Source organism: Nyctibius grandis, chromosome 10 (genome assembly GCF_013368605.1).
Source record: "Nyctibius grandis isolate bNycGra1 chromosome 10, bNycGra1.pri, whole genome shotgun sequence".
Lineage (NCBI taxonomy): Eukaryota > Metazoa > Chordata > Aves > Nyctibiiformes > Nyctibiidae > Nyctibius > Nyctibius grandis.
In genome coordinates this window covers 23761690-23822637 of record NC_090667.1, presented here as the reverse complement: position 1 = coordinate 23822637, position 60948 = coordinate 23761690, and the positions used below count along the sequence as shown (strand labels likewise).

General features: G+C 48.9%; 1 protein-coding gene across 1 annotated transcript; it reads right to left on the bottom strand.

Moving 5' to 3' along the window:
• Positions 1-2018: 2018 nt before the first annotated feature.
• Positions 2019-33258, bottom strand: CHST13 (carbohydrate sulfotransferase 13). Its single transcript, XM_068409240.1, has 3 exons — positions 33152-33258; positions 5789-5871; positions 2019-3274 (listed from the first exon to the last, which is right to left on the bottom strand). Exons 1-3 carry the CDS (start codon positions 33243-33245, stop codon positions 2429-2431), a joined length of 1023 nt encoding a protein of 340 aa, XP_068265341.1. The 5' UTR covers positions 33246-33258; the 3' UTR covers positions 2019-2428.
• Between the last annotated feature and the right edge of the window lie 27690 nt (positions 33259-60948).

Below are 60948 nucleotides of genomic sequence, written 5' to 3'. Positions count from 1 at the left end.
TGGCTTATGGGTTTTTTTTCAGGAAAAGCCCAAAGGTGGGTGTTTCTAAAAGTCCTACATGACTCAAAAGACACCCTGTTACAGGTGGTCTCAGCAGGGCAGATCTCAGCAGGGCATTGCCCTTAGCAGACCATGGCTGAGGCTGGAGGGCTGCCTTCACTCCGTACTCGGGTGGCTTTGCTGTTGTTTGGGGCACTGGGTCAGGTCTGATGGGGATGCTGGGGGACAGGGTGCCGATCAAATAGCCGTGACAACCAGGACCGTCTCCAAATCGCCACCATTGCAGGCAAGTTTAGAAACCAGCTGCCTAAAAGACAAAGCCCAGAGCGTGCCGCCTTCACTTCAGAGCGAGCCCAGAGGGGCTTCCAACCAGCCAGATACTGCCTAAACACCCCCAGACAGCACAGCGGGGAGAGACTGTGTGTCTGTCCTTGCCACTCGCTGTGCCATCAGGGATCAGTATTTAGGAAAAGGAAAAAAAACCACAAATAAATCCATCCCAAAATCCATCCTCTTGTGACTCTGAATCCGACCCCAAATTATGATTCATGACCAAAAGCGATGAAAAGAGCTTGTGGTGACTCGAACAATGATTTTTCCAAGCAGAGGCAGTGCTAGGCAGGGAACACGAGACTCCTGAGAAAGCAGGAGGAATGTGCTCCAAGCCTGAACACTGTGGATGAAATCTGTTGCATCACGTAAGCCGTTTTTGTGCTTTGAGTTTCAAATAGATGGGGAGATACTAAGATAGAATGAGAAAGGCCATTTCCATGAGATCTCCAGTCCAGACTGGGAGAATCAGTCAGACTGCCAGGATCACCGGCGATTTTATTTACTGTTCTTTTCATTGCTTTGCTAAACCCCATCACCAAACGGAGCAACACAGGAGTCTCAGCATATAGGTGCCCATCAGAGGCAGAGAGGAAAAAGGTTAAGATATAACAGCTGAAAGTTGTTAGATGAAAATGTTATTTTTTAAAAGAGCCTGAGAGCACTAGGGTTTTATAAAACCGCCCATTGTATTGCACTAATAAGTCAAGTGTTCACAGCCGAGCCAGCAGACACACTCTACAGCAAATTCTATTACCAGTGTGTTTATTTACAAAGGCAGCCACCGACCCAAAGCCAAACAGAAAAGAGGAAAGACTGAAATATGGTTTTAAAGAAATACAGCTCCTTCAACTGGTTTTAATTTAAAATCCTAGGACTGAGTTTGTCATTTTCTTTTGTGTCTTGCCCTCTTCTCTCCATTTCTTCAAGGAATGAATTGTCCAAAGCCAGCCAGCCAAAGGGGAATTTTCCTCTAGGTGTCTCTGTCCCCATTTTATTCTCATTTTTTCTCATACACACACACATGCACACATGCATACACACACTCTTCTTCTCTGCCCTTCCCAGTCCAGCATCACCTTTTTCTTACCATAGTCATCTCCCATGTCCCAGTGCAGTGCTCCCCAAAGCACTTTACAAACCTAACATGCCCCAGCACCCTTCTCAGTCCCCTGACACTGTGGAGGACATGATTTCCTCTGAGCAGACACCCACACCCGTCCTGTACATATGGCTTTGCAAAACAGTTAGTTATTGCCTGCTCTTAAAAAGCAGGAGATGCAGGGCCTGGATTTGCCAGATTTGACCAGAAATCCAGAGCCATGCACACACACAGGCACTGACTGCTCTGCTAGTGCAGTTCAGGAGAAAGCACTGTGTCTCCAACAGCCCATACCTGCTGTAAACCTGCTCCTCTCTCTCTCTCGTATTTTGCATCCCAACCAAGATCACGTGGAAGGAAAGGAACAAAAAAGCCCTCCCGGCTTCGTCAGGGAGAAACGCATGGTCACAGTAACACACCACTGCCTTCCCTGGCAATGGGGGACGGCGTGGGAAGCTGGAGGAGGAGAACAAGGGGAAAAGAAAAGGTGGGAGTAATTTTAAATGAAAGGAAAAACTTATGTTAAATTATTGCTTTATTTCTGGTTCTATGCAAGTCTCTGACATGCTCCACCCTGCCCCCCCGAGATGCCACGTCCGCCCCCAAACAGCTCAGTAAGTAAGAGAAAGACCTGAAGGGATCCTGCCCAAAAAAGGAGCCTTCCCAAGACTTGGATCTACAGCAGAGTCTCTTAGTTAAAAGGAAGTCCCCAGCCAAGGTAAGTCCTCCAACCCAGCAGTGTCCAGTCCCACCACCATCCCCTGTAGATGTTGAAGGGTGGGAGGGAAAGGGAAGGAAAAGCTCCAGCCCCAGTGTTTTGAGAGATGTCCTCTGTCCAGACCATGCATGAACGAGGCATCAGGATGTGGAGCAGACAGTAACAGAGAAGGCACAGGGGAGAAGGTAACCAAGAGATGAGCACAGGGTGGGAGGAGAGGAACTGTGGCAAGATGAGAGTTACCCAGCTCTCCTTCGCCTCTCCCCCCAGCCCCTGCCTCATCGGATGCGGAGGTATGAGGGGATGGAGTAATTGAAGAGCAAATAGTCCATTTTGTATAAATTAAAGAGTCTCCTTTGGTAGAAGGGGCTAATGTCCTGGAAGAACTGGGCCGTCATGTCATCCGTCGTCCTGGTGGTCTTGGACGAAGATGGGAACTTGACGCTCGTGTCGGCCCCAACCAGCTGGAGGATGTAGTTGGCATCTTCAGCCAAGGTCTCATACTTGCCCACCACATCATAATGGACAATGCAGGGGTGGCAGAGTGAGTGCACCCGCTCCCAGTGCTCGTTGAAGGGCTCCTCCCGCTGCGTCCGTGGATCCAGCAGGTAATAGACGAACTCCTCGAAGCGCACATCGTCCCCACGCTCCAGGGCCTTGTCGCTGGGCTCCTGCCGGTGCCGCCGGATGATCTTGGTCCCATAGCGCTTGTGGAAGGCTGTGTTGTAGCTGCGGGTGAACTTGTTGCGGTACGCCGAGACCAGGCGCTCAAAGGGCTCCCGCACAAAGATGAACTTGAGGTAGCTGCGCAGGCGGTGGTTGATCTCGGGGATGCTGTACTCGGAGAGCGTGCGCAGGTTGGATGAGACATGGGCCTCGTTGGCAGGGATGTCCAGTGGGTCCCGGTACTTGCCTTGCCCCGTCAGAACCATCATCACCCGCTTCCAGTTAGTGCAGGCCACTTTGGGCACGTAGCAGTAGAGCAGCCCATGCGTGTCATCCACCACCAAGTGCCGCAAGTCATCCGGCCGCAGGAGACGCCGTTTGCGGGTGTAACGGTTGCAGATGTTGCTCAACAGCTCCCGTCTCTGCTGGTGAACCGCCTGCAATGATGACTGCTCAAACTGGGGAGAGAAAAGAAAAAAAAAAAAGAGATGGTCACCAGCTTGCCCAAGCTGATCGTGGCCTACACACAACACTTGGCCCACAACTGTCCCCATCCCCTCCCCTTTCCTGTGTTTGGCAGTCACTCGTGGGATTTTTGGGGACAGCATTGACTTTGAACACAGCTTGATTTGGGGCATTTAACCCTTGGACCTGCTGGGGGCAAAAGAGAGAATAAAATGTGATGAGGAGCTGCAGCCAAGAGGCAGAATCATGCCACACGAGTGTGGGCATGCACGATGAAAACGGCACGGGTGTGCTGCCAAGGAAAGGCAAAGGGAGATGGTTGGAGGAAAATGGTCTTTAACGCTGACTGTTGAACCCTGGGAGTAGATGGGGAGCTGGAGGTGAGGTGGGGCGGCAAGGCATGATGGAGAGGAGTGAGGTGCTGCTGGAGGTGGTGCTGGGGCCCTTCCCGAGAGCTTTGTGTTTCTTCTCCTGAGGGACGTTTTCCACACAGGACAGTCCGATGCCTCAGCTCTGGTCACAGTTTCCTTTGTCCACAGGGACAAGGAGTCCCCATATGGTTCTTTTTCTTTATCTCTTTTGACTCTCACATCAAGGCTCGGCAGCTGGTGCATTGGCTTCCCAGGAGCCCAGAGCCCTGTGACCCCTGCCCCAGCTGAAACACCCCTCCAGATTTGGGGACATGACCTTTCCTGTCATGGTTTTTATCAGAAATCCCAAAATGTCATTAAAACATCTGGGGAAGGAAACCGTTTCCAGGAACTCAAAAGGGGAAGGTGCTCTCCTCCTCCTGCCCACTCCCTCCTCGTTTTGCTCACGAGGGTTGGGAGGTTAACGGCTTCACTGCCCATTTGCTTACCCGGGGTGGCTCTGACCCCATGGAGCTGTTGCTCTAATGCAATGACCCCCATGTCGCAAGACGATGGTGACTTCCACTTTGGGGTTGTGAAGACAGTCCCGCTGGCATCACAGGGTGCTATGGCAAATGTCTCTGCAGCCTGCAGAGATGTGGCAACCTCAAGATGAAAGGCAGGGGCAGGCCACCTCCTTAGTCCCTACATCCTTGCTGCTGACAGCTGTCATCGCTTAGGCATGCCAAAGGACCCCCTTTGCCAAGCTTCAGGTGCACCCTCATCTGTCCCTGGGGAACCATAAGGGGTTTTGGGGGGCACTAGAGCCTGGGAGAGGCAGCATTGTGGAGATGGGGCTTTGTAAAGCTCCCACCAGGAGTTACGATCCTGAGACAAACTGCCCATCCCATGGATGATCCATCAGTCCCATTATCTTCAGAGGGGCACTAACATCTGGGCAAAAAGCTCCTCCTTCAAGGGATGAACCACACTCAGACCCTTTTGGATCTCTTTTCCACGGAAGAAATAACCTTGTCCAGGTCATCTTAGTGTCCAGTTTCTCCAGGAACCTGCATGGACAGTAACCTGAGACAGGGGCAGGAGAAAGCATCCCATCCCTGCTTCTTCCAAGAGGGAGATGATAAGGGAAAATGCTCAGATGGAGGAAATGGAAGTCAATAGACTCTAACTGCCACCAAGAGATGACTTTGACATTGTTGGCTACTTGGATATGAAGAAGATAGGGAGGTGCTAATCATAGCTGAAGAGCTGTTCTTACAGGACACCTCCTTGCAACACAGCCAAACCTTTCAGTAGAAATTTCTTTTGTTTGGAGGGTCCCCATTACCTTTTAAAATTGGAAACTCTTTTTGCAAGTCCTCAAAAAAAAAAGAGGCATTTTAATATTGTGCTTTTTTTCAGGTGTTTTTCCCTTCACTTGCATAATTCAAAACTATTGGACCAGAGAGACAGACAGACAGACACTGTCTGCAGGCATGGCAACAAATAAATCTGACTACTTTTCAACAGCCGCCCACTGGAATAAGTGCATGTCTTGCAGTTATTTCAGAGCAAAATTGCTCCCTTCATTTCCTTTTCTTTAAAAGCCAGAGAAATTAAGGATCACTTTTAAGGAAATAACACCACGACATTCCAGCAGCATTAGGGTGTGCCAGCATCGTGGCCAACAAAGTTCACATCTGCCATTTTTCCTAGAGCAAACGTAATTCAGCTGCTTATAGACATCAAAGCGTCAACCTAGACAGTAATATAAAGCATCATGTACGGAAAGGAGTTCTGTCTCCAACTGCAGGGACCACCAGTGTTGCCCTCTGCTTCTTGAGGGCTGCAGAAGATGACTGCCCGGTGGATGTGGAGAGATGCAAGGCACATTTGGTGGCTGGGGCATGTGGCCATGGCCTGGCCTCTTGCACCAGTTGGAGGGTGGTTTTCTGCAGGACTTCCTGCAGAGAAGTTGTGGGTGAGGATCCCTCTGCAGTGTGGTCTTTTGGACACAGCCAGAGGTTCAGGTGTGGGGACCTTGGGGTTGCTGGAGATGGCACAGTGACCCGCACACCAGAGGAGTGGAAGAAGGGGTCAACCCCCAGCACCCAACTCCCTCTTCACCCTCCCATTTGCCTCTCCCTGTCCCTTTACCTGGTCACTCTCGTACAAGGCCTGGAGTGGGCTGCGACCGGCCTTCCCTTGCCAGGTGGATCTCATAACCCTGTCTTCTGTGGCTGGAAAAGGAGTGAGAAAAATCAGAGGTTAGAGGGGCTGCTTCTCTCACGCTCTCTGGAGATGCCCAAGTTGGGATAACGCAATGTCCCCCGAGAAGAGACAAATCCATTTGGCTCTGGGAGAAGATGCTCAAGCAATTCTTGTCCCTCCCTTATTTTTTAACAAAACCTGCATTTAGGTTCAAAAGGTCCCAACCTAACCTTTAAACAAATAAAAGACCATAAATAATGACAATGGCTTGTTACAGTTTCAAAAGCAGCTGGGAACAGTTTGAGCCACATGCATTTGGGAAACACCACTGCGTGCAGGCTGCATTGGCAAAGGACTGATCCAGGAGGCGACAGGACCCCGACCAGCATCGCCGTGGCCCCGTGAGGGGTGAGACAGCATCTCTGCTTGGCAGAGATAAGGGGCAGATCCAACACAAGAAGCTCTGTGCTGAGCCCCCATGGGCTTGGAGTTTGCATTTCCAGGTTCAGAGACACGGTCATTGACAGACAAATTGGTCAGATGCTTCGTCTGACTGATAAGTCGTTTTAAGTTCTTATTTGCTATTTATTTTTTGTTCTTCCCTTCTAAACCAGCAACATCTCCTCGAGTGTTTGAAGCTGAAGACAGTCACCCAAGCAGTCCTCGCCCCTTCCCTGCCATGCAGATCAGCTGGTTTGGTTTCAGAGGTCTATTTGCAGGAGCCCCAAACCCGAGGCTGGATCTGGCCAGCCATGAATGCGGTGTCGGACACCCAGTCAGTGACAGATGCTCAAGTTCTCATGCTCATAAATTATGTAGGGATGCAAACACCTTCCAGGCTATGAAGCATCTGCTTCAGCTGCCATTCCTCAGCCCCAGGGACCTGTTTCCAGCACAGCATGGGCAGAACCACGTGGCCTGGGTATCCCAAACCAAATGCATGGAACCAGCCACGACGGGGGCGCAGGAGTAACACCTCCAAGCAGCTGTCCTACCTCTCACCCACCCTCTGCTTCTTGTATCTGACCCTCTCCGTTGGCAGAAGATGCCATGACAGTTTTCATATGAGAAGAAGGTTTTTAACCATGGGGGTTGTGCAGCCCCGGTGTTGGCTTCCACAGAAGAAATCACGCTGAGTTTTAAAATGGAAGATGAGTTTTTTTTCTGAAGGGGATGATAGGACACATTGTTCAGGAGATTGTGGCCTGGGAGGTTCTTCCAGTCCTCCAAGCTCCTGCTCCTACAGAGACCTTCTGAAATCTCAGTGTGACGTACGTGGTGGAGGGAAAAGCATCTCTCACAAACCATTTCTGGCAACATGAAGGTTTCTAACACAGAGGCTTTTTCTGTGACAATTTGGGGCTCTGGATTTTTTTGTTCACTGACCATCACCAAACAAAACCAAATTTGTTATATAAGCCCCAGGTGACATCTTTTTAACCAAAATAACCAGAAGGAAAAAATCCACATCCCATCTTCATTTTCACATGCTTATATTTTGCCTAAATGAAAACTGCTCCAAAGCACAAAGTCACCAGGGTCTAAGCTAAACATTATTCATTCCTGGAGCTGTAATTAGGGGTAAATGACTGCCTGACCTCACAAGATTTCATCAGCAGTGCATGTACGTTTGCGCGTTCGTGGGAAATGACACTTCCTGCAGCAGCAGATTGATCGAGATGTGACCCAACGAGAAGGCACAGTTTCTTCCTCAATCCCCTGTATCAGTTACCCCACAGGAGGGTGAAACGGCATCTGTGCTAACGAGAGATAAGCGGAAGATCCAACGTACACAGCGCTGGGCTGCGATGCTCGTCCCAGAGGAGCCCCGTCTCACGCTTCCAGGCTCAGCCCTCTGTAAATGACAGGGAATGAGATCGACCTTGAAAACTCGACTCACTGCAGCTCAAATCTGCAACCAGAGAGCATTAAACGCGAGTCCCCCTCCTGGCCGGGCCTGATAAACACCTGTTCGATTTAAAAGCGTGACCCCGCTGTGGGCTGTCTGCAAGTGCCCTGCACCGCAGCAGGCGCTTGTCCTATATTTAGTAAAAGCAATGTGGAGGCGTTTGTTTTCGAGGTTAACACGTGCATCAACCGTAACCTTACAAGGGACACAAGCAAATCCCGGGTGGTTCAGGCTGACCTGAAGCTGCTAGAAATGCAAATTGCTCGTGCCGGAGCTGCGCAGGGGTGCGTGGAAACGGTGGCCCAGGGAAAGGCTCCAGCGCCCAGCGCAGGGTCAGGTCATGGCCCGGGAGGAGACGGCTGGCTTGGCAGGAGGCTCTTTAGGGTGAACAAAACCCAAAGCTGCAGGAAAGTGGGGTGTGAGCAGAGGTCGGGCAGGTCAGATCTGTGCTCCGACCACTCTGGGCTGCGCCTTTTGGTGCTGCTGAGGCAGAGGAACCAGGGCCAGGGTCTGCTGCACCCCGCATGACTCTTGCCCACAGCCACCGCTGAAATGTTGCAAAATGGATTTCCTCCAGCCCTTCCCCAGCACAAGATCTGGCGGAGAACAAGGCGTCTTCTCCGGACAGCAGCAAACCCCCTGGGATCCCCGCTATGCTCGTGCTGTACAGGGTTCCAGAGAAAAAAAAAAAAAGAAAAGAAAAAAAAGCTGCCAGGCTGCTCCCGTGCGGCTGGAGGAGGCCGGGAGTGCTGAGCTGGCAGGGGGACGCCGCCAGTGCTCCACACTCACTGCGTCTTGACAGCTTTTGCTCTCCAAAGCGATGACACCATCCCCTGCCCAGGGCGCTCGCCAAACCCTTCACAGCGAACGTCTGGCCCAACGGCAAGTTTTTACAAGGCTCCGACTGCAGGAAGTCCCCCCCCTCAGAAACCGTCTGCTCACGCTACACGCGGCATCCCACGGAGAAAAGCAAACAGGCTCCTGGCTGGGCCATGAGGATGACTTTTGGAGGCCGTGTTAAACCCTGCAGCGGAGGGGAGATGCACCAGCTGCATCCGTGTGCGGCTCAGCACAGCACCATGCCGGCAGCAGTGCGTGCAGAGGGCAGCAGCTGATCAAACGGAGACAAATCTGGGCTGCCTGTGCCCAAAGCATCTCCAAAGCATCCCCAAAGCATCCCCAAAACATCTGGGATCACCTGGCAGAGCAACACTGGCCATCACAGCAGCATGCAGGTGGGGCTGCTGCGACCTGCCTGAGCCAGCACAAGGCTGTAGACAGAGATTTAACAGAGTCCAGCCCACCTAAGACCAGGCTTTGTCACCTAACACAGCTCTGCCCCATGACCCCAAACTGTGGCCATCCCCTGTTCACCATCCCTCAGCCCCAGCACCTGCAACGTCTCTGCTGATGCACTCCTCTCCCGGTCCTCCCCCCATCGCCAGACCCCGGGTCCTCATCGTGCAGCTCTACAAACACAGCTCAGCCCTAATTTGAACACAAAACCCCTCTTCCCCAGCTGCTCCATCCCAACTGCCTCACCATGCAATCCCACAGCATGCTGCCATCCTGGTGTCTCTCCTCATCCTGTCCCTTAATTGCTGTCCCCATCCTGTCCTCACCTTTACCGCCTACCCCAAGCAGGCAATGGCCCACCTTAGGAAGGCTGACCTCAAGGGCCTCCACAGCTGGCCGAACTGCACAGCTGGAGAGGAAACCAAACATGGAGGGGCAGCTGGGGAAAGGCTCGATTCTTGATCTGTGCCTGTTTCTTCCATCAGATCTAGGACACAGCCTGGGCTGCAAGGAGGAGGAGGGAGGAAGAGGGCAGATGGGCAATGGCATTTACACATCCCTCTTCTTCCACTCGTTCATGCTGAGAGGGAGTCAATCACCTCAACCCCTGTACTGTTGGCGTACCCATCCCTGGGATGCTGCTGGGACTCCAAGAAGTTTGGGAAGGCCAAGGAATACTGAAATATATGACAGTGTTGAGGAAGGAGTATCATCAGAGTAAATTAATGGTTCATGCTGCATTTTGGCACCATGGCCCCAAGTACAGCAGGATCTTCCATCATGGGGGAGCTGCCAAGATCTTTGCACCCAGCTTTCCTCCTGACTTCATAGCTTGTTACTGAGGTTCCCAGATTCCACCACATGCAGTGGTAATCCTTGGAAATTTAGCATCACCACAATTGCATCCGAAAGCAGGGATGTCACTTAGCCAAGGTGTATCAAGTTTCTAATGGGGAGAAAACATCAACCCTTGGCAACTGCTGGATCACCAGTTGGATAACAAGTATCAAGACAGTCCATCATCCAAATCCACAATATTTTTCACTGAGATGGGCAGAAGGAAATACCACATTTGCCTTTTGCATCTTCAAAGGATGAGGCAAGGGAACAGGAGTGATGCAGGTCAAGAGACCGAAAACTCCATGCTAAGGCAGTAACATTGACCAGAAATCACTGAATGAGATGAGCCTGAAAGGGAGCTCAGGCACATTTTGGAGTCTCCTGTGCTACAAGTGCTTTCAGTCTTTCTTTCAGAGCTTAAAAAGGCAACGTGCTCCCTCCCTCCTTTCCCCCTACAGCCCAGATTTTAGTGCTGTTCCATCAAAACCGAAGCTATTCTCTTGCAGCAGTGTGACATCGATACCGCAGCAGGATCTGAGGTTTCAATGACTTGCCAGCTCTCTTTGGAAAAGGGAATAGATTTTAAAGCTGTGAATATTTAGGTGTACTAGCTGATTGCAAAGACAGCCAGACATGTGCAAGGCGAGGGAAAGACTGGACCATGCCCATCCCAGACTTCTGGAAGCACCAGGGAAAGAATTTGCTGTTTTGGCTGCAGAGACTCTTAATTACGGAGGGAGGTTCTCTGCAACCGCAACAGCAAATCCAACGCCTGAAATGGAGAGTTTGGCTAGGAGACAGGCTTCAGGCAGCGACAAGCCTGCTAGGCTGACATCAGCATGACCAAGGCTTTAGAAAACAGCCTGGAGGAAAGAAAACAATTAAAAGACGTGGGTGCAACTGGATAGGGGAATAAAATCAACGTGGCATTTACCAAGCGCAGCTTATACCCATGCAACCTGATCTGTCAATAAAATAAGCCGTTTCTGTAGATCAAACGTATGTGGTAGATCTTCACCCAGATATACGTAATGCATGAGATATGCCATACCACAGGAAATACGTACTTCAAACAGAGAAGATGAAGTTTAAAAGGTGACCTGTATGGGGACACAAGCAACTGGAAAGCAGGCGGCATTTAAATGGGAAATACTGGGCAGAAGGCAGATTTCTAGTAAAATATCTCTAAGATTGGCTTTGGGATCAATACCTCAGGAATGAATTGACATAAAAATAGACAGATACTGATGATGGACAAAGCGTTGAGAAAGGCTGCCATGGCAGGGAGAGAATGAAACACCAAACAGGGAAACTAAAGCCTCATCCTGGACTGGGGGACGGGAAATGTAACAGAATTTAATTTCACAATGTTGGAATTCAGCAGTTTTTGCTACTTCGCTGCTGGAAGCGGCAGGAGGTCCCAGATGCATTAGTTCTGGGCTATCAGCTGCCAATGTGACAGTCATAAAAAAGGCAAATGAAGTCCTGAAACATATCAGGTGAGGTATTTGCCATAGCAGGAAAAAAAACATGAATACTATTACCCATAGCATTGGCGACCCTCACCTGCAGCACTGACAGCTCTGCTCTCCTGGGACCAAGGCCGATCCAGAGCTGCTGAGAAGGGCTGCAAGGAGACCGGGTGATCCCAGGACTTGCTGCCCCATGGAAGGCTGCAAGGGCTGAATGTGTGTATGAGCTGAGCTGGGGTGGGATTGTCCCCTGGAACAGGCCATCAGAGAGGGTCAGGTGGTGTTTCACATGCAGGACATCTGCATGCCCGCTTGCTCATGTGCCAAATAGGAAGAGGTTTGGAAACACCAGATCAGTGGGAGCCTGGCTGAGATGCAGCAGGAGGAATCCCAGCTCCTTTAGGGCTGGAGGATGGAGCTCTCAGGCATTTTCCAGGCTGGACCCTGGGGCCACAAGCAGCCAAAAGCTCCACTCATGGTCTCCAATACAAAACACTGGAGAGGGTTAAAACCTGGAGATTCAGTGATCTCCAGCCAAGGGAACTGAAGAGAGAGCATGCGTGCTTGCATGTGAGTACGCACCCCAGAGGCCCCAAGGAGCTAATCCTGACCCCACCACTGTCTGTCTCCCCACTGCTGTCTCACAGCCCCAGCTTCGCTTCCTGTTGTGTCTGTGCAAAACCTAAAAAAAGAGAAAAAAAACAACTGTGGTGCCTGGCCATCTGAAATGATCTGTCTGTTAATTACAGCCTGTGACTCCTGGCGGGTGAGTGGGATAGGTGCTTGTTTGTACTATAGGAAGACCCAGCTCTCAGGGCAGCCCCTCTTGGGAGCATCTGAGAGATGCTCTCTCTCAGACCCCAAAAAAACTTGAAGGGGGTGGGGTGGGGGCAGTGTGAATCCATGACATTTGTGATGGATTTGTGATGGATTCTGGATTTGAACATAGGAAATGGTATCAGTGACACAAATTCACTGCCTGGCACTCATGGCACGTGCACAGCTGTGCAGCTGAACTGTATTGATAGGATAGAGAAGAGTTTATGGTGGGAAACAAATAAGAACAATATTACCACTTTGTATCAAAAGGGGAAAGAACACCCCGAGGTCTGTAACGTAAAGGGATCAGCACTGGCTTAAAGTCAGTCACTGGAAAAGCCAGAAATTAGGACGTGGATCTCTTTGTGGGCACAGCAATGAGCTTTTCCAGACTTTGCTGGTTTTGAGTCTTCTCTGGCTCCTGTCACGGGGCAATGAACAAGTGCTTCGGTGATGGCTCACTTGTCCCTGACCGGCGAAACGCCGCCCCACTTCATGAAGACAGGCTGCTCGCTATTAAAATAATAGCACCCGAGAGACACGGAGAAGGATCCTGCCATCTAATTTAAGAAAGGATATTGAGACTGCGTTATTCAAAGCCAAATCCTAGCTGCAGCCACTGGCTGCTGAATCTGTCCAATTTTCGATTTTAACATCCAAGAGGAAAAAAAAAAAAAGAGAGGGGAAAAAAAGAAAATAGGGCTTGACAGCAGCAATGATAGATCTGGGCAGTTCCTGCAGCCTGAGCTCAGTTTTCCCTCCTGGTTTGATAACAAAGCCTGGTTGGCAGCTGGACACTTCGACTGTGTGAGGATGGTCCAGGACACAGAGGCAAAGAAATCACACGTGGAAGCAGCAGTCGAACCCCTGGGCAGGGGTCTGCATGAAGAACTGCCCTGCCTGGAAGGATCAGAGCTATTGGGTCAAACAGTGCTGGTCTCAAGGAAGCAAAGTCTAAGTCTAGGAAGTTCTGGCTTTTATGCTTGAGCTTGTACTGGTGGAGAACACGTTCGTTTTACTTCCACCTAAGCACGAGGGTTGATTGTTGTTTTGTTCGTGTTTTGTTTTTTTTTTTTTTAAAGATATTTTTCAAAATGAGGGTGATGTGGGATCCAAACACCAAAATCCCCCACCAAACTCCAAACCCAACAACTTAACACTGCTGAAGGTAGTGACCTCTGTTCGATGGAGAAGAGGACCAAATTAGCCATCATTTGCTTTCTTGCATGCTGCATTCAGCTGTGAAAAAGTGTGGCAATTCTGGCACTGACATCCTTACTCATCTTCAGAGCTAAGGGAGCACCTCTGAGGATTAAAACCAAAACCCATTCCTACTTTTATTCTTACAGGAACGTTTTGATTTGGGAATGCAAATTTTTGGTTTCAACGAAGAGGCAAATCCAATCTATTTAGATTTCTGCGACTGCTCATTTTTATGGCATCTAAAAAGCTGGAAATATAGACAACAGAGGCTGAATTAAAATGCTAAAGAAAGGCAAAGAAATCTAACAGAGCCACACGCTTGATTTGCTTAAATGCATCCTTCAGCTTTGTGAATTCAGACACAACCGCCTCTGCTGGAGAGCTGCAAGTGAAACAAGAAGCAGGACGTGTAACCAGCCGGGCTTCATCCAGGTATTTGCTCCCAGAACCAGCTCAGTGGCTCGATGAATTGCCCCGAAAAACTCAAGTCTGCTTGAACATCTTCTCTGCCAAGGCTGAAGATCCCCCACATGCAATGGTGATGTGGGGAGGGGAGCAGGGGGGGACATGGCTGCTATGTGAGGCTGCATGATGATGGGGCGACCACAACACAAGAGCGCAGCAAGACGTGTCCTCTAGCACAGCTGTCTGCTCAGCCGGCAGCCCTGCTCGATCTGCTGTTCTTAAAGACAGCAAGCAGACAGCAGCCCTTGTCCCCCAACACACTGCTGTGTCACACTGGCAGCTACCTCCAATGGGTTAGGTGGGACCCTGCCTCTCCCCGTCTTGCGGCACCACTGGGAAAAATGTGTATTCCCGTGGCTCACAAGGGACAAGGGAACATCCCAAGTGCTTTGGATGCGGGGCACAGGACTTGAGGCCATAGTGTGGGAACTTTGGGGTGGATGGCAAACGCCACAGACCTGGCTGAGGCTGCCCAGGAGAGTGGTGGTGCAGATGCAGGAGCTGTACCTCCTGCTGGAGGAGAGCCAAGAGCATAAGTGACAGCTGAGAACATTGATCCCTGAATTTGCAGGATATGACAGGTACCGTTCTGCCCCCAAAAGTGAAATAATAACAATGACTGTGCACAAAGACCTCAAGCAAGTGCTTGTGCTGCAGTGCAGCCCTAACCACTGCCTTTCTGGGCATGCAGGGGGTCAGTGAGAGACTCAGGGGATGCCCGAGGCGTTTCAGACTTGCCTGGCAGCCTCCGGAGCTCTGCCAAGGGCCGGCGGGAGCCACCGGGGCTGAGTGGGTTAGGAAAGAGCTCTCTTACCAGGTAGCAGGCCAAGTTTCTTCCTACATCTCCAGAGCTGAGGTTTGTCTCCTAGACAGCTGATGGGTATCATCTCTGCACCTTGTTTACACTCCAGCGGTAGGAGATACACTCAGAGGTCACAGGCAGCATCCATGCCCCATTCTGGCAGTCACACTTGGCAGCAGAGCGCATACAGGACTAAGGATTTTGGGGAGATGGAGCATTTCAAGGTGAACAGCAATATTCAGACAGGCACAAGCAACGGCAAAAAGTAACCAGCCCTATGGAGAACAACCAGAAGAGATGTCTTCTCATCTTTTCTCCAGGCTTCTCCCATGCACAGCACTGCTCCCCAATCAATTGCATTACAGAGAAGGGGAGAGCTCAGACACCGCCCTGCGACAGCCCCCACCTCGCACAGCTTCCACATGGCAGCTAACAGATCACTTTGGAGCGAAATTTGACCTCTTTTGTTCATCCTGGGGCTGTGCCAGTGTGTGGTGAGCAGGAGGAGTGATGGAGGGGAGCTGGCATCAGCTCGCAAAACTCTGTAACTCTAATATTTACAATACAAACATACACTTCTTGTTGCAGACCAACATCGTCCATAGCTTGGGAAATGCCCCTGTGGCCCTTCCATCTTTGCTTCTCTTTGCGTGGTGTTCTTCTCCCCAGTTATGGCTTGTTCAGCCTGTCCTGCCCCATGACAACAGCCTCTTGCAGAGACTCCGAACACACACGGGTGATCATTCATTCCCATCAGCAGGTGAGCAGCGAGTGACCCCCCCCCCCCGCCCGTGCAGGAGGTTAGGTGGACATGGGCAACAGGTTGCTGCCTAACACAGCCTCATGCAGTGTGGTCACAGGCAGACCCACCACCATCCGCCTCCAGTATTTCCTCTGCTGACGAACAAGCTGGCGACACATAACCCAGCCTGTTCCTGACAGCCTGCCCTCTGCTCTGCGGGCCAAGCCTCAGTAAAGGCTGGCTGGCTCTGCATTTCTCTCTGCTGAGGTAGAGGCGGCATAGAGTCTGTCGGAGATGTCTGTCTCAGCTCACTTGTTAGGGAATAATCCTCCACTCTCCATCAGACCTCCTGCTACCAGCTCCTTTGCCATTGTCTGCAGCAGAGTGACAACCCAGAGCATCCCAGGGAGCTGAGTAGCTAGGGATGGCTGAAAGAACCACACAGGGTGCCCACATGTCTGCATCAGGACCCAACCGATGCCGTGATCCTGTACACCTCTCCCTGGAGGGACGGGCAATGGGAGCATTAGGAACAGGACCTCCAAGGGGAGCCCAAGGGTTGTAGCTGGTTGTACCCCTGCAAGGGTCCTGGAGTAAATCCTTCCCAGATAACCCACCAGGCTAATGCAGCATATCAGAAGGGCAGGATTAGAGTCACCGTTGTGATCCTTGGGCAGGTCAGCAGGCAGGCACATCCCTGTCCCCTGCAAAACCACCACGTGATTTAATGGCATCCCTCCATGTCACCAGCTGAGCCACAACCCTCTGGCACTGGCATGGGACCTGGAAGCTCAACTGTCCCCCTGAAACCACTAGATAAGTGTCTTCTCTCACCAGCACTGCATCCTAACTCATCCTAAATGCTCAGAAGCTGCCTCCAGGTAGCTTGGTTTTGGGCCATACAACTCTATTTTCCAGCACAACCACCACCTGGATGTTGTCAGCCCAGTTATCCCCCACAGCAAAGTCCGATCTCCAGCCACGCACCATCTCTCTCAAGGAGCATCGCAGCAGCTTGGCAGCTGTCACTGGTGTCACTCCCCCAGGAGCACAGACAACCAAATATGCCTGTTCTCGCAGGGATGAGGAGTAAAACACACACGAGTCTGAAGCTCATCTGCTCGTCCATCAGAGGGCTTAACGAAGGGTATTTAATTTCTCTTACCATTACAAGACTGCTGCTATTAATTTGTATAAGGCACTTCCCCAACAGGACCCACATGACATGGTGGGCTGGAAAACATATACCTGATCGCTTTGGGGCTCAGCAACAGATCCTTGGAAGTTTTGGTTCAGGTTGTGCAACACACCCTTGTTTAATGGTCCTTCTGAATCAGCCAAGCACCGGATCGTTCCCTGAGACACCCCGTTACCGACAGCCCAGCCTGCCGGGACTGCTCCCCATGGGAAGGGAAGCTGTGAAAATGCTCCAGTCGGCGGTTCCTGTGGTCCTGACTCAATGCTGTTTCGTTCAGAGAAATTAAACCAACCGAGAGACTTGAACTTGGCCGGATCAGACAGTACCGAGTCCAAGCAGCACGCGGATGCTTGAAAGCTTAGCTCACGCTTTTTTTCCACCGCTACACATTTTCTACCATCCCCCCTAGCCCTTTTGAAACAGCCAAACCAAATAATTAACCCCCCCACCTCCCAGCGCTTAGAAACTGCAGAGGGCTAAACAGAGATGCGTTGCGAGGAGGTTACCCACAAAGCCAAGGGAAAAACCACAAATAAAAGCAGCTTGGAGGCAAACCTGAGTGGGGCAAGACAGGACGTGCACATGAGGAGGTTTACACAGAGAATAGCCCACGTACAACAGGCACCGTGACCTGCAGTAGGGAAAGACAAATCTCCTCTCCCATCATCTTGGATGGATGAATCCACACATATTTGCATATGGGAGAAGGTGGTTTTGCAGCACCACAGGCACCAGGGTCACCTAGAAGTGGTGTTACAGCGCCACGATAAAGTACCATTTCAGGGCAAGATGGGGAAGGGGTGCAGAGGAGGGATGAAGGCTGCACAATGGTCCACCCTCTTCCTCTTCTCCAGTACCTAGATAAAACACATCCCATCCCCATGGAGCTGATGGAGGGGGCCTACCAGCCCGTATCACACAGACTCTTCTCCCCTGGAAATCTCCCCCTTTTCCCCAAATGACACTTTTGGGTTTCTGAGAAGCTACTTAAGGACGACTCCAAGCAGCCACAGATGGCTCTTGAAGGGTGATGGGGCACCTCATCCCCAGCACCCATTTTCAGCCCACGTCTCTGCTGATGAGGCACACCCAGTACCTCTTTCCTAGCCACGTTCCTCAGAAGTAACCTGAGGTGACACTTCCCATTCTGAGGAGGCCCAACTGTACAAATCTCCTAGACAAGAGGAAAAGGAGCACTTTCCAAACTCCTTCCATCAAATACACATGCCCCACAGCTACTACACCCAGGGACAAACCTTTCTGCAGCATTTCCATCCTCAAACCACACTGCTCCTACACACAGAGAGATCTGAAGGTGTTGGGGATCCCCTGACCACACTGTTACAAAGTGTGCATGGGCTCTCTCCAATGCCCAAGACGAGCTCCTCTGGAAAGCAGACAAATAGAGGTGTCACTCCCTAAAAATAATACCCTTGTTTGCAGCAATCATCACCTTGCAGCTTCTCCAGAGCCCCAGGGCTGTGTGGCACAACTGGATGGTAACAGCAGCCAGGCTCCCTGGCACTAATGACCATCTCCCTCTAGTCAAGAAACACACTCTAAGAAGGGACAATGAGTCACTGTTTTACATGGGATAATTCGACAGCCTGCACTGCCTTTAACAGGAAAAATCATTCACTCTTCTCGGGATGTGCCTTGCTGGCTGGAAGGCAGCAATCCATGGGCAACAGAGGGACAAGGGGGTGTGATGCCTCCAGGAAATGTTAATTCAGCGCGTGGACGAAGGTCCTAAACTATTATCTATGGAAAGTGATGGATGGGAAGAGCCGCGCAGAAGGGTGGGTACACATCCTGCTCTCGTTCCAGCCAGACAGGGAATGGACGAGCCTGCCAGAAGCAGCAGTGGTTGTGGTGAACGTCTGGGGGTGGAAATGCACGGCCTCAGGGAACTGAATTGGGACCAAAAAAATCCAAACACACCTGCCTCCACCTGTGCATGAGATCCCTGATGTCTGTACGCAGTCGTCTGCTGTCTGGGACCCTGTACCTGGGGTTTATGGGATGGGAGTGCCTCTGGCATGTGGCATCGGGGGTCAGGGCAGCAGCAGAGCTGCATCACCCCTCTGTCTGGTATCAGGGCACTTACACCATCTACAAAGTGCAAACTACTCCCAGTACGGGGCCCTCACGCACAGAAATATGAGGGCAGACAGGCACAAGGACAGCCCAGGTGCCCTAAGTGTATTAAATGCACTCACGTGGTTTCCAGCCTGCTGTCGAGAGGCAGACGGATGCTCCCTGCTTCCTCGGTGTGGGGTTGCAATGCCCCTTCTTCTGTCACCTACCCATAAACATTTCCATGCTTGATGACTTATGCTGCCTGCAATAAAATTACAGACAGCAGACATGGGGCATTCACTCGGCCTCCAGCACAAAGTGCCACCAGCACTAAGTGCCACCAGGCTTCAGGTTTCTCCATCTGGATCCAGCTCAACACAGACACATTGACTTTCATAGGAAAATGCCTCAGCACAGCCTCCCAAATGCTGCGGTAACCTTTGGAGGGGAGGCAATGCCACTGTGCCAAGGAACAACGGCAGATGCCTCCTGAAGGGCTGGCGAGACAGAGGCAGCAGCCTCACAGCTGACCTGACACCCTTCCCAACTGCAGACTCCTGCTGACTGTTCCCCTTGTCACCGACTTTTCAGTATCTTCTCTTCTAGTTCAAACATGTCCCAAACAGGATCCTGACCAAGAATCACATCTGAAGAGGGCCTTGTGACAGGTCACACATGGGGCTGGCACTGCCATTACTACAGAAATGTGACAATAAGACCTATTTCACATCACCACCCCCGTCCTCGACTGAAAGGATCCAGAAAACACTCCTCCAACAGGCAGTTTCTTCATTCTCACTCCTCAGGGTCTGCTGTCCCTTTGGCACCAACCATGGCTGGAGACAGGACGCTGGGTGAGACCAACCACTGCCGCACCACAGCCTGCGTGCCCCATTCAACGCCACACGGGGCGTGGGATGGGACAGGGGCAGCGGTCCAATATTCACAGAGATATTTAGATTTTTCTCCAAACCACTAAAAAAGAGGGATCTCTGCTGAAAGCGCTCCAAAGAAACACGGCAAGCACTGCTGACAACGCAGTCTCCGCTGTCCATTTCTGTTAACCCTCTCACAGGTTCAGCAGGAGCTGGAAGGCACAGTGTTGACCTGTCACCATCCGAGCAAGCGCTCCGGGCCGCTGCAAAGCTGTGTGACCCTGCGGGCAGCCCCCGCCAGCCCCTCGGGAGCAGCACTTCCCAGAAGGCTGCCAGAGCACTCACGTGTCAGAGAGACAATGGACTCGTGTGTGCATTTTGCTTCTTGTGTCTGGATGACAAGCCCAGCCCACGGAGCTTCGTATTTGCAGTGCAAATTCAGCACTCCGCAGCTAATGCTGGAGCTGAGAGACAATTTAGCATTAATGCGTTTGCAGCCAACTCCGTCTTCCATATGCCGTACACAACTGCTCAGACTGCAGCCAGAAAGGCGGCTAGGAGATTTGAGGGGGTGTCGTCAGATGTATGTATTTTTTTAAGCTGCTACAAAAAGAACATTAAATTCCTGACGTGAGACTGGGTCTGAACATCCTGCATTACTGCAGATTTCTACTGCATGTCACACGCACTGGGCAGGAAAATAATTGCCTTTCTAACTTTGGGTTTTGCCTTTTTTTTTTTCCTCCCTAACAGGAGACTGCTCAGCCTTTAACAACTGCCTGGAAGAAACTCCTGAAACCTGAAATCCCTGGACTGTCCAGCCTTCAGCCAGATGACTCCTGTTTAGAGAGTGCTGGCCCTACCCAAGCCAGTGCAGGGACTGGCAGTAGCTGGTTCCAGAAGCGACTGTGACGCAGAGATCTGGCTGCTGGACATGCTTTGAAACCACTTGAGCATTACTCTTGATGCTAAAGATCCTGTGAGGTTTACTTAGGAAGAAGTTATTGCCACTGCCATTAGGAAGAAGACGTTAAAATTACATACAGAAGCTCCTTGTTTTCTATAAAGCCTCACAAAAGCTCTTTCCTCTCAACTCCTGCTTTCTTGCACAGCTTACTTTAGGTTTCTGAAGGTAATTTTTCTTAATTTCTCACCAATGGCACCTCTTGGACCATCACAGTGTTACCAGGTGTACCCAAGCACAGGGGCTGGCACAGCTGGCCCTCAGCTGTGTGTCTCTCTCCTCCCCCGAGACAAGGACAGCTCAGGCTGTTTTTCAAGGAAGGATTTCTTATTCCAATTTAGTCAACTTGAGTCAAGGATCAGCCAGGGAAATGATGGAAAAGGGTGACAGCTATAGGATTAGCTCACAATAAATCACGCAGAGAGGGAAAGAAAGAATCCAGCTGCTTCAAGCAACCTGCCAAATGCCACAGCATCGTCTCTGGGGTCAGAGCAGGACCAGAGCCAACGGCAGCTGGTTTGGACACTCTGTTCCGTTCAGTGGTTCTTCCTAAACCCTCATGCCTCCTCGGTGGCAGGAGTCTCTGGTCACCTAGTACCAGCCTGAGGCAGATGTCAGGAAGGTTTAACAGAAGGATCCCAGGCATTTGAGGTGGGGGGGATGTATTCAACTGGGGCAACACGCCTAGCTCCCTGCTGTCACAAGGGATATGACTGAGCTCTTTATAGGAAACAGAAAATTAACAGTATCCAGCAGGAATATGGCCTCTGTGAGCAATAAAATATCTGTACATGAACACCACGCAACCTTCTGTTTTCAAATGGTTAATTCCTCCTACAAGCCAAGCTAGAAGCTTTCCAAGAGCAATTTCTCTTCCCCATTATGCCTGTCGCCCCCCTGGCCCTGGCTGGCTGCTTGCATATATAATGCAAGCCTGAACTGCCAGCATTTCCATTCCTTGTCAATAAACCCCTCCTTTCCAGTCTGCTGCTCCACAGGAATTGCAGCAGAAGGGCTTGCGCTGGCAGTGCCAAGGCACAGATCCCTGCCGGGATGCACAGGGGCTGATGTTCAGCTGGCAAGGCTGCACCAGAGACCTGCCTCTCCCCTGCACACCCGCACGCTGCCGTGGTGTCCGTACCCCCGCGGGCTCCCATCGCCGGGGCAGGCTCAGGCAAGCCACAGCTGCAGAAAGCTCTTGGGCTCAGCCAGCCATGTGGATCTGCCAAGCCAAGAGCCCATCTGCACCAGCCTGCTGCCTTCTGCTCAGCTGCCAAGGCCACAGCAGGCCAGGGTGCCAGGGGACCAGGCCAGACTTGCTCAAAACCCGCCTGCAGTCAGGTCTGGATCAGGCAGGTGCCATTTGTGCCCTCTGCACAGAGGCTACCAACACGCATACAAGAAAAAATGAAGTCTCTCTAACGTGGTATGGCTCAATGACTTGCCTGCTGAATATGTTTCAAGCCATCTTGGCAGCTCCGTGCATCTGGAATTGATGAAAGCCTTAACAAGCAGATCCTGGAAAAAATGCACACTCAGCAAACCCTTCCCAACGCACCACCTTGCACACAGCCACTCCCTCCCGGCTTGGTTTCACAGCTCTCGCCCCTCTGCCCTCGGCAGAGGCAGCTGAAGGTCTGTGTCCTGCCTTTCTACATGATAGAGGTCATTAATCGGTGACACTCACTGCCAGTAGACACAGAGCAAGAGGCTTTACAACACATTGAAGAGATGCACAAGCTTGCACAGGACAGGAGCTAGCCTGCTGGAGGCTAGGGAGAACCATCTCCAGCACATAACTCCTCCCTGCACAGCTCCTTGTGCCTACTTCTGCTCCATTTAGTAGTGGGCATTGCCTGAAGCCACCAAAGAGCCCTGTCTCCCCAGCCAGCATGTTTAACAGAGGATACACGCATCTCCAGCATCATTGCAGCATGAGACGCAACAGATCCAGCATCACTGGTCTGAGTGGTTGTTGCATGTCTCTCCCTGTTGCTGGTCAAGCCCTGAGAATGGCTGTTAGCAGCAGGTGCTCTGAAGACATCTCTTTCCTTTTTACAGGGCATGAACAATGTCTAATGGAGATCTCAGGAAGAAGGGAACCAGGAGTCTTGCATCTACACCCACCCAGCAGTGGCTGTTCATTAGCAACTGAAGCAAAACTCCACCAGCATCAGGTCAGCCTTGTTTCAGTCTCAGAGTGCCTGTGTCTGCTGATCCCATTAAGTTAAAGGGAAATCAATCTCTCTCATACTGCCAGGAGTAGACTTGGAAAAGACCCAGCTGTGAATATGCTAGCCCTGCACCCTTGCCAAAAGGAACGGCCCAGCTCTGCAGATGTGCACAGGACTGAACTCGCCACCTTCCCTTGCCACGGAGAAACGTGACCATGCAGAGACGCTCCCCACAGCCAGGGGAGGGGGGCAGAGCCTCCTGCTTGCAGGGCAAGAATCAGCATCAGGATAAGAATGGGGATGGGGAATTGCTGAGGAGCTTCTGACCTCCAATTAGTTCGTGCTAATTTCCCAGGTCCCTGCCCTGAAGAAAGCCCTCTGGAACAGGGGAGCCAGCCCCAGAGACACCCACACCCGGCAGCTCCATACAAACATCACCTTTGAACCTCATGTCAACATTACCCATCTTCCTGCAAGGTCAGTGAAGCAGCCCCTGGCCAGAGAGTAGGCTTGGAGCAGGCTTCACCTTAGCGGTGAGGCTGCAGTTTCACACGGACAGCAGCGCTCCCGGGGTGCCCACTCCAAGGGACGGTTCAAACCCGCTGCAGCTGCTCCCTCCCCGGAAGGGCTGGGAGAGCAGCCAGGAGATGGAGGGCTATTAATCAAGTGGCATTTACAAACAGAAGAATAAGCTGTGAGCACTGTTGTGACAAGAGGCCAGGACTTGTGGCCTCAGTGACCCTCCATACTACAGGTGACAAGGTGACAGGAAGGGACCCACAGGCCACGACATGCCCTGTGTACTGCCGTGAAGGTCCAAAACATTCAAAGGCACATCTCCATGCACACATACCATGGGCAGGTTGCCAGCACCTGCCCATCTGCTGTGCCCAGGCTAGAGGCTTGCTGGTCTGCCACTGGAGCCACTGCAGAGACAGTGCCACCTTGAGAAGACACTTTCTGGGGAGAAAGCAGCTTCAAGTCCAGCTGGATAATGCTCTAAGGGACTGTATGAAAATTAAGTCCCATTATGAAAAAGCTGGGTGTCACCAGCATCGGGTGCCTCTTCAGGACAGCAGGTCTCAGCACCTGTGCTCAGCCACGGTTTGTTTACATGGCCACGTAACCGACTCATCCGAGCACGACATCAGACTCGGATCCGGGACAATGTGGTTTGCAGCATCTCCCAGCTGCAGAAACAGTTTCACAATGTGACACACTACCACGAGGGCTCAGTGCTGGTGATCAGGCAGAGCAGCACTGCTGGGAACACTCAATGCATTTGCCTTTCATTGCCCCAGTGCATCAAAGATGATCATTGCTAAGATGAAGGGAAAGCAGGACATGCTAATGGAGAGGGAGGCAAACAGGGTTTGAAGGAGCCAGGCTGGGATGTCCACGGGGCTGGGAACGGGTGGTGCTCAGAGAGCCCAGCTGTAGGCGCAGGAAGCTCTCGCCGCTGCACAGGGAAAGACCGGAGACTGCATGGAGTGGTGTGTGCACCTGGGACAGCAAAAGTAAGCAGACACTGAATCCACATGCACTCACACCCTCAAAACCAGGCCCTCAACCATTTTTAATAGCTGAGATTTTCATCTCAGCGCAGAGCTGCCAAAGGATGTGGGTTGTGCGGCCAGGCTTTCCTGCTCGGGGAGATGGTGACGAGCCACCTCGGTTGCGGATGTAGCTGTCGAACCCGAGGGTGTCCAAGCTGCTGCAGTACTAACCAGCGGGGAGAAAAACTGCTTTCTTCTCCCAGGAAAGACCAACTCCCAGCTCTTCCCAGCCAAATTCCTATCAGTCTGACTACCCATAAATTTACAACTGTTTTATCTAATCAAAGCTCATCCAAATATTAAGAGTTCAGAGGCACTATGGGGAAAACAGAAGCAGCCAGGCCAGCCAGCCTGTTCCTCTGCCAGGCTGCAGGAATTCCCCACTGGCTGGCTCAAGGCTGGACACCTCCATGCCCTAAAGCTAAACCTGCTCAGTGCCATCTCAGCAAGCTAAAGGGAATGGATTTGCACACGTTGAACAGATTTTGAATTCCTTCTCCGAGGCTACGAAGATCTGGTCTATCTAGAAACAAAATTCAGGCTTTTGCAGATCTTTGCTTCTGAGCCTTCAAGGGTGGGAGCTGGAAAGGGTTACAAGGCAGGGATCTTCAGAAGCATATTCACCCCAGCCACCCCGGTAAGGGCTGCTGCAAAGGGCCTGGGAAAAATGAAACGTGCTCTGTAGCATTCAAAAGAAATGTTGGGGGAGAGCTGAGCTTCCCTCACACTAACCTGTCCACCAGCAAGCCAGCATAAAGATGTCCTCCACATCCACAGGTCCTGCCAGGCTGGGTGGGTCAGCAGGACAGCACCCAGTTCAAGAGGCATCTCCGATGGCATGGCTGGGGTGCAGATCCCATGCAGTGCTCTCGCACAGCTATTCACAAACTTTTCATACTGAAAGGCCATTTTTTTAGGCAGCTGCCCAGGGCGAGTCACAGCGATGCCTCGGGCTGACGCCAAGATGTATTTGCCAACTGCAGGGGAGCGTGTGTGCACGGGGCAGTCGGTGTGTTTGCTTTTTGCAATCGCTGTCCTGTCTGCGAGGCTCACACTGAAAACACGCTTCAGGGCATTACTGTACTCTGCCAGATTCAGCCCAAAGAGAGGGCAACAGAAATTTGGGGGCTGTTAAACGGTGGGGTGACAGTTGAGGATATTAGCTGATGCAGGTTCACCTGGCTACTAGGTCTCCTTGGCTTGCTTGGCTCCATGCAGAGGGGAACAGGCACTGGTGGCTGCTGAAACCAACCGTGCTGCCTCCTGCAAAGTCTGTAGACGTCCCAGTGCCTGGCTGGTGCTGCTGCAGCCCCCGTTTGCTGACCAGCCAGCACACCGCGTCTCCTGACAGCACAAGGCTTGCAGTGGCAATGTTGGCTATCACTTCTGCACAGGACCCAGGTCACACAGAGCCACTTCTCACACTGTGTCCTTTGGCTCCCCTTCCCTTCCCTGTTCTCATGCACGCTGCATCCTCCCTCAGAGCATCACACTCTCCTTCCAACACAATAAATGAAGCATCATCTTTGCTCCCCGGCTCACTAAAACTATAAGAGAAACAAAATCAAACCACACGTCCCGGTGCTACTTCTTACGCTGGGTGATCTCCTGGAAGGACATGCAGAAAGAGGAGTTTATCTCAGCAATGGCCATCCAGCTCCTGGGGATACTGAGCAAATCCTTCCCACCTTTGCCCATGTAGGGCTTTGACTTAGACTGAGATTTTGGCTTCCCAGTGGAAGCCACAGGCAACTGGGAAATGGAGAACAGAGTGAATCCATGCTGCAGAGGAGACATTTGGGGGTTGAACCCTGTTTATCAGAGCTCTACAACTGATTTTTACTGGATAATTTACTGGAATTACATGGGATGCAAACCTGCAACAGAGCAAAAACAGAGACAGAATAAACCACGACAGCCAGCCATGAAGCAAGGATCCCAGCATCTGGAGATGAGCATCAGGGAAGGGGGACATCCGCATAGGGCAGCAGCATGTGTAGGGTGCATTTAGCAACACCTCCCACCATCTGGCCCTGCTGGAAGGATTTTACTGCCAAGGAGGCAGTTGTAATTGAAGAAGGGAAAAATTAAATGATCCATGTGAAACACTGGGGAAATCGCAGTGGGCTTGTAGTTGAATATAGACCTGTCCCAAAGCTGCAGATCCAGACAGGAGACAGAGACAGCGTGTCCTGGTTTACAGCAGTGCAAGCTCCGCAGGTGCAGGTACCTGCATGGGAGAGAGCAGACTGGTCTGAACTGGACAGCAGAGGCTGGGAATATGGGGGTCAACTCTCCACTGACACCAGTCACTCCCCTCCACTCATGAATGGTTTTACTGGGGGGAAAAAAATACCCCCAGCTCCTAGAGTAACTCCATTTGTCCCTGTTCTCAGCACCAGTGCAAGCCGTGCAGTGAAGGCAGGACCTTGGCATGGCGATGTTCATCCCAGGCCTTTCAGGCCACCGCAGCTACTCTGTGAGATGTTCCCTCCCTCTCAGATCGTTAATAGTCTTTAAGTGCCTTTTAACAAGGAAAGTTTTGGGCATTTGCCCAGCTGTGCCTCAAAGCCTCAGTGTCAAACATCCTCCCCTTGGCCCCACAGAGGTATTTGGGGAGTTAAGCTCTTCTTTGGGTACTCAGCTCCGAGGGGGAGTAATGGGAGTTAAGCACCTAATGCCTTTGTAGTTTCTTGGCTTGCTAGCGAGTCCTGGGAAAGACAGCTGTGTTTGCACTGGGATTAGGATGGAGGGTTTGTCATGCTCTCCGTTCAGATGCTTGTGGGAAGCAAGGACCAGGAAAGAAAATCCAGCACATAATAAACCCCAGCACCCCCAGGAGTGCCCTGGCCACTGTGTGAGCGCCCATCTCCCAGCCTGAGACCTGACTGACAACCTACTGCTCCCAGAAGATGTTTTTGTGGACTCCTTTTTGCAGGATAAATAGGAGTGTTGGGGTTTTGGGAGTGGGGACAAAGCAGAACGCAGGTGCAACACGCTGCCAGAGAGAAAAGGCTGGGCTGGGATACCAGAGGGATGCAGGGCCAGAGAAGGCTGGATTCACCTGGTAGAGCCACCGAGACGTGAATCTCTCCTGTGGGCACAGAGTTAATTCCCGGCGTGCTAAGTCCCCTCCTCCCAAACCTCTCGCACATATCAAGAGATTCTCAGGAAACTGTAGAAAACCAAGAAGGTCTAGACAAAGCATTCCTCATGACAAGCCTGGCCCTCAGGAGCAGATGGGCTTCATTACTGCCCTGCTCTCGGCATTGCACTGAGCAGATTTTTCTACCACAACAGGTCATGGCTACAGCATTTCACGTCTTCTTCAGACACAGCAGATCTGAGGGCTTTCCAGCCCGCGCTGCCCAATGCCTCGGCTGACAAACGTCACTGTACTTTGAGCACTGGCTCCTCAAAGGGCAGCGGCTGCATCCTGGGCGTCACAGCACTGTGACAGGCAATCTGAGCCGGGCAAAACTGCCCCATGACAAAGGCAAACAAAACAGAAAAGCAAACACCATCTCAGAGGGCGTCTTAGATTTCACATCCCTGCCTGCGCTTGCAGCATTATCCAGGGCAAGGGCAGGGTAGCCCTCGTTATCTGGAAGGCTGAGGACATGTGTCAGCCAGCTGCAAACATGACCCAGTCTCAGAAAGCCTTTGCTGGCTGAAGCGCCTCCACGTCCCAAGGCAGCGCCTGAATTTCAGCCTGAAAATACCTATAAACAATGGGGAGGAACTGAGGTCTAAAATAGGCTCTTTCCTGTTCTGGAAAAAAAATCTCTGGTTTGTAAGGGTCTGCTAATATCTAAGTGTGTAAGTATCCCCGTTCAGGCGAGGTCTAGGTGCATTTGTAGGTTCAGGGACTAGGGCTCTGCGGGACCTCAGTCAAATCACTTATAAACTCTATAATCTCTATCACTCTATAATCTCTATAATAATTTGTCCCCCCCTGAAGGCACAAGGATGGAGCTGACTGAGAGTTCACAAGAGCAACCACAGACTTTGGATGCATAGCTCAGAAAACTTGAAAGGCCAGATTTGCAACGATCAGAAGCAAGAACTTCTCCAGGACCTGCTGGTGCTGAGAGATGCTGGGCTGGGCAACACAAACCATCCCAAAATTGGTGGAAAGTCATGGCAATGGGTATCTTCCATATCCACCTTGGCACATCAGAGGGCTGCTAACCACACCAAAATGATGAGGCACAGTCTCCTGCCTGTGACAGGTGCTACATGTGGTGGTATGGCTCCTGGCATGGCTGCTTATCCTCCTGTAACGCCCCAATCCTCCTCTCTCAGGCTGGTGAAGTGGTACCTCCACTCCAAGAGTGGCTGGAGGAGGCTTTGCTCTATCAGTGACCAGAGGAGATCCAGCTCGTTGATGCAGGAGCAGATAAGGATGGAGAGAGGGATTTTGCTGCTTCTCTGTTCGCAAACCTTTCTGGAGCAGTACCACAACCTTGGTGCTACGACGATCCTGGTTATCGTATCTCATCGTGAAAGAGTCAGATAGAAGGCTCAGCATGTCTCATCCGCAAAGCCCTGTGGAAGTCCAACAACTCTTGCTGATAGCAGGTCGTGAAAGAACATCAGGAGTGCAGAAGCCAGCGTTAAGCAAATGTTGCTAAAAGACATAAGAAGAAACAGCTGGATGCTGCAGTTGGACAGAACCGGAGCAGAAATAAAGCAGCATTTTGAGATTGAGGGCTCTTCGTTCTTTCTTATTGGAGAAGGTGATTCAGTGCTGGAACAAACTAGGAACAACAGGAAGCGGAGCACTCCCTGTCCTGCAGGCTGCCTCTGTGCAAGGTCTGCTTTTGTCCCCCCCAGACACCTCCAGCACGCACAAGTCACTGGACTGGACACAGGAAGGATGGGGCAAGGACAGAATAGCCCGGCTCTTAACGGCTCTTACGCAAGGGTCTCTTGGGATCAGACTGAATGACCTCACCCTCCCTCCGTGCCTCAGGCTTCCAAAGGTGCCTCTTCCTCCACACACTGCTGAGATTGCAAGGGGATTTTTTTCTCAAATAACACTGGTCAGAAGCAGAAGCCTCAAGAGGGAGAAGGTTATGTAAAATGCTTCGTATAGCACCCAGTCGCCTCTCATTAGGAAATATGTTCTTTTGGGATGGAGGAGCTGCTTACTAACTGCTGAGGAGACTGCAAGTTCACGCACACACCCCTCTAGCCCCTCACTAGTGGCCTGAAAACTAGCAGCTCTCTGGATGTCAGTACAATTTGCCTACTCATGGTTTCTCCAAAAGACCTCCCATTGGGGTGGCCCCACAGCACTTTTAATTACCCGCCACTCACCTCCCTCTACCTCCTTCAGATGTTCTCTGTTCCCTCTACCCCACTTCTGTACTAGCACAGTCATCCGCAGCTCCCCCAGTGTTGCTAAAATCGGTGTGGTTCCCCTGAGGACAGCACTGACCAAAGCTTTGATGTAGACAAGGATCAGCAGCCTCCAGCATTTACCACTGTGCCAGCCTAGACATGCTGCGACCGGAGTTAGATGAACCAACTGTCTGAGAGCCCCACTGTGTATTCCCACCTTCTCTATGCAGAAAATGTACAGTGTGCAGAAGTCAGCATAGCCACCACTAACGATGCGCTATTCCTGGAGGAAACAGCAGAGGAAGATCAACTCGGAAGATCAACGCAGAAGATGGATGACAATCCTGCCAAGGCCAGGCAGGATCTCCTGGATGTCTGTGGGTTGACACCAGTACAGCCAAGGCCTCCTGATGGACCACGTCACTCCCAGGACCAAGATGAGATCGCGTGAGGTTGGCCGAGGAGCTGAGCATACCTGCCCACATCACCAGTGCAGATGCAGAAGGGCCTGGAGATGCTGGAAGATGACTGCTCCAACCAAACCCCATAACTACCCACTATGGCAGTCTTTGTAAACTCCACCTGCCAGTGTGCTCAGCACCGCTTTAATACCTTCCTGCGATGCAGACATTCTGCCCTTGGCCATGTGTCTGTGAGCCTGCAGTGAGACAGGTGAAGGCCAACAGGACAGACAGGTCATCACTGACTCGAAGCGAGCAGTGGACAGTCCATGGGTGCACCTGCACCCCAAGGCCAGAGATGCAGGGACTACAGCCCCTGTGTCTGCTCACCGGTACCACCAGCGGCAAGGAAAGCCAACACGAAACAGCTGGGGAGATGAAGTCAGCGCACGCTCAAGCACACAAACGCCCATGCGGATGCTCTCCCTAGGGAGCACTGAGACTTGTCTCACCTCTCCTACACGCCAGCGAGGTTGGCAAACACACCCGCGTCCATTTCTGCCTCCAGCAGATACAACGGGAGATTCTGCCACTGACTTCAGTGCAAACAAATTCGTCCCAGCACCAAAATAACCAACTCAGCGGCGTTTAGGAGCAGAGTTATTTCAGCACGCGCTGGTGTGTGGGTGTTCCTAAGGCAGAACAAGAAAGCCTTATTTCAGCCCAGCCGTGGAGTTCAGTGTGAACGGCTCCACACGCACCACTGCCCAGACGGAGTTAAAAGGGGGAAATGCAGCCGGAGGAGTTAATTCCTGCTCCCTGACACGAGTGAGCCCTTGAGCACTCTCAAATGTAAAGGTTTCTGGTCATATTGTCTCTCTTCCCGCGTTGTATTCCTTGTCCTGGTCACAGGATGGTTCGATCTCTACGTGCTGTTAGCAAGGATTAATTCAGCACGTTACACGTAATGGGCTGTGGGTGGCCCAGGAAAGGCAACCTGCTGAATGCTGCTAAGGGTGGAGAAAAGGAGCTGACTGCTCCCACGGGAAACTCACAGTGCTGCTGCTTTTTCTAGCATTTTTCTTCATTATTATATAGAAACCAAATGACACCAGACAACTAGAACTCCAAATAACCTCAAGGCAACCATAACATTAAAGACGACACTTTTGTCTGCAAATTGTTTACCTATTATTGTAACTTGTAACTTCTAAAATTCAAGTAATTGGCCTCAGTTTGCTTTCCCTTTGGGATAAAAAAAAAAAAAAAAGAAGCAATTTTTAGCTTGCTTCTTTTCTGTACGTGGTAATGACCTTTCCTCTGCTAGTGTGAGTTTTTCACAGAACTATAGAGGAAAGGAAAATCTGTAAACTGAAAAATAATAAGGGAAAGAAATGGCACAAAAATTAAGGCTGGATCCATGGAGACAACTATGTAGCTAGAAAACAACCAGACTTTAGAGAACATGAATATCACTTTAATTCACCTCTTTCGTGAACCTTAAGGGGCAAATCTGCAGATTTGCCACCCTCACAAATGGGCTTCCACTGAGTTACAAACACCACTGGTTCCCACCAGCTGAGGATCCCTACCCCAGACCCACCCCCATCTACAGGACCTTTCAAAAATCACACTTGCCCTGTATGAAGGAAACAGATTTGCAGCTTATTAAGGGTGTTGCATTTCCCAAAACCTCAGCTGGCCAGCACCTCTCAAGGGAGCATTCCAGACCTGAAATCCCCCAAACCCCTCGTGAGATGCCATCACCATTACTGTCACCTGGTTTGCTCTGACCTGACGGGAACTCTGCGTGAAATTGTGTTGAGATCATGCAAGGGATTAAAGTAAAGTAAGCACAGAAAGTTCTGCTGACTCAGACACGCAGAAGTCTCCTTTTGAAAACCAGAGTCCTGAAAAGAGCCACGTTTTCCAGTCAAATACTAGAAAGCGAACCCAATGGAAAACGCAACCCTCTCTCTGTTAGGAGCCCTGGAGATTAGAACCCATTCAGTGCTGCGCTTTTTACTGCACAGTCCCAATACTAACGTAAGATGCATATATTGTTCCTTTAAAAAAAAGTTACTAAGGAATACAATACTGATTTTGGTCTTCTGGGATTACTGAATTAATTTGACAAACTTCACATGCTCTTCTAGAAATACCAAATGCTTGCTGAAACCTAACTCCTCTTCAATCTTACTCAGCCAACAAGTTAAGCCTTTATTTTTAGGGAAAAACACATTAAAGTGATGGAGCAGCCCCTGTAAAAGGAAAATTGCATTTCATTTAGTCCACTCTGATAAAATTCCACTAACATTTCAGTCAAATCAGTCTTCTGAATTTTAAGATGTCACTTTAAAGGCCCCATTGATGGATGGCTGCTGTAATCAGAAAACATTAGTACATTGTTAAAACTACAGGAATCACCTAATAACGTCTCTTAGGAAAGAGGAGCTAATTTCCCCAAAAGAGCAGAAAGCAGGCAGGGAAATAAATAACCCCTCCAGCACAAAACTGTTTATATTTTAGTTCTGTTATTACTGAATTGTTTCCCAATGTGGAAGATATTTCTAAGAGCACACACTAAAGTCCCTCGAGCAATTCAACCAGATTCCCCAGGACTTTTAGTGACTGTGGGTGTGAAATAGACACTTGTGGAACAGAGCAGGTCCCCTTAGCTGTCCCAATCCCAGCTCAGCCTCAGAGGGACTGCACCAAGGTGTACATAATTTCACGCCCCGCTTTCACTGAACGCAGGGCACTGGAAGGGACAGTCACCCGAAAACAGCTTGCTTTAAGAATGAAACACGGATTTCACTGCAGAACAGCAGCGCTGGGAGGGTAAGTCGCTCACACGTTGCAAGCAAAGACAACAGCGAAGTTCAACGCTCTCAGCCGAGAAATGTGCAGCCTCCGGGCGAGTTCGCCGGCGGACCCGAACTTAAACTGCCCCGTGGATCGGCCCCTCCGGAGCGGACCGGCTCTCGCCGACACCGAGGCGATTTCAGGAGCTGGCGAGGGGCTGACCGCGGTGCCCGGCTCCCGACCCGCTCCGCGGCGCCGCACGCCCGCACCCTGCCCCCGCGATCCGGCCCCCCGGCACCGGCCGGGCCCGCCGGGGGTCCCGCCGAGAGCGCGGGGCAGCCCTCGCCGCGGCTCTGGACCCACCTGGGTGGAGGCTGCTCTGGAAGTACAGGACGAGCAGCAGGACCGAGCCGAGGCAGGCGGCCAGCGCCAGCCGCGGCGCCCGGCTCCGCCGCATCCTCCTCCGCCGCGGCTGGGCGGCGCAGCGAGCGCCCCGCGGCCCGGGCCCGCCGAGCGCCCGCCGGCCCCGCACCGCCCCGGGCGCCGCTCCGCGCCCCGCCCCGCTCCGCGGCCGCGGCCGGGGCCGCCTCGCCCCGCCGGCGCCGGCAGGAAGTGACAGCGGAGCGGCTCAGCCGCGGGAAGGGGAACTTGGTCCCCCGGGTGCCCCGCAGCGCCGGGGCTGGCGCTCGGCGGCCGTCGCCCCATCCAGCCCCGCCGAGCGGGGGGGAGCGGAGCGGGGCCGGGGGGAGCCGAGGGGGTTTCCTCGCCCGGTGCTGTGTCCGCTCCCCGCCAGCGCTCGGGAGTGCGCACTTCCCTACCAAACTCCCGTGATGGCTTTAAAACTCCTCGCGGGGGAAGAGAGAGTTACTGATGTGCTGGCAGGGCTCGGGAGCTTCCTGGAGACTTTCCTCAGCACGTTCAGTACTTCATAAGCATCACAAAGTTTCGTGGCCTCAAAATATGCCTCTTTTTGTTTTGCTTTGTTTTTGGCTAACCCCCTGCCCCGGCAGACTTGAAGTGAAAGCAATATGCTGCTGACTAATTTTAACTAAAGCAATAAAGTTATATAGAAGGAGGACATAATTTTCTACTAATCTCTGCATGGTTTTGGAAAGCAAGAGCACAAAGCTCTCTTACCACATCCTCTAACCTCCAGGCTCAGTAATTGCAGGCAAAACAAGCTCTGAGCTTCTCTTCCCCCGGTTTTGAAGTAGCAGTGGTGCTGTTGACCCACCTCTGTAAAACGCTCAAAGGCCACTTGGCAGATTAGAAAACCAGGCTCAGAGCTGGATTCCTACTGACGACAGTCAATCACTGCTTCTCTCCATCTCTGAAATACTTAGCTTTATGAAAAAGAGGACAGCTCAAGGAGGAGCTGTTGAGAATGACAAAGAAAGCCTGGGTCTATGCACATGCTGGGCTTCATTCTGCCCTCATTTAGGGCAGAGTAAACCAGGAGGAGGAATTCATTGCAGTGAAGGAAGCTGGAATGAAATAAGAACTCCAGCATCGTCTTGCAGGCCAAGCTGAGCTATGACCATGGAATTACATAGCTCTTTACAGTCCCTGTTGGATGGTCTAGAGAGGAGCAATAGAAATGAGACCACAACTGAGACCCTATTATACTTTCACCTCCTTGCAAGGACACACCCGTGTCCACAGTAACCAGCTGGAAAGAGAAACTCAGCTCCTGAGCCCTGTGCCTGTCCGATGTGTGCAGAGAGGGACTGTAACCCTTGCCACTGGAGAGCGAGACAGTGCTAGTGGAGAGTTGGTGGCTGCTGGCTGGGAATGGCTCCGCAGATGCAGGTTGGGCTTCGTTGCAAGTGATGCAGCAATTTTGGCCCCCTTGGCAAGTGTGGAAAGAGCTGGGATCTGCCTTACAGGCAAAGATGGGCTGGGAGACCCCAGGGACAAAGGGGCTGGCTGAGTCCAGGTGGGGAGGAGGGACTAGTGTGTGAATACATTCTGATATCTGCTTACAGGCGTTACCCTCGTAGTGGGGATGCACTACAAAGTGAGACTCCCCTGTATTTTTGTTTCTGAAGAGGCTTCTAACAACCTCAGAGGGGAATAAAGACTTAGTGGTTTTGTCAGCATCAGAGGAGACCAAAGCAGTTCTCTGGGTGTTCATACAGCAAAAGGGACGGCTGGTGCTGCTGTCCTTGAACCTCTCAAGGGAACAGAGTGAGGTTCAGAGACTGAAGGCACATCCAGCCTGTACAGCAGGAACCCCCTTGCAGTAGCTTTTCAGGAGCTGAAAGGTGCACTCAGACAGTTGGTGAGTTTTTCACTATTTGAATCTCCCAGTACTGAAACAGTGGAAAATCTGGCCCAAGGCTCTCTGAGGAGCTAAGGGAAGTAATCATCCCTTTAGCCCAACTTCCCTGGGTTTAGCAGGAGAAATAAAAACAGTACAATGGCCAAACTTCACCCATAGTTGGACATTCCCTTAAAAGAAAATACAATAAAACATCCCAGTTGAAACTCAGACACTGACCTGTTGAGTCTTGCTGACTGCTGTCTGTATTTCATGCCCGGAGGGCAGGGCCAGGGCCATCTGTGATCACATCAGATATGCAAGGCTGGTCTTCCAACAGTCTGAGGTGAACGTGCTTGTTCAGATCTGCGGGGCTAGAAGGGGAAGCACGCCATGAAGTTTTTACAGGATTCCTACTTGGGCTCAGCTGCAAATATGATCAGCTCCAATGCTGAAAACACCCTTTTTAGAAGGACAAACACATTTTCAAGGGGGAAGAGGAACATTATGGTAAGAGCTGTAGGGTGGCAATGGCACCAGCTGCTGGGAGGTCAGGGCTTTGCTGTTGCCTAACACTGTGTCTGAGAAACCTCCCCGGTCCCACATGCTGATGTCTTGTACCATCCCCCTTTCCCTGCAGCCCCACCATACAGAAAAGAAAGAACAACCCCAGCCCGTAAGACAGACAACGGTGGCTGGTGCTTACCTGAGAAGAGAGGTCACCCCAGAAGCACAGAAGGGCAGATGATTAAACTCAAACTCTCCCAAATTATTATCCCAAGCCTATTTCTAAGGGAATTGTCAGATTCGGTCTGCATTGGAGAAGCCCCTCTCTCCCTCCTCAAGCCCCACTGGTGACTGGAGAACAATTGAGGCATGAAGCACACATGAAAGCACGACTGCTCAATGGCACACGTGAAATGTGGTAGTTTTCCGCGGGTGAGCATGGAGCCTGGCTCTCTCAATCTGCTGCTTTGCCAGGTTAGTTGGAAGAACTGAGAAATGAGTATTTGCTAGAGAATGGCAATGGCTGCTCTCCTGCCAGGCTGCAAACTCCCTGTGGAAGGGCCACCCTGCTCCCTATCCTGCCTCCCACCACAGGGCTCAGACTATGGCTAGAGCTATTTATGACTGTAAAGGCAAGATTGATATCCAAGAATAATGGTCAAAAGGTACTAATAACACAGCACGGAGGAAAACTATTTGTTACGGCCGAGGCCTGGGACTGCATCTGACTTGTAGGTGGAGAGGGTGTGCTTTTTGCCTGCAGAAGGATGCTGGGCCTTTGGTGCAGTGCATGCTTGATTCCCCCCCTGCTTGTTAGTTGTGCTTGTTCCTGTCTTCTCAGCAGGTTTCTCATGACCGTCTTGCTGTTTCCCAGGACCTCGGTGCCACCAAGGCAGATTGACCCCGAGCCTTGATCTGGTGATTGTGTTGAATGGGAGTTAAACAACAGCTGGTGTCAGTGGGGAAACTGAGGAACCTCCTGGACTCCTCCCCAGGTCCTGGTTTTCCAGCTGCTGTGAGAAGGAGCCTTTCCAGGGGATAGATGTATTTCCATTTTGCCCCCAGTTATTGGATCCCGGAGCCTGAACGCCACAGACACGGTTTTACCTCGGCCTCGTGCTGCCGAGGCCGCCACCTGCTGGCGGGGAGGCGCCACTACGCGGTGGGCGCTGCCTGGGGCACCTGAACGCGGGAGGGGCCTTTGTACACGGGCACGGAGAGACGGGACGAGGGGGAACGGTTTTAAACTGAAAGACGGTAGATTTAGATTAGATATTAGGAAGAAACTCTTTCCTGTGAGGGTGGTGAGACACCCAGAGAAGCTGTGGCTGCCCCTGCCCGTCTGTGTTTAAGGCCAGGCTGGATGGGTCTTTGAGCAACCTGGTCTAGAGGAAGGTGTCCCTGCCCGTGGCAGGGGGGTTGGAACTAGATGATCTTTAAGGTCCTTTCCAACCCAAACCATTCTGTGATTCTCTGACATCACCCTGCCTCCAGGATTCCTACAGGCCTCAGTGTATCCTGATACTCAATGCTTTGTTTTAAATTTTATGGCATCACTGTAATGTGCCAGCTGAGAGGGACCTTGCAATGTCCCATCTCATCCCCTGCTTGAGCAGATGGGTGTTCTGAAAGTTTCCCCGAGATGAACACTTTATGATCTTGCCAAGCAATCCCTTCCAGCTCCGCAAACCCTCAAGAAATTTTCCTACCACCTTATCTGAACCATCCTTGTCATAACTGGGACCCAAGACATTTTGCCCTGAAAGACAAGCAGGGTGCCTGGTTCTGTCACATTTTTGTATTAACCAGGAAAGGTCAATTCTGCTAATAGCACCAAACTGGAATACTTGCTTTCCCAAGGAGTGCATTGATTTTCCACCATCTCCTGTAGTCCTTTTTACCTGCACAATGTGAGTTTTCAAATATTATTTCATCAAAACACTAGTGTTTCTGCCCACTTTGCACTGATATACGACAGCCATAGTTCAAAGCAGCAGAGAATCATGCTGGGGTGGACTTCTCACAATTAAGTGCTGGAGTCAATATTTGCAGGCTCAGTATAGAAGAGAAACAGGTTGGATAAAAAATAGAATTTACATTAAATACCTCTGGAGAGGTAACTGGAGAGTTAAAAGTAAGTATAATAAAACAAGACATTTGGTGGATCTTTTAAATCTATGTCTAGATTTTGCCACTTGTTCATACAAAGTAGCACTGATGCCTTGAGAAATCTCCTTGGTCTCAGGGGGACAGGGCAGGGAATAAGCAGCCGATCCCAAAGACACTCCACACGCCAGGGAATCCCACTGATTTGGTGGGTATGACAGCGTACGTTGCCTAAAGTTAAGCAGGTTCATACGCCTTGTCAGAAAAAAGTACTAAGGGTTAGGATAGTGCAAACAGCATCTGGCCCTGCGTAGTTAACATTGTAACCTGTCTAATTCTATGGCTTGATGACCTTCCTATTCCCAAACAAAACGCTAATCACTTCACAGAGATCCTTTTCCAATTATCTCCTTATCTCCTGGGAAATCTCCCTAGAGACCAAGAAACTAAAAACTGGGCTCTCACTTCTCATCGTGAAATGCTGGCCTCTGTCAGAACAGATTTGAAGAGATCATTCCTTCAACTTTCTTGCTGCCACAGATTTTTTTTTAAAAAAAAGCAGCATCTGTTTTCTTTTAAAAGCACCAGTGGTGATGGGAGCAAACCAAATTACAGGCTCTGAGGACTACTCTCTGCCTGCAATGCTTGCATCTACTGGAAATGCCGTTGGTATGATGGAAACTCCCATCAACCATTTTATTCAGCAGTGGCAACTAGGGACCATGTTTGCCTCTTGTACCAGGCATTTATATTTCATTAGTTTATATACTGTTACCAGCTAGGAGCTTGTTCTCTGCTGATGTTGGATTTCGAGACTCTCACGAGGAAGGGATGTGATTTACAGATACACACTGGAAAGCCAATTGCCCTTGATCTTAGCACAGCGTTGGGAACTGCAGTTCCTTCCGACAGCAAGAGCAGCAAACCTGTCAAGCCTCCCCCCAGGAGTGCGGGACTCCTGCAGTCGCCTTTTGCTTCATGCTCTGCTGTTTCTTGCCCATTCACAGCAGAAAGCCACAGCTTTTCTCCTTCATGCTCAAAGCACCGGCTGCAACTGGTCAGCTCTGTCTGCTGACCCCGTAACAGTTACGTGCGGGGTTACACAAAGAGAAGGGGATGCTGTAATGTTGCTGCACGGCTGAGGTGGGAGCCAGCTAATGGCCCTTCTGCTCAAGGGAACCCTGTAAAGCCCTGGAGCAAGCTACTGCTACGGTCCTGCCCATCACATGTCAGTGCACAGAGACGACTCAATACACAACTGCTTCTGCGTGCAAAGAAACACAATTCAGACAGAGGAGATGGAGAGAAGTAGTTGTTTGTATTGTGTCACATAGATCTGTGAGCAAGGCTTTGCACCAGGCAGGACTTGTATACTCGGTGCTCTTTTGTAGAGCCTAGTTATGGTGGCTGGGAAAGAGCATTTCAAGCACGAATAGGTCTTTGCAAGAAAAAACACGTGTTTGAAGTTTCCCTCTGGAGGTTGGAATTGCTCCCTCTCATTCCTTAACGTGTTGCCTCCTCCAAGGAAGATCTGTATCTGCAACACCATGAGGGCTCTGAAGGGAAGGGTAACATCTCCTGAGGCAGGGCCCATAGGGTTTTACCTGGCTTACAAACACCTAACTCCGAGCAGGTACATTGCCAGACTTTTCGTAGGACCCAAATTACCTTCTCTTGCAGGTTTCTTAGGGTTAGCGGCTACTGAACATTCACTATTTGTTAAAAATATCCTGTGCCTTGTTCTTATTGTGTGCCGCAAATCCCAATAAATAACACCAGATGCTGTTGTGGGGAAAAAATACAAATACTCCTACAGGTATATACCCAAATCCCTCAGGGCAGGATGGGCTCTCAAGGGCCCAAGCCTATAATTTTTTGAACTGACGGAAAAGCCTGACTGCAGCCTACTCCTTGCTGCATCATGTCATGGTGCAGCACAGCAATATTTAAGCCCCTGGGGGATTACAGGCAGCCCTGCTGCCTGCGTTTGGGATTAAAAACGAGTCATGGCCAATCTTCCCCAAAGAAAACAGGCCTTTTTTATGATCACCAGATCCACCGCACCCACATTGCTGTAACTTATGCCAGGACAGGGACATCCCTCTCTGGGGATGTGGTGCTTCCCCTGGTAGAAATGACTGGGCTCAGACTGGTGAATAGAGATGCCACGTGCATGCCAGCATGTTTTGACTGGGCAGCGTGGTGGAGAGCATCCAGGTAAACAACAGCCAGGCAGCCTTCCTCTGGGAGCTGCTCTTAGCTTCCAGAAGAGCAGAGCGTGCACACAGATCTCTTTGTTTCAAGTATCGTAGCATCACAAATGAGATACCCACGGTACTGGAGCCAAGGAACAGGCAGTGGAGGAGCTGCCAGCTTTTGTTACACTGATGAACATCTTCTAAAACCAGTAAAAGCTGCGTGAGCACACCACCGAGCTCCCTTTCACTGCACTCACCAGTGTGGTGCCTTCCAGCTGTGCACCAGAAGTGACTAACATCTGACCAAAGTTTGTTTTGAAACCCCTCCATGAAACAAACACTCACTGTACACACTCTTTATTCTGTGGGCTGGTGAGAAGAGCTGCTTTCATGCACCTGCATGCAGGGACACCTATTTTGCAGGCATGCTCTCAGAAGCACAGTTTGCATTTGGAGGGGAGGATGGGAGAGGCTTGTGACAGCCCTCCTCTCCTGTGGGGGTTCCTGCCTTGGTCCCAGGAAAGCCTTTTCCCAGACAGAAATCCCTTGGGTGAGGCAGGCAAAGGCTAAGGAAGAAAAGAGCTTTATTTGATGTAGTGGCTGACTCTCAAATAATTTGCAAAGCATCAGGACCCAATGAGTTGAGTTTTATTACCTGCTCCCCCGAAGCTCTTCTAAAACAGGGGAAACTAGCCTGCTTCTTGGTTTCCTACCATCTACAACTGAGGGGAGCACAGTGGGGCATCTGCATTACTAGGTAACACCAAACCTCACAGTAATTTGTTGTGACCTTGCTAGGGTATTTGGGAGGCCAGTGCTTGCAGTCCTTGATCTTGTTAAGCCTCTGTCTACATTCAGGTCCTGTTGGACCTCCTAACCAGTGGCAGATGAGATGGGCACAAGACCTGTACCATGTGCTGACCTTGCTACCATGGTTCCAGCATGTCAGAACAAGAAATTCTGTCCTTGGAGCCTGGGCATAGTTTGCATTCAAAAGATCCCCAAAATGGGGAAACAGGGGCTTGGAGATGCCATCAGGAGATCTGTCCATATTTCAGGGCAATTTGAGCACTGTGCTCTTTAAACCATTTGTCTGAAGCTGGTGATAACTAAGAGGGAGGGAGTGTTTGCCCACACAGGCACGGCGCCTTTGCTGATGTATTTGCAAGCCCAGAATTGTTAGTTTGAAGCCTGTAATGAAAAGGCCAGGTCTTTGGCTGCTGTAAGCATTTGCTCAGAGACTGTGTTCATTTTTATCCTAGCCAAGGGACCACGTCCAGGAAGGCTATACATACATTTGATAGAAAGAAATTTGTTAACAGCATGCTTTTATAGCTTCACAAAAGGTGTAAAAGAGATTATTCTAAACTGGGCTTTATTTGCTTGGAAGTGTGGGATTCAATAGCACAGACAAGCCAGGTATCTTAGGAGCAGAGCAGGTAGCAAAGACTGCTCAGAAATTTCTGCGAAAAGTCCTGTTTCCTGGACTTCGATCTGTTTACATTGACTTGTTCATGACCAGAACCCCAGGACCAAATGATCTGGTCTTGTGATCTTCTATTTCCAACCAGCCAGCAGCCAAGATATAACAAGACAGACCCTAGTTTAAGTACCTGGGAAGTCCCCTTCCTCAGCATAGCAGCAATGAGCACAAGATTGACATCTGGGGTGTTTCATTCTCCAACTCCCAAGGTCTGAGCAAAGGCAAATTTCTCCCTGAGAGCAGAGCAAGGGGCTGTGCTGTGGCAAGAAGTGCTCATGGCCAAATGAAGCAGCTTCTCAGCCTGGCGGGTCATTGCGTGCTGGAGAGAGCTCTCTTCCCTGCAGCATTCACTTTGCTGCTATTATGCACATATCCATCTGAAGTGGTTCCAAATACAAAGGGAAGGAAAAAAAAACCCAGCCTGTAAATAACAACATAAATTGCCATCAGTAGACAGAGAAGAGCTATGAAAGTCTCCTCGACCACAGAATGAGCATGCTGAGAAAGTTCCCTTTCTCCTTAAATCCTTGTGTTATAGGCAGGGACAGTGGTCCCGTATGTTCTTGTCCCTCTCGCATTAGGGAAGTTTGGGCAGGTCTGTCCCTTCTCCCCTCAGCACACCATATCCTGACAGCACAACCAGACCATCCAGAAACACTGACACACTGACATTGCTGAGACTCCCTACAACGAAGCAGCCTGGCCCTGGAGGAAGAGGAGAATGAAAGATGACAATGAATGGAGCGATGTTTTCAAAGAAACCCGTGTGACTTAGGTACTTCCCTCACTGACCACGTTTAGATGAGTCTTTAGGTTCCTAAATCCCTTTAGTACTGCTGAAACATTCCCTCATGACTAAAACCAGAGTTTCTTATTTACTGAAAGGGGTATGATTAAAATAATCATCATAATCTAAATATCATTTGTGAGGCTGCATGTACCCTGCATGTACTGCCACAAAGTCGAACCCAGGTTTGTTACTGCAATTTTAAGCATAGAGAACTAATTGCATATGCCCAGACATGACAGGGCTGGTCAAATCCAATCTAAACATCTTCTATTTCATGGAAACCCTGGCTGAAAAGGCATATAAATATTCCTTGTCCAGCAATTGTCCATGACACTCTGTTTTCACTATTCTAGGAAGCCTGAGATACTATTTTTATTTAGACTAAAAATAATAAAGGCTTTTCTCCAATCCTCTGGGTGCCCTAATTGAATTACGTCTGCATTAGTAAACTCCAGCGCTGCTAAAATCAGACAGCCACCTACCCAGAATGTCTAGGAGGCATAGTGTCTGCCGCCTCCAGAAATTCTATCCAGAGGTGTTTTTGCAAGAAGTTTAATCCTGAAAATTTACCAAATCAGCTTAGTGTGAAGTGGAGACAGCACATTCCAAGTCTCTGAGCCACCGCAGAGAAAGCCCAGCCAGCTGGCTCCTCTGTTTTATAAAGAAATCTTTCAAACAAGGACTTTGGGCCACTGTTTGCACAGTTCATTGTAGACAGAAGGGGACAGGGCACTGGATTTGAAGCTGGAGCTCTCATTACTACCACAATAATTCAGGAGAAACAGCCCAATAAGCCCTGCAGACTGCAGCCCTAACAACTTAGATCAAAGGTTTGCAGGTAATGCCTTAGCCTCTTCTTGCAGGTATTAACCATGGAGTGATGATTCATGAGTTTCTGCATCATGTGCTTCCAGAAACATAAGCCTGTGAGTCCCAATCTTAGTTTCCAAATGCTTTTAAAATCATAGAATCATTTAGGTTGGAAGAGACCTTTAAGATCATTGAGTCGGAGCCCAGTGAGAACATGCCTCTCCACCCTACCACGGGCAACCCTGGAGGAGGTACCAGTGTGACCTACAAGGTGACCTCCCATTTAAACGCAGGTAGTCTGTCTGGTTGAGTTACTGATGCTCTGCACTGCTCAGGGCATGGCCAGACTTCTCTCGGAGCTCTTGGCTTGTAATGTTAGCACTGATGAAAATGTTAAAGAACAGTGTGGCTGCTACCAAATCTATATATCGATGGCAGCTATCTCCTGTACTTTTCAAGCGGTTGCTGTATTTCCAGCTGGTTGCAATGAGACAGGCTCTACCCTTTTCAGTGTAGCTAAAATAACCCACAGAAAGACCCATGAACCTGACCTTCTCTGAAGTTTGCTTTCAGTGAGGGAGGGAAGAGAAAAAGCTAATTGTTTTCTACAGATGTTCTCAGCAATACTGTGACTTCAGCAAAGCCAGAGAGAATTCAAATGCCTCTCTCAGCTGAGGAAGAAAGCACAGTCATATGCCTTCTCCAAACCTTCTTTCCAACTAACAGTGCAGCCAGTGTCATTTAAAAAAAAAAAAAAAAAAAGGAAAAAAAATGAAGCAAATAGTAGGAGGTTTGGGGGTTTTTTTTGGCTGTTATTTCTGCAGTTAAAGCTACAGCTAAAAGCAGCAGTAGCAGGTTACAGCAGAAACTGAATATGCTACTGTTCAGAGGTTCAATTCAGTGAACCAGGCAGTCTTAAAAAGAAATTATTTTTTAAACTTCAGAAACTTCAGAAATGAATTTAAACAAAACATGATTATCTCTTTCAATGGGGACATGTTCAGAAAACACCAGCTGGACACAGTACGAGATAGCTCAGGCGTACATTGCGATGTTTAAAACCTGAAGCAATGAGAACTACACTGAAGCTTGCTCTGTTTTCCTTCCCTTTGGCATCCTGGAGCTAACAGAGTGGAGACTGAACAAAGTGCTTCAGTCAACCCCTCTGTGGCTTATGCCCTGAAATGCCCCTGCCCAACAATTCAGTACTGCAGCCCTCCAGTCCTTCAAAGCCCCAGCCTCCTTGTTTTATCAAAGCAAGACTAGGAATAACCTAATAACTAATGAGGGAAGAAAATAGTGCTGCTCAAATTGCAGGGGTGACAGAGAAGGACATGCTCTGAATGAAATATAAATCAGTACAGTTCTGCAACATGGCCCTCATCCAAGCTTTCATGGTGTGTGGAGGCTGAGGCCCCTGTTCAGAGCTCCCCTTTGCACCACGAAGCTGGTGAGATCCAGTGGCTGCTGCTGTGCATCAGCCCTGTGCTGAAGGGGGGTCAAATCCCTCTGAGCTGAAAGCACCAAGCTAATGTCACTTTTTAATGATGTCCACAGACCATGTGGAAAAGCTTCGTGCTGCCCAGCAAAGTAGCTGTAACTGGGCAGTAAGATAATCAGTAAGAGGGAACCATGATTATACATTATCTAGAAATATGGCTGGCCCAGAATATAAACTCTGGCTCCGTGCAAGGAAAAGATTAGGAATTGGGGAAAAAATGTAATAAAGCTGTGTTATTCTGACAGTTAATTCTCATCCACACTACAGTGCAGTATATATGGCTTTACTGTCCTCTCCTATTCTGCTCTCTTAGCTGTATTTCCTCTGCTAGTTGGTTTGTAGCCAACGAAACTATTCCTGCAGAGCCCAACAGAGATCCAACAGAGATTCATGGTGCTAAACCAGCCAAGCATGCAGTCAAGCCTAATGCTGGCTTTCCAGGACCTCCTCTCAAGATTTCCAAAGCTTGACAAAGTGGGCATGACTCCATGGATCTCGTGAGCCACTGTTTGACTACACAGGAATTTATAGCTATGTGGTCGTTACAGCTTTAGCTGAATAAGGGATATACTTTACTAGTTAACATTTTCCAGTGAAATCTCAATTGGACTGTGCAGAAGCCAAGAAAAGAAAATCATTCTCAGCTGAAGTCTCTGAAATGTATTCTGCAATCAGTCAGGACAAGTGCACAGTAGAGAGAAACCTAATCCTAAAATCCCACCCTTTGTGACCAAGGCTGGGAATGGCACTGAATAACACAAAGCAAAATCTCCTCATTTTGAATGCAGTGGCTCAAACACCTGTCCTGAGTTCACAGAAGTCTGATCTGCAACAGCATGTTGACATTTGTGAGTGTGACAGTGAAACTTAAGAATTTACTATGAGAAGGCTATAAAGGAAAATGTATCAATCAATAGCAACATGAAACCACTTCATGTGCTTCCTTAATATATTAAATAATGGCTGAATAAAGTAAGAATATGTAACAGCTGAGTGAAATATTAGACTGTACAGAAACACATGGCAATGCTAGAAGTATCAGCTTTTCGTGCACAGAGAAGTGGTGCTATTTCTGTATGGACTTAGCCAACAAAACTTTCCATCCACTCCAGCTTTTGAAACAATAAATCTCATGGAAACCAGAGCGGGAAATCCTGCTGGGGAACCAAATGCTTTAAAAACAGTACTTTGGTGAAGGATCCAACAGCAGTGAAAGCAAACGCACCTGACTTTCTGGGCTGCACTCAGAGAAAGCCCCCTTTAGTTGCAGTGACAGGTGTGAATACCTCTCTGTTCTCCTGTATCAAGCCTTTCTTGCCAACTTTAAATCATACAAAGTGCAAAATAAGGGGGGAAAATCTTTCCTTACCTAGCTTCAGAGATCTGTTTTTCTCCTTGTCCAAAAAGCCCTTCCACCTGCCTGCCCTCAAGAATATTGGTTGCAAAATCAATCATCAATCTGAAGACACTTGAATAAACCACTTAGTATAAGCATTTCCCAGGAGATCAGTGTCCAAACCTTCTCCAGACACAGAAGATGCCATTTCTGACAGTACAGGACTTGGTACAAAATCAGCATCTGAATTACCCCAGTTCTCAGGACCCCTACAGACACGTGGGTAGAGACAGGTGACAGAATGGTACTCAGAGACAAGACTGAACCTGGCAGCCAGGGAAGATATTGAGCAAGTGGGAAAGGCAATGTCATCTCCCGGTTTTGGTGGCTGACTCCAGAGAGGTTGTAACAACTGGGAAATGTTCAAAATGTGATTGTCCAGACTCACACAATGAGCTAAAATCAGCCCATTTGCTGAGGGCAAAAAGGTACATCTGACCACGTGAGATGCTCTCCTATCACTATCCCCCAGTTCAGGAGCCAAGGACAGATTTGCAAGGGTTCAGCTCCACCACACAGAGGGGAAGGGGAAACGAGACCCCCAGATGGATTTGGTGAAGAGAGAGAGAGAGGGGACAGCAGTGACCTATTTGGCTTGGATAGTGGGAGAGAGGACAGGAGCAGGGGAAGCAAGTTATCCAGGAGAGAGATTGTAACAGGAGGCAACAAAAATGGGCTGTGATTTTACCATTTGTTTCATACAGGCTCTCAGGACAGCCCTGCCTGACACCAGAAAGCACATCTTAGACATGACAAGCTTCGAGTCAAACACATATGGGTGGTAGAATTTCTTTTACAAAAGGGAGAAAAACCTCTGCCATAACCCAGTAAGTAGTGAGAACAACATTCAATAATACATCTCCTTAATCTTGGTCAAAGAACAGCTGAAACATTTTTGCTGAAATTTAAAGCAAATTAATCAGCATGAAGCAGATGCTTTCTGGTTGGGAAGTTTCAACCCAAATAGTTGCAATTTGGCAAAACTATAAGCAGGTGGAATGAATTATCATTGCTGGAAGCGCTGGTCTATTTTAACAATAGGTGGTGTACCTGCATCACTTACCATACGCACAAAATCTAGTATTGTGATGACAAAGACAGAAATGAAGGCTGATACTGTTAATCACTAACACCTAAAGCGTTGTAAGGAAGTCAGGGAAAGCAGCTTTTTCCTTGGAGCCGACAGGTGGTAATTTCACCCTCTCTTGCAGAGAAGTTGCTGAATTTAAATTTTCACAGATCAAAAAAACCCCTCCAGGTGGTTTCTAATCCATGCAGTTAACTGAGCCTATGAATTTTGAGGCCCTCTCAGATAGACAGCATCTCGTTTTCCAAGCCTTTTTGAAAAGCCTAATAAAGATGAAATGAGCAGCATTTTTATTACCCATTCCAACACAGAGGCCAGGAGTGGAAACATCAGGGGACACCACTGGGTCAGTAGGTGCTGTGGCTTCTCTGCATCAGGAACCTGAGTATGAAGGTGTGGGTATAGTTTGTACTGAGATGTAGGCAGACCTATGCAGGGGACTGAGGTTAGAGGAGAAGATGATGGAAAGCAGCAGTGTGCAGAAGGAGCACACGGTGGGTGCACCAAGTCAGAGTGATAGTTGTGTAAAAAGAGATTAGTATAATGACAGCATCCTAGGTTTTGAATGTAAATTCTTCAACCAGATTCTAGGAGAACATTACAGCTATTACCTAAGCAAGCCAGGTGAGTTGTCAAAGTAACTTCAAACACGAAGAACCCTGAAGACTCACTGGGATGGATGTTTGCAGGGCGATACCCTTTGGGATCAGACTTGTATTCAAGCACGTCAAGATGTGCACAAGAGAGTCCCTCCAAGCATCTCATCAAAGTAACAGCAGTCCCCCAAAGCCACACTCACAGCCAAGCTCTGTTTCCAGTTTACCGTATTGCAAGAGTCCTGGGTAAAACCAAAAGGGAAGCAGCTGTGAATGCAGAGCTCTGCTCACACGTTCAGCAGAATTTCCCAAAGCCAGCATAGGCAGGAGGAAAGCCCACTGGCCCAGGGATGTCACCAGTTCCCCCCCACACTTCTGCTTTGGAAAGGGGTACTCAATGCTTCACGGCAAGCTCCAAAAGGGTTTTAGTAATGCCACTATAAAAATACTTGATTCAGAAGAGGCCATGTTGACAGACAAGTTAATTCCATGGGGAACACGATGCATTTATGGCTCTTTATGGCAAAAAGTACGCAGCCAAGCATACAATGAATCTTGAAAGCTTTGTAGGAGCCCCATAAACACTTCTGTGTGCTGATGAGGTGAGAACACGGAGCTCTGTGCCCTACCACTAGCCACAGGTTCCTTTCCATTTAACTCACTCTTTAACCAATTACACATTCACTACCATTTTAAACCCTCTGTTGCTCATTTGGCTCTTGTAACATGGACTTCTAATCCACACTATCGTCTTCCAAAAATGAAAGCCATAACTCCACAACAACTGAACATGGACAAAGTGGAAAGTAAATAGAGCCATTACTAGAAAGGCATGAGACAGACTCTTCTCCTAAAGGTATGTTCTCACTAATCCTTGCCTGTGATGGAAGAATGAGTCAGTGGCAGAGCAAAACAGAGGATCGAGGTAACTTGATTCCTGGCAGTTTACTCTGAAAAATTAACCCGTGCTCTCTCCTAATCCCCATCTTGAGAACCTTTTCTGTGAGACATCCATGTTTATTATCAAACCATGTGCTTGGTGCTGAAGGTCAGTCTCTGAGGATGAGCAGATATCACTTTCTTGAGGATGTTGGTGTTGGCAGGTTACCCCTGCCTGTCCTGCACCCTGTTAGGGCAGCAGCAGTCATGTGTTGCAGGAAGACAAATGGTTTCAAACACGCTCCAAAAAGCACCCTGTGTTGTGACAGAGGATCCCTCCTAAATGAAACCCATAGGGAAAACCCCATACTGCATGCTGCCAACAAAAGCAGCCTGCTGTTGACTTGTACTGAACACCCATTCCATGTGAATATCTGGACCTGGAGGGTTTTTTTGGCTATTTTACTGACCTGCAAAATTGCCTGGAGAGCATGAAGAGTCCTCCTGCAACACTGCGCATGGTGGGAAGGGATGCAGGACCGCGTGGAGCAGCCAGGCAAGCTGCAGTCGCTGTCTCCAAGATGGTATCAGAAGACAGCAGTTTTGCTCTGAAGGAAAAGGAGAGAAAGAGAGTTGCAGAGAAGTCAGGCATCTGGCTGAACCTACACAGGTGCCTACACAGGCATGTGAGGGTAAGACTGATCTCCATGTCTCTGAGGTGGATGGATAACATTCAGCCTTTTACTAAATTCTCTCCTTTTGCAGATTTATTTTATTTATTGAGGGTCTCTCACAGTTCAGGAGTATACAGAAGAGTTAATTTAATTTACTATGAAGTGCCACACTATGGTATGAAGTGTTTCGTACACAGTCAGGATTAAAAGGTTTCACTGAATTGAAAAGCTGAGTTACATTTTATTACATTCAAAGGGGCCAGAAACCAGAAGAATGGGAGGAAAATAATTTTCCATAGGTGGAAGGAGATGGAAGTTAATGATCTCTCACGATTAACTTACAGCCTCTTATGCTTTCTGGGTGTTAATGTTAAGTTGGCAGGGGTCTAGCTGATTTATGTCCTGCAAGATACCTTTAACTACTAATCCATTTTTTTTTCTTGTTCCGTTCAAATTCTTTTACTTACACATCTCAGAGTGTAAGTAAGTTCACTTCAAGTTCACTTCCAGAGTAAAGGGTAAACCTGCCACTTTGCTTCAACTCGCCCCAGGAAATACTGTATTAGTGCAGCAAAACACAGGCATGGTTACATAGCCTGGGTTTTTATCATCTTAGTTCAGGCTATTATAAAGCTCAGGCTATTATATCAGGGTATTTATGTTCAAACCTGCTCAGGACGTTGCTGACTAACATAAGGAATAATGCCATTTCTAGTACAAAGACAACCTCTATCTGTGGAGAGGTTATGCTGCTCTTTACAGAGCAGCCAAGAGCAGAGTGTGCTCTCCAATCCCCGCAGCCGCCCGCGAACAGCGGGAGCCTCTCTCGCCGAGCGCCTGTGTGCGTCCGGAGGGACCGAGCCCCCGGCAGCTGTACCGATGCCACGCTAAGCTGCCAAGTCTGCTCAGATCCACAAAGGCGCCACATATTCCCGAAAACATCCCCTGCGTGTGCCTGTAATTTTATCTAAACTCACCCTTGAACCTCCTGGGCATTGTAAGCTCCCCCTCTCACCCCTCCAAAATGCAGTGCAGACAAACCCCCTCTTCACTTCATTTAAGGGAAGGAATATATATAAAAGCCCTAATACAGAAGAGCACATTTCCCTCTTTGTGCATGGGGAGCATCAACTGGAAAGCAGCCAAGCAATTACTGAGTCCAGGAAGAAAAAACCAGCAAACTACTTACCCTGAAGAATTACAAACCAAGGCTGAAAGAGATTAAAAAAAAAAAAAAAGAATTGAAAGAGGCGTAAGACAGCTACGGCAAAGCACCCAGCCCTTGGGAGAAGGAGCGTTTATTCCCCAGCAGTGCCACTCTGCCCGGAGCCTCTCCTGGTCGCCCGCTCGTCATCGCCGTGGCTATAACGAGGTCCCCTAAACGTCCTGTGTAATGCATGCCGGCTGGTTGAACACCCCAAGCTGAGAGGCACTGCATCAGAAGATGTATGGCTGAAATCAGTCAGAAGTAAATTGTCAGCAAGGGGGACGTTTCTCTGAAGGTCATTAACCTGCTAATTACAAAGCCTGCTGACTGCCAGCCACATTGGGCGGACTGGTCTGGCTCCTGCAGAGCGCTTTCCATTGGCTTTTGACCCGACTGAACATTTACACAACTTAAATATTTCTAGTATTTATTTTACAATGCTCTTTTGAATCTTAGGAAGCGTGCACTGTCCTTGTTTTGGTCGTCTCCTCCATGCTGCCGTTGCAGAGCAAGGGATGGCTCCCTGGTAGAGACCAGTTTGGTGCACAGATCCTCTATTTCAGCTTGAGCAATCCTTACGAGAAGGCTGTGGTTTTCTCAAATATATCTGTTACTCAAGCTGACCTTAGACTTTCTGCTGGCATTTTGCTTTTTGGCTGGTTTTCCCCCCCCCCTCTGTACTTGTTACAAGGAGTTCACTGACAGAGCAGGCTATTGCACAGCCTTCGGGCTATGACTGACCATGTAAGATCACAAGACCTTTTTGTTATAACCCCTATAAGTGGGGGAAAGTCATGGCTTTGAAGTAAAGAAGGATTTTTTTTTTTTTTTCTTGAGAACATCAAATCTTCTGGACCAGACAGGCCTTGCCCAGGGCACTGTTCCTAGAAAAAGGATTGTTTTAGCCTTAACCTCAAACTGCACCCTGAGCTGCAACAGCCCGTGGGTGTAGATGGATATAAATTCCTCCGGCTGAGTTGTTAGCTGACCAGATGCAAGCCGGCTCCAGGCCAGAAGCCGTCGGGCTGCGTGAGCGTGGTGCGAAGCCCGGCGCTGCGGGCTGGAGCACTCCGTACACCAATGCAGGGGCGAGAGTCAGCTCCCCCCTTGCCATCCAAGGCTCTCTTGGCGTGGAAGGGTGCCAACATCTGGACGGGGCATGTCTGCTCAGCACAACCTGCATGCTAACGCAGCTCGGCCCGTCTGGCCTGATCTGACGCTGGCAAGAGGGTCACGCCTGCCTCTGAACTCAGCACTACGCATTTTTGTACTTTGCCTTTTAATTTAAATGCAGATCTTTTGCAATGTTGCTCGCAGACACTTGTCTACCAAGTGAGTTGTCATTTCCAGTGAATTACTTGCAACTCCGTCCATTCAGGGGAAACATCACAAAAAATAAATCAGCAAAATTTGCAGGGTCACTTGCAGCATCTGCCATGTGATCCCGGCTGCGGAGAAGGCAGCTCACTCCTTTGTCACTGTGCCTTGACGCCAGGGATCTAACAAGGCAGCTGAGAAACTCCGAATGCTATGTGAAGGAGGGTTTCATTAAAAATAAAATCTTCTGAGTGCATTGCACGTATTGATTTATAATTCTTACCAGTAGTTGTTTTCATAAAGTAATTGCAGATGCTCGCTCTTGTTTCTTGCAGAGAGAGCAGTCAAATCTTAGTCTCTCTTGCTTTACAGCCTCTGCATCAAAGACTTCATGAGAGGTTTGGACACTTTAAAAGGATCAGCAATTATCTGTGGTGCTGCCTTTGCATTTACTTTCCTTGCATATTCATGCCAGCAATATTTTAGCATGCATCTAACAGGAAGAAGCAAAGACTGACAGTGGGGGATACAGCTGAAGTGAAGCAGATGAATTTTAAATTCAGAACACATACAGCACAGAAACACTGAGTGATCGAACACAAACTAGAAGTGAAATCAGAAAAAATGGATTTTACACTTAAAACTGAGCACTGCATAAAGAACAAAGAGCCTAAGTGGTGCAAAATAAACTTATTTTAAAAAACTTTTCACTCTGAACACTAGTGCCTTGCCAAGTAGCACAGGTAAGGAATTTCAATAAATTTAGTTTTATGTCAACCATGTCCCTTGGCACAGGCCAAAACACAAGTGATGTTGAAAGTACAACTGTTCCTTCTCTTTGGGAATGAAAGTTTTCTGATTGTTATATAAACATATTTGGATCTATTTTTTAAAGATTCACCCCATTAGCAATTACACTATTAACAGTGAGTCAGAGAACATTTTGCTGATGTTTTAAAACGTGTAACTTAGCTCAGAACCTATTAAACTTCACCAAGCAAGCAGACCTGATGTGAAACAGCCTTAGTCGCTCCGGTGGGATTGCTCTAATGAGCAGGGTTGGCAGCATGTGATCTTAGATTGTGAACTATATAGAGCTGCTTCATTTTAATTGCAAGGCACTGGGCACATCCAGGCAAGAGCAAAACATAAGGTTAAAAGAGCAACTGTACAGAAAGAGCAGATAATTATAAAATGAAAAAGAACCAAGGATGGAGGGTTTCTCTTTTTCCTGGTTAATCTGGGAAATTTACTCAACTGAGGCATCAACCAGTGGCCATTAGAAAAGTGCTGTGACATGCAGGCAGTTAAAAAAGCTCAAATCCAGGCTTTTACAATAATTGCAGACCTGAAGACAGACATTCAGCTTCTCTTGGAACAGCTCTCTTCTAAAAGAAACGTAACCCACACGCCAGAGGCTATCTTTGGTACAGAAGCCCTTCTGGATAAACCAATGCAATGAGTTTCTTGGCAGTGGAGTGGAGTTACTTATAACTCTGATTTGGCTTTCGCACAACGCAGATGAGGCCACGGGAAGAGGCAAGCAGGCAGGCTGGTGAGACTCAGCTGCTTCGTTCTACTGCAACTCGCTTAGTATTTTATGAAATTTTGATCCATACGGATTAGACAACTGCCTCCTCTCCCACACTTTAATTTCACTCAGGTTTCAGAGCGAGCTAAAAAAAAATGGAAATAAAACTCAGATTAAAACACAGCTTCTGTTTTGTGCATGTGCCCATTGACTCAAATCACACAAAATGGTTGGATTTACCCAGTTTTGATAGCATACCAACATACCAGCTTGTGCTTTTCTCAAAAAGCCTGTGATTTCCCCGGCCGCTTGCACGGCCGTGGCCTGGCCGCTGGCTGTGTGGCACAACCACACAAGTTCTACACAGTTCTGCTTTTTGCCTGGGTACTTTCCTATTAAAGCTGTTTCCCTGCTAAAACCACAAAGGATGAGGCACAGGAAAAAACTCCAAGGCTGTCAGTAAAACTGTTCTTGAATAAGGTGACATAAGCCTCGCACACAGAAGATTAAGCTTAATCTCTGAAAAGGGACAGCAGAAAGGCTGGTAGACTTCAAAATGAGCTGCAACAGCTGTGTTTTGGTTGGCCAACAACCGCCCTCTGCTTTGGCTGTGGCTGGCTCAGCTCATGTGAACAAAGCAGATTATTAAAATACAGCGTTCAGCAATCCCATCCTTGGAGCACTTGACAGAGCAGCCTTCTCCTTTGTGTTTCACTGCTTCGACTGAGCATAGTAACAAAGCAAAGCGGAGCGATAATGCGACGTGCCCGTGACAACGGAGTCAATGATAACTGTACAGTACTGTCATTAGTTCAAAGCAAAAGATATGTTTACTGGCTTAAAGCACGTCTTTTTTGTTTCAAAAGTACCTTTTGGGTAGGGAAATGCATGCCCTTCTCTCTGTCTGGTTTAACTGCTGGGTTTAATTGGCCTTATTTTAGAGCATAATAGATAAATCAGCACGACAGGGCAGAAGTCAGAATAAATCAAGCTAAAAAGCATTTCATAACTTACGAGTCACCACAGAAGGAGAGAAACTGCCCATTTTCCACAGTAATAAGCTATGCTACCAACCTGAAGAGTAGCTTAAAATAATTAACAGTACCAAAAAAGAAAGGGTGTGGATATGAGCGGATCTGTGGAGCCACTCCACCCAGTACAATGGGAAAAAATTAACTGGGTGGACCTGCATTCCCGTGGCAGCTCAGAACGACTGCGCTTTATTATTTCTGTGCCTGGAGATACAAATTTCTTGCACGTGATCACAAGTGATGAGGCAAAATAAGAGCTTGAGAAGCAAAGAAAGACAAAACAAAGCACTAAAGAAAAAAAATTGAAATAATTTGTACGACAAGATAAAGAGCAACTCACTGTGTGTTTTCAGGAGTGCTGGTTTTCATCTTTGCAGTAATTATATCATTTATTAGGCAATGCTTCCTGTATGATATTTAGAGTTATTGCGGGAGGATGTCATAACATCCATGTTTATTAGATAACTTTTGGGACCTTGCTGTGGAAGACTATAAGAGAAAAGAATGAGAGAGATAAATTGTCTAAGAAAGATCAAGTGCTCTGTTTGAATATGAAAGGCACAACGCATTTAATGGAGACAGGGGAAATAACCACACAGCGCACTTTTTCCTGCAGATGTAGGACGTCTGGTAGTCAGATCTAACCTGGTATCTAGGACATCTCTCATCCTGACAAGAATCAGGAAAAAAGGGATGCAAGCCCTGCCAGTTCCTGCTGGGGAGGAAGGAGCTCAGCGGAGAGATGCAGGTGCAGAAAGGCTGGGAGGTCTGAAACAGGAGAAGACTGGAAGGAACCCCGAGGGGACAGAAAGGCGAGTGCCATGCACCAAAAAAGCCCACAGTGCTGTTAAGCTGTACTTCTCACAGAGGAATTGCTCAAAATTCGTTTCCTTCCCATTGAAGGGTTTCAGGATGACTCTGCTCTGGAGTCTGGACATTTGAGGTTGATCAATAACCCTGCTGTTGATGGCAGCCTGGGAACCACAGAGCCCTGTGCCACCACTTAGCTTGAGGCTAAGGTCAGACAAAAAAAATGGGCTGGGCTCTGAAGTAGGTTCAGACAACGTGTTGTACCTTATTAGAGCTTTGTTAGTCCAGGTCTGGTCACCATAACCTCTTTGTTGATAAGTTCGTTTCCTCAGGAAAGTCCGAGAATGAAAGTCAGCACCACTCACTCCACCTTCTTGACCAAGATATCAAATTAATACTTTAAAAAAAAAAGAAAAGAAAAGAAAATTGAAGTGTAGTTTTTGTTTGGAAAAATAAAAAACATATCAGTTCTACAGAGAGAAATATTCAAAGTATTCAATTTTTATTTCTGGAGTCAGATCAACTTGATTTCCTCTCCCTCAATAGGATGTCCCTTTGGTATTTGATATCTTTTCTGTGTTTTGAAATGACAATTTTGTTGTTGTTGTTAGTGAAAAAGATGTTAAGAATCCTCCCAGAGTGCACTCATGAATAAATGTTAAATTCATTCATTTCCTAAAATCCGTCCTCTTGGCTGCGCAGTGTTACTTGAGGCAAAACTACTGCAAGTTTGTTGTGGGGCCCGCTCCAGGTCTCGTCTCAACCTGCACCTCTGCGGAGAGCTGAGGCATCACTGCTGTCAGCTTTGCCAACAGGTCTCAAACAAGCAACACCACTGGTCACTTGGCATAAGCAGGATCTCCTTGGCAGACCTTGAGGAGGGGAAATTAAATCTAAAGGCCCAACAGTGCATAAAGAACAGAGGTACCAATTTGACAGTGGGCTCATCTGATGCCAAGGGCTTGGGTGTTTTCATCTCTTGCTCCACTGTGCTCTGCGTTTCTTGTCAGTGTTGTCAAGTCTGCTACTGTCTGATTCAAGCAGAGCGAATTTGGTGAGAAGAGCACAGATTTCATGCACTCCTGTCCCCTGGAAGTTGAGTCTATAGGTCAGACAGTGGGAGCAGGGGGCACAATACATCAGAGCACTTGGGATACTTGGGAGGATAAAAGCTGCACACAACTACGACTTTAATGTGCAATTGCTCTTCATAGCCATGTCTGGTTTATGGAGCTGGGAAGCTTTTTCCTTATTTAAAAAGTAAGCTTTATGGATCAGTAACAAAATGGTAAGATGTGTCTTCACTGTAAGGTTTTTATTTACAGCCATGATGGAGCAGAGAAAGAAAAACCTGAGTTTTAGCTCTTCAGAGTTTGGAGTGACTGCAGTTAGAAATATCACCTTTTGACTTGTAGAAAGAGCACATTTGATCTGGGAATTGCTCAGACAAGAAAAAATCAATATGGACTTGTATAATTTGTTATTTACACAAAGTCATTCTACTCTTGACTGCTAAAGGCTTTACACCTTTTAGTAAGAGACATTTTTCAAATAGATTGCAGTGAAGACTCTAAACCCCCTACAGCTCTCCTCTCCCTCTTGGATGCTGGTTAAAGTTTTACGTTCAAGTAGGAGGTAAAGCAGCCAAGTGGATGAGGCAGAACTGTGCAAGGAAGAGGTCGAACGTGGGCACTGGTGACATTAACTCCTAGTTGGGAGAAAGTTCAAGCTCCACATGAGAGGTCTGTGAATGGCTGTTAAACTTTTCTGTCAAGATGGGTTTTTCCATGACAGCATCGTGTCCTGTCCCAAACAGCCACACTGGGCAGAGCAAAAGAGAATAGCATCAAGCTCTGCTCTGCAGCAGCATTTTAAAGCTGAAGGCAACCAGCATAACCATCCCGCTTTGTTCATCTGGAGAGAAGAAATTGCTCTTTGCTTTTTGAATGCTGGGTTTGTTCTGCACTACTGCTAAGCTGAGGGGTTTTTGTTTGGTTTTTGTTGCCTTTGTTTTTAACTTTGTCACCTGAGGAAATACATATCTAGAGTAAAACTAGCAAATTCATTTTACAAGATGAATGCAAATGAAAGCAGTCATCTATGCTGTCCCTATCTTAATGCAGAATTTGATTATTTCCTTTTCTTCCATCTCCATCTGCTGTCTGCTTATAGCTACTCAGGTTCATTATTTTCAATGTCCCTGAGTAATGCTTTCTGCTGGAGTAATGCCTTCTGTTTTATGGCCATAGTGTCTTCAGCATCTGATCTGCAGAACAAGGGTGGCATCCCAGCAGTGCAGCCATATGGTCTCTAGCTCTTTCACTGCAGTACACAGTTGTGGCTCTCTGAAACTACAAGTGTCATTTGGTCTGAGATGTTTTGGTTTTGAGATGGAGAACCCCACATGTGGATCTGAAGTCTCTTGGAGCAACACTTCCATAATAAAAATGCGACTTGTGGTAACAGTTTCCATTATGGTAGAGCAGATGAGTTCTTATAACTCCCTTTGTCAAAATTAAGCTCTTCTGCTTGGCTCAAAAAGATAATTCCTCTGTTTGAAATGTAGATCTGATATTTTGCTATTCAGTTAAATTTCTCTGCCTTCTTAGATAGACTGTGATTGTTACTCAATTTCCTAAATGTGGCACTATGAAGGAGGCAGGGAGGGACTCGTTCACTGCTCTTCTCCCTGAGGCTGTATTTAGGATCTGCAAAAATTAACCTATAAGAGTGTCTTATGGTTCAGCTCCTTTGTATTTGCTGTGCCATCTCCCATGTAAATACAGTCCCTTCATTAAAATAAGCCTATTAACCTCCATCAGTTCACTGTCACTTCCATGACCTTGGGAGGTCAGAATCCTCCTTGATAACAACATTCCTATTTGCTTTCAGCTGGTTTCTCACATGCTCCTACGAGTGACCCCAAACAACAGAACATAGGAACACATACATGCGCATCACTCAAAACAGCAAGCGAGGTTTCATTTAGGTCAATCAGCCTTGACAGCATCCTTTTAAGAAGAGACCTTACCTTGCTGGATGGGTTGGAGTCTCTAGACTCTAACCATAAGAGTCTTTCTGATTCAGTTCCTTCACTACCTGCTCCAGGCTACATTCCCCTAGGGAGATTTCCCACAGTCAGGAGGTGATTCTATATGTAGCAGCCTACATAGCACCGTCTGACCTTACCATGCACAATATTTCAGCAGTGTTGAGCAACTAACTGTGTCGGGGATGCCAAAGCTTGAAGTAGCGCAGAGTTACAAGGGAGACATCTCAAACTGGAGAGACAGCAGGGACGAAGGATTAGTTACAAAACCAAGATGGAAAGGAGTGATTTGGAAACTTCACTACTTCCCATAACTACTAATTCAGTGAAACATTTTTTTCTGCACCACAGTCATAGCCAGCAGCATATACAGAACATGGATTGAAATATTTTGAAGTGCTATCACAGTGTGAATGATTTTCTTTAGAGCATAAAATCAGACTGCAAAGTTATTTTCTGTCTGCAGCGACACAAGAAGAATATGAATGTGATCATATCTGGCCCTGGGCATACAGAAGAGCAGAACTGGCCTTAACCAGATTCTCTTTTTTTATTCAGAGCCCTTCTAAGAAATATAAAATCCAAAAGAAACTCTGAATCTGGGTAGATGTCTCCTAAGAGGAACAGGATTTCTGTGTAGCTGAAACAGCATGACTTTGATTATTTGAAAACGCATGATTTAATCATTTCATTATGCATACCTCTTCTCAGCAGGCGCCACAGCCTAAAACAGACAGAGACAAACATTAGCTAAAACAACGCGCTTTCCAGCTAAAGAGATTGGAATCAAAGAGTTTAATCTTGCAAGGCACTGGTATCCTCGGTGCCTTTAGACTTGGCTGCAAACAGCAGGTGTGCGGCATACCGCCGAACTGAGCCTCAGCAGAGCCCTCCGCTCACAAGTGACATCCTGCGGGATGACTTGGCTTTCTCCCTTCCACAGTGCATATCTGCCTATCTTCCACCTTCCTCCCCCTCTTCTTCCTCACACCCATTGTGTGCAGAGTGCTGTCAGTGTCCTGACATCTGCTGTCCATTCAGGTTGCTCTGACCACCCCCACCTCCCTGCCACGCATCCATCCAACATCTGTCCAGGCTGTGAAATCATCACGGAAGAGACCTGGATCTCAGATCTATCTATGAAGGACCTAAGCCGTTTTTGCACCATATAGTCAATAAATACCCTCAGCACAGCATCCTTCTCATGAGTCACGGAGAGCTACTCAGTAACAATGCACAACACAGTACTTCGGTTAGCAGCAGGCAGTCCATCATGTGTGGTTAGCATGCAGATACTCTTATTTTTCCTGCGCAGAATACCTGGTACATCCCTGTCTACAATGCCAGATCCTTTACCTCTAGTAGAGAGTGGAAAAAAAAACAGGGCCAATGCTCCGCCCTATCCCACGAGCAAAGTCTGCACTATCCTTCTCCCTTGGTACAGCACGGAGCAGTTTGGCTTTGCTGTCTTTGCAGCGAGATGTATGCTGCACATCAACCCAACACAGACACGCTTGTAATGCTGTATTATTTAGTAGAGGCGGAACAGTGTCTGGAAGAGCCTGCTTTGATTGCAGAACAGAGCCTACGTTCACATCCCAGCTCTTCAATTCTCCACTTGTTTTGGCAGACAGCTGAACCAAATGGCCTCTATTTCTAATGAAAGTAAAAGAATGTGCATCAAATTCTCCTGCGGAAAGGCCCCCAAATGTGAGCTCAGGAATGGGCTGGTTTGACAGTTCTGGAGCTGAAGGGCATTGCAGTTAGCTCTTGGGGTGGACCGACAGCCACGCACCAGTTGTGCCCATTGTCCAAGATAGATGGGAGGCAATTCCCCTGCATTAGCGAGGCACTGAACGCCAAGCTCAGGGCTCATCTCAGCCTGGGCTCAGCGCTAAGCTCAGGAGGCATCAGGCTCTGGATTGGAGCCAGCCTGGCCCAGTTGGCACTAGTGCCAGCAGAGCCTGTGTCAGTGACCAGTCCGTGCCTCTTCAGCAGTGCAAATGGGGCTTCCACGACAGGACCAGCACAAGGTTGGTTGGTAAAAGGCTGCTAAGATAATTTCCCCCTCCCACCACTGGAGGAGGTGGGGGAGGAGCAGCTGCCAAGGCCAGATTTGTCCATTTGCCCTGAATCCCAGCTTCATACCCAGGTTATCACCCATCACTTGTAAGCTATTCTCTACTCCCCAGGGAATCACTTTTTTGAAGAGTTGCCACAAGCCTTGTAAGATCAGGAAGGCTGGCCAGACCTGAAAACTTCTCTGCAGAGGACACCTGGGGTATCCCCACCTAACAACCCATGCTGTTGTGCTTCCATCAACCTGCAGAACCGCCCCGTAAGAAAGAGCAGGGACTGCAAACTCAACATCTTCACCACAACTCTGTGCAGGTAAGAGAACCAGAGCAATGGGAATAACAATGCAGCCCTCCGCTAGAAAGGAGGCTGAGAACACCAACCAGTTTCCTACAGACCTAAACTGGATCCACCCAGTGACCCAATGAGGCAAAGCTCAATCCCAGATGCTAAAATGTGGTCTCATGGCCAATTACATGCTGTTCAAAGGGCAGCAGAGCATCCGAGAGCGCTTTGATCTCAGAGATGCCAGCCAGATGTGTAATATCTACTCAGCTGTTTGCGGAGGTATCAGTAACAGTCCCTGCACATCAGACAGACAGGTTTCTTCCTGGGTTTGCTAACAGAAGCAGCAGTTGCTCCCAAATCACGGAGAACAGAAATAATCCCTACTTTTTTAAACATTAAAAACTGTAAAGCTTCACAGCTGCATGGTTCTGAAATTGAATTACTTGACTTGCCAAAACCAGAGATCAGAGTTCTAGGTCTTTCATGCCACAGCTGAAAGCATCAATAGCACTCAAAGAAGAGCACAGAGCTACCTTTCAAATACTGATTGTGACTTTGGAAGCA

What these genes read in the sequence shown, in the direction of transcription:
- CHST13 (XM_068409240.1), bottom strand. Translation starts at nt 33,245, where the DNA reads ATGCGGCGGAGCCGGGCGCCGCGGCTGGCGCTGGCCGCCTGCCTCGGC. An exon ending in CCAGAGCAGCCTCCACCCAG is followed by an intron (nt 5,872 to 33,151) that starts GTGGGTCCAGAG and finishes CTCCTTTTCCAG; the next exon opens with CCACAGAAGACAGGGTTATG. An exon ending in CCTTGTACGAGAGTGACCAG is followed by an intron (nt 3,275 to 5,788) that starts GTAAAGGGACAG and finishes TTCTCTCCCCAG; the next exon opens with TTTGAGCAGTCATCATTGCA.